The sequence below is a fragment of the Atractosteus spatula genome, unplaced genomic scaffold (genome assembly GCF_055471065.1).
Source record: "Atractosteus spatula isolate fAtrSpa1 unplaced genomic scaffold, fAtrSpa1.hap1 Scaffold_2, whole genome shotgun sequence".
Lineage (NCBI taxonomy): Eukaryota > Metazoa > Chordata > Actinopteri > Semionotiformes > Lepisosteidae > Atractosteus > Atractosteus spatula.
Window position 1 is genome coordinate 145525 of NW_028296763.1, and position 70227 is coordinate 215751.

Below are 70227 nucleotides of genomic sequence, written 5' to 3' on the forward strand. Positions count from 1 at the left end.
ATATAGGTCAGAAAAAAATGCTGAGAAAACACTGAAAGAACTATATTCCTTAGTATCCTTTCAGCCCTAAAACACAGCCATGCCATCAAAAACTGTCTACATTGTATGGGAATAAAACCCTAACCCTAGCTTCGGGTTTTGCTAGTTAGGGTTAGGGTTCAAATATTTCTCAAAGACAACTATCTCAATATTCCACTCATTTGACTGGAAAATTTGCTTCTCTGAATCAAAGTATGAGTCTGAAAAGACAATACAACAGTGTCAAAACCAAATTAGTGTGTCAGGAATGGCCAACTTAATTGTTGAAAGGTATTCTTTCATTGGAAATTTTGTGTTGAACGGAATGCTGAATGAATGAACGTTTAGGCTTAAGTTGCCTAAAAGTCCGAAACAAATAATACATTTTGGCTTTGTCTATTAATATGCCTGTGATTTCAAAGCCAAAAGCAAGAGTTTAAAAGTTAAATCAGGTTCTTTCTTACTGTTGCTTGTAGATCAATTCAGACACCATTCCTTTTTCGGGCAGAGCACTGTATACAGCCATATAGGTCAGAAAAAAATGTTGAGAAAACATTGAAAGAACTACATTCCTAAGTATCCTTTTAGCCCTAAAACACAGCCATACCATCAAAAACTGTCTACATTGTATGGGAATAAAACCCTAACCCTAGCTTCGGGTTTTGCTAGTTAGGGTTAGGGTTCAAATATTTCTCAAAGACAACTATCTCAATATTCCACTCATTTGACTGGAAAATTTGCTTCTCTGAATCAAAGAATAAGTTTGAAAAGACAATACAACAGTGCCAAAACCAAATTAGTGTGTCAGGAAGGGTCAACTTAATTGTTGAAAGGTATTCTTTCATTGGAAATTTTGTGTTGAACGGAGTGCTGAATGAATGAACGTTTAGGCTTAAGTTGCTTAAAAGTCCGAAACAACTAATACATTTTGGCTTTGTCTATTAATATGCCTGTGATTTCAAAGCCCAAAGCAAGAGTTTAAAAGTTAAATCAGGTTCTTTCTTACTGTTGCTAGTAGATCAATTGAGACACCATTCCTTTTTCGGGCAGAGCACTGTATACAGCCATATAGGTCAGAAAAAAATGTTGAGAAAACATTGAAAGAACTACATTCCTAAGTATCCTTTCAGCCCTAAAACACAGCCATGCCATCAAAAACTGTCTACATTGTATGGGAATAAAACCCTAACCCTAGCTTCGGGTTTTGCTAGTTAGGGTTAGGGTTCAAATATTTCTCAAAGACAACTATCTCAATATTCCACTCATTTGACTGGAAAATTTGCTTCTCTGAACCAAAGTATGAGTCTGAAAAGACAATACAACAGTGCCAAAACCAAATTAGTGTGTCAGGAATGGTCAACTTAATTGTTAAAAGGTATTCTTTCATTGGAAATTTTGTGTTGAACGGAGTGCTGAATGAATGAACGTTTAGGCTTAAGTTGCCTAAAAGTCCGAAACAACTAATACATTTTGGCTTTGTCTATTCATATGCCTGTGATTTCAAAGCCCAAAGCAAGAGTTTAAAAGTTAAATAAGGTTCTTTCTTACTGTTGCTTGTAGATCAATTGAGACACCATTCCTTTTTCGGGCAGAGCACTGTATACAGCCATATAGGTCAGAAAAAAATGTTGAGAAAACACTGAAAGAACTATATTCCTAAGTATCCTTTTAGCCCTAAAACACAGCCATACCATCAAAAACTGTCTACATTGTATGGGAATAAAACCCTAACCCTAGCTTCGGGTTTTGCTAGTTAGGGTTAGGGTTCAAATATTTCTCAAAGACAACTATCTCAATATTCCACTCATTTGACTGGAAAATTTGCTTCTCTGAATCAAAGTATGAGTCTGAAAAGACAATACAACAGTGCCAAAACCAAATTAGTGTGTCAGGAATGGTCAGCTTAATTGTTGAAAGGTATTCTTTCATTGGAAATTTTGTGTTGAACGGAGTGCTGAATGAATGAATATTTAGGCTTAAGTTGCCTAAAAGTCCGAAACAACTAATACATTTTGGCTTTGTCTATTAATATGCCTGTGATTTCAAAACCCAAAGCAAGAGTTCAAAAGTTAAATATGGTTCTTTCTTGCTGTTGCTTGTAGATCAATTCAGACACCATTCCTTTTTCGGGCAGAGCACTGTATACAGCCATATAGGTCAGAAAAAAATGTTGAGAAAACATTGAAAGAACAACATTCCTAAGTAACCTTTCAGCCCTAAAACACAGCCATGCCATGAAAAACTGTCTACATTGTATGGGAATAAAACCCTAACCCTAGCTTCGGGTTTTGCTAGTTAGGGTTAGGGTTCAAATATTTCTCAAAGACAACTATCTCAATATTCCACTCATTTGACTGGAAAATTTGCTTCTCTGAATCAAAGTATAAGTCTGAAAAGACAATACAACAGTGCCAAAACCAAATTAGTGTGTCAGGAAGGGTCAACTTAATTGTTGAAAGGTATTCTTTCATTGGAAATTTTGTGTTGAACGGAATGCTGAATGAATGAACGTTTAGGCTTAAGTTGCCTAAAAGTCCGAAACAACGAATACATTTTGGCTTTGTCTATTAATATGCCTGTGATTTCAAAGCCCAAAGCAAGAGTTCAAAAGTAAAATATGGTTCTTTCTTACTGTTGCTTGTAGATCAATTCAGACACCATTCCTTTTTCGGACAGAGCACTGTATACAGCCATATAGATCAGAAAAAAATGTTGAGAAAACATTGAAAGAACAACATTCCTAAGTAACCTTTCAGCCCTAAAACACAGCCATGCCATCAAAAACTGTCTATATTGTATGGGAATAAAACCCTAACCCTAGCTTCGGGTTTTGCTAGTTAGGGTTAGGGTTCAAATATTTCTCAAAGACAACTATCTCAATATTCCACTCATTTGACTGGAAAATTTGCTTCTCTGAATCAAAGTATGGGTTTGAAAAGACAATACAACAGTGCCAAAACCAAATTAGTGTGTCAGGAATGGTCAACTTAATTGTTGAAAGGTATTCTTTCATTGGAAATTTTGTGTTGAACGGAGTGCTGAATGAATGAACGTTTAGGCTTAAGTTGCCTAAAAGTCCGAAACAACTAATAAATTTTGGCTTTGTCTATTCATATGCCTGTGATTTCAAAGCCCAAAGCAAGAGTTTAAAAGTTAAATAAGGTTCTTTCTTACTGTTGCTTGTAGATCAATTCAGACACCATTCCTTTTTCGGGCAGAGCACTGTATACAGCCATATAGGTCAGAAAAAAATGTTGAGAAAACACTGAAAGAACTATATTCCTTAGTATCCTTTCAGCCCTAAAACACAGCCATGCCATCAAAAACTGTCTACATTGTATGGGAATAAAACCCTAACCCTAGCTTCGGGTTTTGCTAGTTAGGGTTAGGGTTCAAATATTTCTCAAAGACAACTATCTCAATATTCCACTCATGTGACTGGAAAATTTGCTTCTCTGAATCAAAGTATGGGTTTGAAAAGACAATACAACAGTGCCAAAACCAAATTAGTGTGTCAGGAAGGGTCAACTTAATTGTTGAAAGGTATTCTTTCATTGGAAATTTTGTGTTGAACGGAGTGCTGAATGAATGAACGTTTAGGCTTAATTGCCTAAAAGTCCGAAACAACTAATACATTTTGGCTTTGTCTATTAATATGCCTATGATTTCAAAGCCCAAAGCAAGAGTTTAAAAGTTAAATCAGGTTCTTTCTTACTGTTGCTAGTAGATCAATTGAGACACCATTCCTTTTTCGGGCAGAGCACTGTATACAGCCATATAGGTCAGAAAAAAATGTTGAGAAAACATTGAAAGAACAATATTCCTAACTATCCTTTCAGCCCTAAAACACAGCCATGCCATCAAAAACTGTCTACATTGTATGGGAATAAAACCCTAACCCTAGCTTCGGGTTTTCCTAGTTAGGGTTATGGTTCAAATATTTCTCAAAGACAACTATCTCAATATTCCACTCATTTGACTGGAAAATTTGCTTCTCTGAATCAAAGTATAAGTCTGAAAAGACAATACAACAGTGCCAAAACCAAATTAGTGTGTCAGGAATGGTCAACTTAATTGTTGAAAGGTATTCTTTCATTGGAAATTTTGTGTTGAACGGAGTGCTGAATGAATGAACGTTTAGGCTTAAGTTGCTTAAAAGTCCGAAACAAATAATACATTTTGGCTTCGTCTATTAATATGCCTGTGATTTCAATGCCCAAAGCAAGAGTTTAAAAGTTAAATCTGGTTCTTTCTTACTGTTGCTTGTAGATCAATTCAGACACCATTCCTTTTTCGGGCAGAGCACTGTATACAGCCATATAGGTCAGAAAAAAATGCTGAGAAAACATTGAAAGAACAACATTCCTAAGTATCCTTTCAGCCCTAAAACACAGCCATGCCATCAAAAACTGTCTACATTGTATGGGAATAAAACCCTAACCCTAGCTTAGGGTTTTGCTAGTTAGGGTTAGGGTTCAAATATTTCTCAAAGACAACTATCTCAATATTCCACTCATTTGACTGGAAAATTTGCTTCTCTGAATCAAAGTATGAGTCTGAAAAGACAATACAACAGTGCCAAAACCAAATTAGTGTGTCAGGAATGGTCAACTTAATTGTTGAAAGGTATTCTTTCATTGGAAATTTTGTGTTGAACGGAGTGCTGAATGAATGAACGTTTAGGCTTAAGTGTCCTAAAAGTCCGAAAAAACTAATACATTTTGGCTTTGTCTATTAATATGCCTGTGATTTCAAAGCCCAAAGCAAGAGTTTAAAAGTTAAATATGGTTCTTTCTTACTGTTGCTTGTAGATCAATTGAGACACCATTCCTTTTTTGGGCAGAGCACTGTATACAGCCATATAGGTCAGAAAAAAATGTTGAGAAAACATTGAAAGAACTACATTACTAAGTATCCTTTTAGCCTTAAAACACAGCCATACCATCAAAATCTGTCTACATTGTATGGGAATAAAACCCTAACCCTAGCTTCGGGTTTTGCTAGTTAGGGTTAGGGTTCAAATATTTCTCAAAGACAACTATCTCAATATTCCACTCATTTGACTGGAAAATTTGCTTCTCTGAATCAAAGTATGAGTTTGAAAAGACAATACAACAGTGCCAAAACCAAATTAGTGTGTCAGGAAGGGTCAACTTAATTGTTGAAAGGTATTCTTTCATTGGAAATTTTGTGTTGAACGGAGTGCTGAATGAATGAACGTTTAGGCTTAAGTTGCCTAAAAGTCCGAAACAACTAATACATTTTGGCTTTATCTATTAATATGCCTGTGATTTCAAAGCCCAAAGCAAGAGTTTAAAAGCTAAATAAGGTTCTTTCTTACTGTTGCTTGTAGATCAATTCAGACACTATTCCTTTTTCGGGCAGTGCACTGTATACAGCCATATAGGTCAGAAAAAAATGTTGAGAAAACACTGAAAGAACTATATTCCTAAGTATCCTTTCAGCCCTAAAACACAGCCATGCCATCAAAATCTGTCTACATTGTATGGGAATAAAACCCTAACCCTAGCTTCGGGTTTTGCTAGTTAGGGTTAGGGTTCAAATATTTCTCAAAGACAACTATCTCAATATTCCACTCATTTGACTGGAAAATTTGCTTCTCTGAATCAAAGTATGAGTTTGAAAAGACAATACAACAGTGCCAAAACCAAATTAGTGTGTCAGGAATGGTCAACTTAATTGTTAAAAGGTATTCTTTCATTGGAAATTTTGTGTTGAACGGAGTGCTGAATGAATGAACGTTTAGGCTTAAGTTGCCTAAAAGTCCGAAACAACTAATACATTTTGGCTTTGTCTATTCATATGCCTGTGATTTCAAAGCTCAAAGCAAGAGTTTAAAAGTTAAATAAGGTTCTTTCTTACTGTTGCTTGTAGATCAATTGAGACACCATTCCTTTTTCGGGCAGAGCACTGTATACAGCCATATAGGTCAGAAAAAAATGTTGAGAAAACACTGAAAGAACTATATTCCTAAGTATCCTTTTAGCCCTAAAACACAGCCATACCATCAAAAACTGTCTACATTGTATGGGAATAAAACCCTAACCCTAGCTTCGGGTTTTGCTAGTTAGGGTTAGGGTTCAAATATTTCTCAAAGACAACTATCTCAATATTCCACTCATTTGACTGGAAAATTTGCTTCTCTGAATCAAAGTATGAGTCTGAAAAGACAATAAAACAGTGCCAAAACCAAATTAGTGTGTCAGGAAGGGTCAACTTAATTGTTGAAAGGTATTCTTTCATTGGAAATTTTGTGTTGAACGGAGTGCTGAATGAATGAACGTTTAGGCTTAAGTTGCCTAAAAGTCCGAAACAACGAATACATTTTGGCTTTGTCTATTAATATGCCTGTGATTTCAAAACCCAAAGCAAGAGTTTAAAAGTTAAATATGGTTCTTTCTTACTGTTGCTTGTAGATCAATTCAGACACCATTCCTTTTTCGGGCAGAGCACTGTATACAGCCATATAGGTCAGAAAAAAAATGTTGAGAAAACACTGAAAGAACTACATTCCTAAGTATCCTTTTAGCCCTAAAACACAGCCATACCATCAAAAACTGTCTACATTGTATGGGAATAAAACCCTAACCCTAGCTTCGGGTTTTGCTAGTTAGGGTTAGGGTTCAAATATTTCTCAAAGACAACTATCTCAATATTCCACTCATTTGACTGGAAAATTTGCTTCTCTGAATCAAAGTATGAGTCTGAAAAGACAATACAACAGTGCCAAAACCAAATTAGTGTGTCAGGAATGGTCAGCTTAATTGTTGAAAGGTATTCTTTCATTGGAAATTTTGTGTTGAACGGAGTGCTGAATGAATGAACGTTTAGGCTTAAGTTGCCTAAAAGTCCGAAACAACTAATACATTTTGGCTTTGTCTATTAATATGCCTGTGATTTCAAATCCCAAAGCAATAGTTTAAAAGTTAAATAAGGTTCTTTCTTACTGTTGCTTGTAGATCAATTCAGACACCATTCCTTTTTCGGGCAGAGCACTGTATACAGCCATATAGGTCAGAAAAAAATGTTGAGAAAACATTGAAAGAACAATATTCCTAACTATCCTTTCAGCCCTAAAACACAGCCATGCCATCAAAAACTGTCTACATTGTATGGGAATAAAACCCTAACCCTAGCTTCGGGTTTTGCTAGTTAGGGTTAGGGTTCAAATATTTCTCAAAGACAACTATCTCAATATTCCACTCATTTGACTGGAAAATTTGCTTCTCTGAATCAAAGTATGAGTCTGAAAAGACAATACAACAGTGCCAAAACCAAATTAGTGTGTCAGGAATGGTCAACTTAATTGTTGAAAGGTATTCTTTCATTGGAAATTTTGTGTTGAACGGAGTGCTGAATGAATGAACGTTTAGGCTTAAGTTGCTTTAAAGTCCGAAACAAATAATACATTTTGGCTTCGTCTATTAATATGCCTGTGATTTCAATGCCCAAAGCAAGAGTTTAAAATTTAAATCTGGTTCTTTCTTACTGTTGCTTGTAGATCAATTCAGACACCATTCCTTTTTCGGGCAGAGCACTGTATACAGCCATATAGGTCAGAAAAAAAAATGTTGAGAAAACATTGAAAGAACAACATTCCTAAGTATCCTTTCAGCCCTAAAACACAGCCATGCCATCAAAAACTGTCTACATTGTATGGGAATAAAACCCTAACCCTAGCTTCGGGTTTTCCTAGTTAGGGTTATGGTTCAAATATTTCTCAAAGACAACTATCTCAATATTCCACTCATTTGACTGTAAAATTTGCTTCTCTGAATCAAAGTATAAGTCTGAAAAGACAATACAACAGTGCCAAAACCAAATTAGTGTGTCAGGAATGGTCAACTTAATTGTTGAAAGGTATTCTTTCATTGGAAATTTTGTGTTGAACGGAGTACTGAATGAATGAACGTTTAGGCTTAAGTTGCCTAAAAGTCCGAAACAACTAATACAGTTTGGCTTTGTCTATTAATATGCCTGTGATTTCAAAGCCCAAAGCAAGAGTTTAAAAGTTAAACATGGTTCTTTCTTACTGTTGCTTGTAGATCAATTCAGACACCATTCCTTTTTCGGGCAGAGCACTGTATACAGCCAGATAGGTCAGAAAAAAAATGTTGAGAAAACACTGAAAGAACTACATTCCTAAGTATCCTTTTAGCCCTAAAACACAGCCATACCATCAAAAACTGTCTACATTGTATGGGAATAAAACCCTAACCCTAGCTTCGGGTTTTGCTAGTTAGGGTTAGGGTTCAAATATTTCTCAAAGACAACTATCTCAATATTCCACTCATTTGACTGGAAAATTTGCTTCTCTGAATCAAAGTATGAGTCTGAAAAGACAATACAACAGTGCCAAAACCAAATTAGTGTGTCAGGAATGGTCAACTTAATTGTTGAAAGGTATTCTTTCATTGGAAATTTTGTGTTGAACGGAGTGCTGAATGAATGAACGTTTAGGCTTAAGTTGCTTAAAAGTCCGAAACAAATAATACATTTTGGCTTCGTCTATTAATATGCCTGTGATTTCAATGCCCAAAGCAAGAGTTTAAAAGTAAAATCTGGTTCTTTCCTACTGTTGCTTGTAGATCAATTCAGACACCATTCCTTTTTCGGGCAGAGCACTGTATACAGCCATATAGGTCAGAAAAAAATGTTGAGAAAACATTGAAAGAACTACATTACTAAGTATCCTTTTAGCCTTAAAACACAGCCATACCATCAAAAACTGTCTACATTGTATGGGAATAAAACCCTAACCCTAGCTTCGGGTTTTGCTAGTTAGGGTTAGGGTTCAAATATTTCTCAAAGACAACTATCTCAATATTCCACTCATTTGACTGGAAAATTTGCTTCTCTGAATCAAAGTATGAGTTTGAAAAGACAATACAACAGTGCCAAAACCAAATTAGTGTGTCAGGAAGGGTCAACTTAATTGTTGAAAGGTATTCTTTCATTGGAAATTTTGTGTTGAACAGAGTGCTGAATGAATGAACGTTTAGGCTTAAGTTGCCTAAAAGTCCGAAACAACTAATACATTTTGGCTTTGTCTATTAATATGCCTGTGATTTCAAAGCCCAAAGCAAGAGTTTAAAAGTTAAAAAAGGTTCTTTCTTACTGTTGCTAGTAGATCAATTGAGACACCATTCCTTTTTCGGGCAGAGCACTGTATACAGCCATATAGGTCAGAAAAAAATGTTGAGAAAACATTGAAAGAACAACATTCCTAAGTATCCTTTCAGCCCTAAAACACAGCCATGCCATCAAAAACTGTCTACATTGTATGGGAATAAAACCCTAACCCTAGCTTAGGGTTTTGCTAGTTAGGGTTAGGGTTCAAATATTTCTCAAAGACAACTATCTCAATATTCCACTCATTTGACTGGAAAATTTGCTTCTCTGAATCAAAGTATGAGTCTGAAAAGACAATACAACAGTGCCAAAACCAAATTAGTGTGTCAGGAATGGTCAACTTAATTGTTGAAAGGTATTCTTTCATTGGAAATTTTGTGTTGAACGGAGTGCTGAATGAATGAACGTTTAGGCTTAAGTTGCTTAAAGTCCGAAACAAATAATACATTTTGGCTTCGTCTATTAATATGCCTGTGATTTCAATGCCCAAAGCAAGAGTTTAAAAGTTAAATCTGGTTCTTTCTTACTGTTGCTTGTAGATCAATTCAGACACCATTCCTTTTTCGGGCAGAGCACTGTATACAGCCATATAGGTCAGAAAAAAATGTTGAGAAAACATTGAAAGAACAACATTCCTAAGTATCCTTTCAGCCCTAAAACACAGCCATGCCATCAAAAACTGTCTACATTGTATGGGAATAAAACCCTAACCCTAGCTTCGGGTTTTGCTAGTTAGGGTTAGGGTTCAAATATTTCTCAAAGACAACTATCTCAATATTCCACTCATTTGACTGGAAAATTTGCTTCTCTGAATCAAAGTATGAGTCTGAAAAGACAATACAACAGTGCCAAAACCAAATTAGTGTGTCAGGAATGGTCAACTTAATTGTTGAAAGGTATTCTTTCATTGGAAATTTTGTGTTGAACGGAGTGCTGAATGAATGAACGTTTAGGCTTAAGTGTCCTAAAAGTCCGAAAAAACTAATACATTTTGGCTTTGTCTATTAATATGCCTGTGATTTCAAAGCCCAAAGCAAGAGTTTAAAAGTTAAATATGGTTCTTTCTTACTGTTGCTTGTAGATCAATTGAGACACCATTCCTTTTTTGGGCAGAGCACTGTATACAGCCATATAGGTCAGAAAAAAATGTTGAGAAAACATTGAAAGAACTACATTACTAAGTATCCTTTTAGCCTTAAAACACAGCCATACCATCAAAATCTGTCTACATTGTATGGGAATAAAACCCTAACCCTAGCTTCGGGTTTTGCTAGTTAGGGTTAGGGTTCAAATATTTCTCAAAGACAACTATCTCAATATTCCACTCATTTGACTGGAAAATTTGCTTCTCTGAATCAAAGTATGAGTTTGAAAAGACAATACAACAGTGCCAAAACCAAATTAGTGTGTCAGGAAGGGTCAACTTAATTGTTGAAAGGTATTCTTTCATTGGAAATTTTGTGTTGAACGGAGTGCTGAATGAATGAACGTTTAGGCTTAAGTTGCCTAAAAGTCCGAAACAACTAATACATTTTGGCTTTGTCTATTAATATGCCTGTGATTTCAAAGCCCAGAGCAAGAGTTTAAAAGTTAAAAAAGGTTCTTTCTTACTGTTGCTTGTAGATCAATTCAGACACTATTCCTTTTTCGGGCAGTGCACTGTATACAGCCATATAGGTCAGAAAAAAATGTTGAGAAAACATTGAAAGAATTATATTCCTAAGTATCCTTTCAGCCCTAAAACACAGCCATGCCATCAAAATCTGTCTACATTGTATGGGAATAAAACCCTAACCCTAGCTTCGGGTTTTGCTAGTTAGGGTTAGGGTTCAAATATTTCTCAAAGACAACTATCTCAATATTCCACTCATTTGACTGGAAAATTTGCTTCTCTGAATCAAAGTATGAGTCTGAAAAGACAATACAACAGTGCCAAAACCAAATGAGTGTGTCAGGAATGGTCAACTTAATTGTTGAAAGGTATTCTTTCATTGGAAATTTTGTGTTGAACGGAGTGCTGAATGAATGAACGTTTAGACTTAAGTTGCTTAAAAGTCCGAAACAAATAATACATTTTGGCTTCGTCTATTAATATTCCTGTGATTTCAATGCCCAAAGCAAGAGTTTAAAAGTTAAATCTGGTTCTTTCTTACTGTTGCTTGTAGATCAATTCAGACACCATTCCTTTTTCGGGCAGAGCACTGTATACAGCCATATAGGTCAGAAAAAAATGTTGAGAAAACATTGAAAGAACAACATTCCTAAGTATCCTTTCAGCCCTAAAACACAGCCATGCCATCAAAAACTGTCTACATTGTATGGGAATAAAACCCTAACCCTAGCTTCGGGTTTTGCTAGTTAGGGTTAGGGTTCAAATATTTCTCAAAGACAACTATCTCAATATTCCACTCATTTGACTGGAAAATTTGCTTCTCTGAATCAAAGTATGAGTCTGAAAAGACAATACAACAGTGCCAAAACCAAATTAGTGTGTCAGGAATGGTCAACTTAATTGTTGAAAGGTATTCTTTCATTGGAAATTTTGTGTTGAACGGAGTGCTGAATGAATGAACGTTTAGGCTTAAGTGTCCTAAAAGTCCGAAACAACTAATACATTTTGGCTTTGTCTATTAATATGCCTGTGATTTCAAAGCCCAAAGCAAGAGTTTAAAAGTTAAATCAGGTTCTTTCTTACTGTTGCTAGTAGATCAATTGAGACACCATTCCTTTTTCGGGCAGAGCACTGTATACAGCCATATAGGTCAGAAAAAAATGTTGAGAAAACATTGAAAGAACTACATTCCTAAGTATCCTTTTAGCCCTAAAACACAGCCATACCATCAAAAACTGTCTACATTGTATGGGAATAAAACCCTAACCCTAGCTTCGGGTTTTCCTAATTAGGGTTAGGGTTCAAATATTTCTCAAAGACAACTATCTCAATATTCCACTCATTTGACTGGAAAATTTGCTTCTCTGAATCAAAGTATGAGTTTGAAAAGACAATACAACAGTGCCAAAACCAAATTAGTGTGTCAGGAAGGGTCAACTTAATTGTTGAAAGGTATTCTTTCATTGGAAATTTTGTGTTGAACGGAGTGCTGAATGAATGAACGTTTAGGCTTAAGTTGCCTAAAAGTCCGAAACAACTAATACATTTTGGCTTTGTCTATTAATATGCCTGTGATTTCAAAGCCCAAAGCAAGAGTTTAAAAGTTAAATATGGTTCTTTCTTACTGTTGCTTGTAGATCAATTCAGACACTATTCCTTTTTCGGGCAGAGCACTGTATACAGCCATATAGGTCAGAAAAAAATGTTGAGAAAACATTGAAAGAACTACATTCCTAAGTATCCTTTCAGCCATAAAACACAGCTATGCCATCAAAAACTGTCTACATTGTATGGGAATAAAACCCTAACCCTAGCTTCGGGTTCTGCTAGTTAGGGTTAGGGTTCAAATATTTCTCAAGGACAACTATCTTAATATTCCACTCATTTGATTGGAAAATTTGCTTCTCTGAATCAAAGTATGAGTCTGAAAAGACAATACAACAGTGCCAAAACAAAATTAGTGTGTCAAGAATGGTCAACTTAATTGTTGAAAGGTATTCTTTCATTGGAAATTTTGCGTTGAACGGAGTGCTGACTGAATGAACGTTTAGGCTTAAGTGGCCTAAAAAAAAGAAACAACTAATACATTTTGGCATTATCTGTTAATATGCCTGTGATTTCAAAGCCCATGGCTAGAGTTTAAAAGTTAAATCAGGTTCTTTCTTACTGTTGCTTGTAGATCAGTTCAGACACCATTCCTTTTTGGGGTAAAGCACTGTATACAGCCATATAGGTCAGAAAAAAATGTGGAGAAAACATTGAAAGAACTACATTCCTAAGTATCCTTTCAGCCCTAAGACAAAGCCATGCCATCAAAAACTGTCTACATTGTATGGGAAAAAAAACCCTAACCCTAGCTTCGGGTACTGCTAGTTCGGGTTAGGTAAGTGTCTACTAAGTGTCAGGACTGGTAGGGCCGAGTAACTCACTTGGGACTCTGATGCCCATGGAACTTTCAGCCAATCAACGAGCTGAAGTTCCTCCAGGTAAAAACAGGCAACACAGAGAGCCTGTGAGATTCAGAAGGGGATTCAAAGTAAGATTCAGAAGAGATTCTGGAGAGGATTCTGTGGACTGTTCTAAAGGGAATTCAAAGGAGAATTCCAGGGCAGGACGGCCCAGGAGCAGAAGGCTCCCAAGGGCAGGACATTCTCGCAGCGCGCCTCCTGACCATCCTGAGACTCAGCCCGGACAACCACGGAACGGCCAGTGTGTCCGAGTGCCAGAACTTTCCTTTGTTCTAAGAGTCTAGAGTGGAGGTTGCCAGAGCGTAACCAGCAGCAGGTCGGAACTGTGGACAGCTGAATCACTATTCAGAACTAGCTCTTCATCAGGAACGAACCGGTCCTCTTCCTGACTTGCTGGGATCCACAGTCATCTTTTCTCCTGTGCACAAACTGTGCTAGTTAAAGCCAACACTAACTAGCCGGTCAGTGAGCATCAGCAGCGCACCGTCGCAAGCCGCACAGCACAGCCTGGCACACAGCCAGAGAGCGCGGATTGGACAGCAACAGCCTGCAACTGTTTCTTTGTGCCTGCAGGAGATCTGAATCCCCAGAAATTGGATGAGTATTCAACTTCAATGCATTACAGCTCGAGAATTCAATTGTTATCCAAACCAGTTGATATCAATTTAATTCCTAAGAGTTATGTACTTGTTTGAGTATCTAATGTAGAAGTTATAACCAAGTTCATTTATGAAACGGTCTTAATGAATGATATACTGAACGTATGTCCTCTTGATATGTGTAACACTTTGTAACTGACCGAATATACCTTTTGTATTCTGATAACCCTCTCGACAAGATCTGTTAGGTTTATATGCATATTTTATGTATTAATAAATGTATCCTCGTGTATTAGTACCTGTGTGTGTGCGTTGTTTGAGTTATGTCGCATGGTTGGATTCTAAAGCCATCAAAAGAATCAACTTTGTGATTTACTGCTACAATTAATAATTGTCTCAGTAAATGCCCAAACCCTACAGAACTGGTGCCTTCAGAGAGCCACTACATTTACATTTTGGCTATGGCAACGTTATATTTGGCGTCCCTGAGCGGTTATGATTACATATTTGGCATCCCTGAGCCGGTTTTCCCTACATGGGCATAAAACCCTAACCCTAGCTTCGGGTTTTGCTAGATAGGGTTAGGGTTCAAATATTTCTCAATGACAACTATCTCAATATTCCACTCATTTGACTGGAAAATTTGCTTCTCTGAATCAAAGTATGAGTCTGAAAAGGCAATACAACAGTGCCAAAACCAAATTAGTGTGTCAGTAATGGTCAACTTAATTGTTGAAAGGTATTCTTTCATTGGAAATTTTGTGTTGAAAGGATTCTGAATGAATGAACGTTTAGGCTTAAGTGGCCTAAAAGTCCGAAACAACTAATACATTTTGGCTTTGTCTATTAATATGCCTGTGATTTCAAAGCCCAAAGCAAGAGTTTAAAAGTTAAATCAGGTTCTTTCTTACTGTTGCTTGTAGATCAGTTCAGACACCATTCCTGTTTCGGGCAGAGCACTGTATACAGCCATATAGGTCAGAAAAAAATGTTGAGAAAACATTGAAAGAACTACATCCCTAAGTATCCTTTCAGCCCTAAAACACAGCCATGCCATCAAGAAATGTCTACATTGTATGGGAATAAAACCCTAACCCAAGGCCGGCGTCGGGCATCGCTTCTCGGCCTTTTGGCTGCGATCCCAGTACGTGGCTTGACCGCGGCTGGGGGATACACCAGGAGACCGAGGGAGACGACGACCGGAGGATTGCGGCTGGAGGATTGCGACTGGAGGATTGCGGCTGGAGGACGTTTTGCTGGATTTTTGGATTTCGAAGCGGATTGGCCCCGGATTTGGATTTGGATTGCGGACTATTTGGCTGCCAGAGGACGTCTCCTGGTGAGTAGGCTGCTTCGGCAGCCGAAACACCTTTTTCGCTATGGCGGCGGATCCCGGAGGAGAGTGGAGGAAAGGGGGTCCCCCTAGTCTGCGGCAGACAATACGGTTCCACTGGAAGCCGGGAACGGAAATGCAGGGAAGGGATCAGTTTGAGGAAACGGTGTTGTTTCAAACTTTGAAACTGAGTGCTGTTGATATTTTATGTTTGCAAGGGAACAGAACACACGGGTATTTTGATTTGTCACTGAAGGATGCTAAGATGCACAGGAAAGTCACGGAAAGGTGTCGGGCGGAAGAGAACACAGAGGGACTGCGGGATTACACATGTACGGGACTGGTTAATGATGATGAACGGTGGATAATTCTGCATATGCATGATCCTTTTATTTCTGATGCGGATGTTACAACCTTCCTAAGTAGGTATGTAGAGGTGTGTGAAGAACCGCGGAGAATAATGGATCGACGCAATGTGTGGGCCGGGAACAGGCAGTACCGGGTCAAACTGCAGGCGGATGCCAGGAGTCCGGACGGCTTCAAGCACCCCCCAGCAACTTTTGCAATCGGCTCAGGTAGAGGGTATCTCTATTATCGGGACCAACCCCTTTTTTGCCGCAAATGTCGTGGTTTTGGGCATCGGGACGCTGACTGTGAGATAACGGAATGTGCGAAATGCCATAGTCGGGATCACTCTACCCGGAACTGTAACATCAAAGAGTGTTCTCTGTGTGGGGCAGAGGGGCATCTTTATCGCCAGTGTACTCGCAGGGCCATGGACTACAGCAGAGCACTCCGGGGGGAAGCCAGGTTGTTTGGGGAGGACGGCGAGGAGGACACATCGACCCCTGCGGAAGAAGGGAAGGGTAGAGAGCGGGAGGATGAAGAAGAGCCGCAAGCTGAGGAGGAAGGCCGGGAGGACAACGGGCAGGAGGGTGAGATTGCGAGAGAAGGCGAGGAGAGCGGGACTAGTTGGGCTGAGCGTGCTGGAGAGGGGCTGGATGCTGCCGGTGAAGGGCCGTCTACGAGACCGGAGGCGATGGAGGTGCAGGACAGAGACGGTTTCACGGTGGTTAAGAGGAAGAAGAAATACAAACGGCACCTGGCAGGTGAGGGGAAAAGGACCTCCAGTGAAGGGAAGAAGAAAAAGAAGGAGGGGAGAAAACACCAAGGTGAGGCATCAGAAGAGGAAATTGCGGAGCTGAGGGGGAACACTGGTTCGGACACAAGTGATCAGGAAGAAGTGGAGGATTCCGCAGGCACGCTGCCTCCTGGACAGGGAGAGAGGTCAGTAGAACATCAGGGCCAGATATCGGTGTTACCTTTATCGGAGGAGGGCAGTCCTTATGCAAATTGCCTGGTGCAGACGCCATCTCGGGAGGAGGAAAGAGCACAGAGCCCAACAGAAATGGAGGAAGGACGGAGTCTTTACGGTGATGGGAGTGCGGACAGCCTTATTGGGGTACTGAGTTCCTCAGACCCCAACTCGGATGAGGAGATGGGCATCAACCCCCCGGACCCACCATGACCTTCTTGGTCGGCACCATTAACGTGAGAGGGCTACGAAATCCGGAAAAAAGAGCTGCAGTGTTTGAAGACCTGGCACGCAGACGGTTTGACATATGCTTCCTTCAGGAGGTCCACTTGAAAGATTCCGCTGATGTGGGACTTTTCAAAAAAGAGTGGACCCATGGACACTCGTGGTGGAGTGTGGGAGGAGTCTACTCTTCGGGGGTGGGCATTTTATGTCATGGTTTTGATTTCGTCTGTCAGGAGGTAAACTCTGTGGTTCCGGGACGTTTGTTAATGATAGACGGAATTCGGAAGGGAATTAAGTTAAGGATCATTGGTGTTTATGCTCCAGCCGATAGGCGGATGCAGGGTGTTTTTTTAAGGGATTTGGAGCCTTTATTATACACAAATAGAGAGTTAATCATTGGTGGGGATTTCAATATTGATTTGGGAGACACTTTGGGTGAGGGGGTGCACACACTCAAGGATTTGATTGCCAATTTTAAGTTGTTGGACGGGTTTCTTCAAGTCCAACACTACACCTGGAGTAATGGGAGAGGAAGTTGCCGGAGGTTGGATTACATCTTTGTTTCACTTAGGGCGAAAGTTCTTGCCAGGGAAGTTGTCCCTGTGTGGTTTTCGGACCATCTACTGCTTTCTATTGCCTTTGGTGAGGGAGACCCCTGTTTTTCAGTGAATTATTGGAAATTGAATCGTTCGATCTTAGGGGAGAAGAAATATCAGAGGCGAATTGAAGGCGTCCTAAGGGATTATAAAGAGAGGAGGAGATCTTTCAAATCGGCGGTCTGTTGGTGGGAATCGTGCAAGCGAACGATTGCGGTGGTTTCTAGGAACTATTGCAGGGTCAAGCGTCTTTTGGAGCATAAAGACTGTGTGAGACTGCAGGAAGAACTGGAGACCTTGTATATAGCGGCCAATCAAGGGGGCCCTTTCGACGGGGAGAGAGCAGCTCAAATCAAAGCACTGCTTAAGGAGAAATGGTTAAGATGGGGGAGGAACTATCTCTTTAAACTGAAGGGAGCCATCTTGGAGAGTGATGAGCGTTGCACGTCTCAGTTTTTTAGGGCCGTGAGGAACCAGCAGGAAAGAAGCTCTTTTACAGGCATCAGAATGGAAGATGGGAGCCTGGCCACCGACCCCCCCACATCCCCCCACCCACATAGGTGAGAAGGGCTACGGAATTTTATTCTTTTCTTTTTTAAGAAAAAGTGGCCGATCTCGACACCCAGGACAGAATGCTGTCTAGAGTGCAGAAAGAGTCTGTGAGCAGTGCGGAATTGGAGGGAGCAGTGACGGCGGCGGAAATTAGATCTGCAATGCTCGGGTTAAGGAAGGGAGCAGCACCGGGCATTGATGGCCTGCCGGCAGAATTTTATCGAACATTTTGGAGGCAACTGGAGCCGTTTCTGCTACAGGTCTTTTTGGAGGTATTAGATCAAGGTGAGCTAGGACCTAGCATGAAGATTGGTGTCACAGCTTTAATTTTCAAGAAGGGCGATAAGGCTGACTTGAGTAATTGGAGGCCTATCCAGCTCTTGTGCGTAGATTATAAGATCTTGGCCAGGGTGCTGGGTAGGCGACTAAGGGAAGTGATGCCACTTATAGTGAAGGAGGATCAAACATGTGGGGTGGCAGGCCGAAATATTGGATGGAACCTGCAGCTGACCAGGGACATCATATCCTGGGTCGAAGAGCGGAATCTGCCACTTATGTTGGTGAGTTTAGATCAGTGCAAAGCTTTCGACCGGGTGAATCACAATGTCTTGTGGCGACTCCTGGAAGCGAAGGGTCTGAGCAGAACTTTCGTGGATTGGATCCATACCCTGTATAGACGGGTGGAGACAAGAGTGTGTGTGAATGGGTGGATGGGGGAGGGGATTCCTGTGCAGTGCGGAGTGCGGCAGGGGTGTCCTTTGTCCCCACTACTGTATGTTGTGTATCTAGAGCTCCTTCTGGACCAGTTGAGAGAAGACCCGACAGTGAGGGGGATAACAGTTCCTGGAAGTGGCGGGAAAGAGGCTAAAGTGGCAGCCTATGCCGACGACGTCACTTTGTTTCTTAATTCTGAGGAAGGGTTGGAAAGAGCACTGAGCATTGTTGGCGAATTCTCAGCAGGGACCGGAGCCCAATTGAATACAGCTAAGAGCACCATTAAACTCTTTGGGGTATGGAAGTACAGACCGGAACGGACAGGAGGCCTCACGGTGGTGTCTGGGCCAGTGAAGACCTTGGGAATTCGGTTTCACAACAAAGACTCTGCTAAGCTGAACTGGGAGGAAAGATTGCGGGAGGTCAATCGCAAGATTGGTTTGTGGCAACATCGAGTGCTTACCTACACAGGTAAGGTCCTGATTCTGAAAGTTGACATCTTGCCGCTGCTTTTGTATTTGGCAGTAGTTTTCCCATTGCCAATGAGGAAGAGGAAGGAAGTGACGAGGATGCTCTTTCGGTTTGTGTGGGGGAACGGATATGAAAGGATCAAAAGAGTGGATATGTTCAGGCCAGTCGCCGAGGGGGGCAGAGGAGTTCCCAATTTCGTGGCTAATTTGGACTGTGCTTTTGTGTCAAATTTGTGTGTGCTCTTGGCTAATTATCCACCGCACCTCTGCTGCTATTTTGTTCGATTGTGGTTTCTGTCGACAATGCGACACCTGGCGAGATGGAAGAACACTACTCCAAAGGCTGAATCCTTACCTTTGCATTATCGACATGCGGCACAGTGGCTGAAGGCTCACCCGGAGGCCCGTCACGGTACGACGTCCTTAAATCACAGGTCACTGTACGAACTGGTGACGAAGATGGAGACCGCAGCAATTTTGGGTGTGTCAAACGAAGTATGGCTGCAGACACAACCCGGGGGGTTGGACAATAAGTTGAAAGATCTTAACTGGCTGTGTGTGTGGGAGAGACTCTCTGTAAGATCAGTCATGCACGCTAGAGGGCTGTCGAAGAAGAGTCAGTGCCCGAGGACGGGATGCTCCCAGGAAGAAACAGTCCGGCACGTGTTTTGGGAGTGTGGGTTTGCTCAGGCAGTGTGGGCACACTGTGGGAGTGCAATGGCGCGTGTTGGCCTGGGGGTTGTGCTGTCTTTTAATTTGCTTATGAGAGGCATACCAAAGGTGGGGAAGTGGGATGATAAGTTCCTAGCCTGGCTAATAGTAAGTCTGGTGAAACTGTATGTGTGGGAGGCTCGTGACGATTTGATTAAACACGGAGTGGAGGTCTCTGCTTTTAGTGTGTTTGCCAGGGTGAAAGCAGATATAGGGAGACGGGTCAGGTGGGATGTGATTAGGTGGGGGTTTGCGGCAGCTAAAGAGCGGTGGAAGGATTTAGTTTTGTGGTGTTAGTGGTTTAGTGTGGATGGTGGAGTGAGTGCGTGAATTTTGGGGTTCGTTTTTATATATAATAAAAAAAAAATCTGTTCTTATCAGTTTAATATCTGATACGTCCCCCATTGAAGGACCACATATTAAACGGATTTTTGGAACAGGGAGCTGGATCAGGAGCTTGCTCCGTCCTCTCCACGCATCGGCCCGGTATTGCAGCGCCTCCGGGAACGGTGCACTACCTTCTCTCAGCGGTGAAAAGACAGACGTAGCTAGCAAGCAAGCGAGGTGGACTGGAGCTCCTTCCTCTCCGGTCTCGTCTCTCGTCCATCTGTGTGTCTCTGTGTCTCTCTCTCTCCCCCTCCCCGTTCCCGTGCTCCCTCCGTGCGCTTTCCCGCGCCTCGACTCTCTCGGCAAGCAGGCCGGCCCCCTTTTCAGCTCCTGTGCGTTTTCTCTCCAAAAAACTTAGTTTTTTCCTCCTTTTTCCTGGGAGGCAGGCGTGGCGTGTGTGTGTGTGTGTGTGTGTGTGTGTGTGTGTGTGTGTGTGTGTGTGTGTGTGTGTGTGTGTGTCCCCTTGCAGGCGGGCCCCTTTCGACAGCCGGGCGTTTTCCCTCCAAAAAACTTAGTATATACACCTTTTCTTTCCTTTTTTTCGGCAGGCAGGCAGGCAGGCAGGCGTGTGTGTGTGTCCCCGTCCCTCCCGTGAGAGCGCTGCCCCTTGCCTCTGCCCGCAGGTGCCGACGGTCCGCTTTCGCTTGCAGCTCGCTCGGCACGGCTGCTGCCGGTGGGAGGGGCCTAAGCTAAGGAGGCCGGCCAGCTGGCGCCCCCCGCGGCTGCGGTCGTTGTCGGGCCGTTGACAGGAGATCAAAGAGCAGGGCCCCCGCCCGGGACTGGCGGGCAGGCAGGCGAGCAAGCAGGCAGGCAAGAGAGGGGGAGAGTGGAGTCCGGGCGGCCGGCAGCCGCGTGTGGACCGGGCTCCAGATGCGTCGGCCTGCGCCGCTGCGCGCCAGCCGGACGCCCGCGCGCCCGCCCAAGGCCGGCGTCGGGCATCGCTTCTCGGCCTTTTGGCCAAGATCTACTGGTGCGTGGCATGACCGCGGCCTGTAGTCTTTGCTGAGGGGACCTGAAGAGAGTGGGAGGAGAGTCGGAGGACTGCTGGAGAAGACTTTGGAGTCATCGGAGGAGGCACTACCTGCGGAGGGAGCGGAAGCGGGCTGAAGACATCGAGCCACCACTGGAATCGCCCTGGGTTGAGCCCAGGGGGTGAAGGTGGGGCTCCCAAGATGACGTCGTGGCAGAGTGAGCTGCCTGCGGCATCGGCGGCCGAGCCCCAGATGTCCCGTGAGGGGCAACTGAAGGACTCGGTGCGCTTCGTGTTGAAAAATAAGGAGGAAAGTGCGGAATGGATGGTGAGGGGAAAATTTGAGAAGGACATTGTTTGCAAGGTTCTTGGAATTGAGCATAGGGATGTGCTGGCGATTCAAGATTTCCAGGCAAAGTGTATTTATGATCTTACAGTGACGTCGGAACAGGAATGTATCAGGGTTTGGAACAAGATACAGCTTTTGAAGGAGTATGAGCCGCTGAATAAGTTTTGGGTGGAGCCCTTGTTCGCCCGGGAATTGAAGTCTGTGATGGTACATATGTTTAATCCTCATTTGCCTGAAGCAGAAATTGTAACTTTTTTGCGAAGATTTATGGACATTCAGGGTGCAGGTCGGAAAATTTGGGACGAGGAACGTTATTGGACTGGGAAATGGAGATTTATGGCCCGCTTCCGTACGTGTGATTTCGCAGAAGGTGGAGTTTTGCGTCCCCCGGCTAATTTTTACATCGGATCGAACAGAGGTTATTTGCTGTACCCGGGTCAGCCGCGCACTAACGCAAATGTGGGCTGGATGGACATATTGCGATGGACTGTACAAATGAAGTATGTCGACGGTGTGGGAAGATTGGGCATGTGGCAGCAAGATGTAGTAACCCTATATGTTGCAATTTGTGCGGGGAACAGGACCATTTGTATAAAGCGTGTCCTAGAAGAGCGTCTAGTTTTGCCTCTGTGGTTTCTAGTAGGGTTTCTATGCCTGAAGATCATGCGCCCGTTGCTGCTGAGGGACAGGAGAGAAGAACTAAGGAAGAGGTTCATCAGGAGGCGCACCAGGAATTAGCTGTGCAGGACCCAGGGGAAGGCACGTCCAGGTATGCAGAGGGACTGGAGCAGAGAGATTTAAAGGCAAGAAGAAATTCTGCACAAAGCGAGCTTTTTGAAAAAGGTTTGACTGCTGTAGGATCGGAGGTTGTTACAGAAGGGGAGGCGGGTCCGTCGTCCGCATGGCAAATTGTTGGGAAAGGGAAGAAGTACAAGAAAAGGGCGAGGGACACTCGTGAAGATGACGGGTTGAGGAATGAGGAAAAAAGGGCTAAGGAAGCAGGTTCTTCATCGGAGGAGGGTGAGACCCCGGTGTCTGCAGCAGTTTCTGAAGTGTCTGATATGGAGGAGGAGGAGTCTGTTTCAGAGGAGGAGCCGGATGGAGATGAAGATCAAAGGCAGGAGGAGAGTGGTTCTAATGAAGAAGTAGAAGAGCAACAAGCGAGTGAGGTGGAAGTTAGGGAAGAGGTGGTGGATAAGGAGGTGGGAACAGAAATTGTCCCAGTACAAGAAGAAAGAAAACCGCCGGACCCGTTAGCGGGACGCCAAGAAGAGGGGCCACCCCAAGAGGAGAGTCAGGTGGAGGCGGGTGGTATCAGCGGTTCTGAGGCGGATGGGACATTGCAACTCAGTGGTGTTCCTGGATCGGAGGAGGGGTTTTCTCCGGGTCTGGGTTTCCCCCTGACCCCCTCGTGTTTGACGCCGCCAAACGCGGATGGGTTGGAGGACAGTTATGGCTTTCTGGTGCATGGTTTTGATTCCTCATAACTGTAATTATGAATATCAATAAGATTTGTTCATGTAATGTGCAAGGACTGAGGAATGATGTGAAGAGGCTAGCAGTGTTCTCTTATCTTGGAGACTTAAACCCTAGTCTCTGTTTTCTTCAGGAGGTGCATTTGGAGGGTCCCGGTGATATTGGTAAATTCTCAAGGGAGTGGAAGAAAGGTCCCTCTTGGTGGAGTGTGGGTGGGGTGCACTCCTCCGGTTTGGGTATTTTATGTGGGGATCCAGGTTTTCAAGCCACCGAGGTGACCTCTGTAGTGCCCGGGCGCCTTTTGGTGGTGGACGGGACTTGGGGGAAGGTCAGGGTGCGGGTGGTTGGGGTGTACGCCCCAGCGGAGAGAGCTTTGCAGCCCTCCTTTTTGAAGGATCTGGAGCCTTGGTTATATACAAACAGGGAGGTTTTTTTAGGGGGAGACTTTAACATAGATATCTCAGACACGCAAGGTGGGAGTGCACGGAGGTTGAGGGAATTAATTCAACGTTTTAAATTGAGGGATTGTTTTAAAGAATTTAAACAGGGGGCTAAACATTTTACATGGGAAAATAGTAGAGGCCATAGGCGCCGGTTGGATTATGTTTTTACTTCACGGAACTGTAAAATTCAGAGGCTGCATGTGATACCTAACTGGTTTTCGGATCACATGGTTTTGCTGGTTTCCTTTGAGTCTGTTCGCCCGCGTTTTGGTGTGAGTTGTTGGAGAATGAATGTGTCAGTTTTAGAAGAGGTAGGTTACCGCGTTTTAATTTCGGATTTTATTGATAGCTTTAAGAACAAGCTTTCTGATTTTACATCGAAAATTGAATGGTGGGAGGCATGTAAGAGGAAGGTCGCGTGCCTCACTATTTCGTATTGCAGAAAAAGGAGGTACGAAGAGAAGAAAATGCTTGTTGCACTGCAAAAAGAACTTGAGGCTTTGTATGCGGATTGTAACCTTACTGGCACCTTTCAGGAAGAGAAGGCTTCGAAGTTAAAGTCCACACTCAGAGAGGCAAGGATGAGGAAGGCCAGAGACTTCTTTTTTAGAATAAAAGGTGTGGCTTTGGAGAAGGATGAACAATGCTCGGCGCAGTTTTTTGGTACTGTGCGAGCCAGACAGGAGAGGACACTCCTAAGGGAGCTTAAGATGGCTGATGGAAGAATCACGGAGGATATGGAAGAGATGGTGACATGCGCCACAAATTATTATAAGGACTTATTTTCGGAGGAAACAGTCAGACGGGAAGTGTGGGACAGTTTATTGGAGAGGATTGACTGTTCTTTTGATGCCTCTGAATTAGACCAAAGTCTGTCTTCCGTTGAATTGAGGGATGCAATGTTAGGTTTGAGGACAGGTAGTGTCCCGGGGGTGGATGGCCTTCCGATAGAATTTTATCGTGCTTTTTGGGATCAATTGGAGCCCCTTTTGATGGAAGTTTTTAAGGAAATCCTCGCCGGTAAGGGCCTGGGGTTGACGATGAGGAGGGGTATTATTATGTTGATACATAAGAAGGGGGATAAAAGTGTTTTAGATAATTGGAGACCCATTCAGCTCTTATGTAGCGATTATAAGATCCTCGCTAGACTGCTGGGTCGTCGTTTAAGGCGGGTGATGGGAACCATGGTGGGCATAGACCAAACATGTGGGGTGGAGGGTCGCAGAGCTAGTTGGACTTTGCAGTTGATTAGAGATATAGTAGAGTGGGTAGAGGATAGAGGTCTCCCCCTCATGATGGTTAACTTGGATCAAAATAAAGCTTTCGATAGGGTCCACCATGGCTTCCTTTGGGAGGCCCTGAGGCGCTTAGGATGTAGCGAAAGTTTTGTGGGGTGGTACGGGTCCTCTACAAGGATGCTGAATCCAGCGTGTGTGTGAATGGTTTTTTAGGGGGAAGTTTTGTTGTCCAGCGGGGAGTGCGACAGGGATGTCCCTTGTCTCCGCTGCTGTATGTTTTATATCTTGAGCCCCTGTTGAAGAAAATACGCGGTGATCGTTTGGTGGAGGGCATCCTTATTCCAGGGAGTGGTGGGCTGAGAGTTAAGGTAGCCGCTTATGCGGACGACGTCTCTTTGTTTTTAAGTTCGGATGTGAGTTTGTATAGAGTTTTAGCAATTATTCAGGATTTTACGGTTGGGACTGGGGCTTTCTTAAATGTGAATAAATGTACAATCAAATATTTTGGAACATGGAAAGATAGGAAAGATGCAGTTGGTGGGATCCCGGTAGCGGATGGGCCTGTTAAAGTATTGGGGATCCTATTTCAGGCATCTGGTTCAGCTGCTATCAATTGGGAAGGGCGTCTGCGGATAATGTATCAAAGGTTGGGCCTTTGGCGTCAAAGACCTTTGTCCTTGGTAGGGAAGGTTTTAGTGCTAAAGGTAGACATCCTGCCGCTTCTGCTCTATTTAGCGGAAGTGTTCCCTCTACCTGGGTGCTATCGGAGAAAGGTCGTGAGAGCAGTATTCAGTTTTATCTGGAGTGGAAAGTATGAATATATCCGGAGAATTGATATGTACAGAGCAGTGGAGGAGGGTGGCAGGGGGGTTCCAGATATCCCCTTGAAGTTGGATTGTCTTTTCATTTCTAGATTGTGTTTGCTATTGCATGCTTCGGTGTCCCATCCGTGCAGATTCTTTGTCCTGTTGTGGATGTCTCATGTTGTGAGACATTTGGTAATTTGGTCAAATGCTACCCCAAAGGCCGAAAACCCCCGTGGCATTACAAGCATGCGATCGAATGGATTAAAAAGCACCCTGAGGTTAGAGGGGCAGGTACTTTTGGACCATAGACGCATGTACGGCATGATAAGGCAGGAGGAGAGTCCGGCTGTGCTGGGGGTGACTACGGAAGTATGGAGGAGGATTCAGCCAAGTGGTTTGGACAACCGTCATAAAGACCTGAACTGGCTGGGGGTGTGGGGCAGGATGGCAGTCCGGGGAAACCATGTGTAAGCACGGACTGTCGAGACAGCCCCTGTGTCCCAGGATGTCTTGTAAGGACGTTGAGTCCATAAAGCATGATTTGTGGGACTGTAGGTTTGCGAGAGAAGTGTGGAGCCAAAGCGCCAGTTTGTGTTTTTTGGTGACAAAGGACTTTGTTTTAACTTTCGCTCTGATTATGAGGGGAATGCCTCGTGTCAAGAAATGGAGTGTCAATTTTTTGCTCTGGGTCACGCTCAGCATTATTAAGTTTCATATCTGGGCGTCAAGGGATGACTTAGTCAAGCACAATGTGCAAGTCACAAGTAGGATGGTGGTGGGGAGAATTAGAGCAGATGTGTGCGGGAGAATTAAAAGGGACGTTTTGCGGTGGGGCTTTGCAGCGGCCAAAGAGAGGTGGAAAGGTTTGTTTTCGCTGTTTAGAGGACCCTGAGGCGATGGTTTAACTTTGTGTCTGTGTATTATGGTCTAAAATGTGTTGAGGGGGGAGTTTGGTGTTAAGGGTGTTTGTATTCTTTGTAGAAATGGGAAAAATTTGGGAAGGGAGGATGTGATTTGAATAAGGTGCGGGATTAGGGAAATTTTGGTGTTCCATGGTTTTTTTGGGTTTTGTTGTTTTTTTGGTAGTTTGACTTTTGGGATAACGTTGTTGTTTGGTTATGTTTGGGGTTTTTGATTTTTGTTCTTTTTGTATTATTGTGTAAAAACAAAAAAAAAAAATCTGTTCTTATCAGTTTAATATCTGATATGTCCCCCATCGGGGGACCACATATTAAACGGATTTTTGGAACAGGGAGCTGGATCAGGAGCTTGCTCCGTCCTCTCCACGCATCGGCCCGGTATTGCAGCGCCTCCGGGAACGGTGCACTACCTTCTCTCAGCGGTGAAAAGACAGACGTAGCTAGCAAACAAGCGAGGTGGACCGGAGCTCCTTCCTCTCCGGTCTCGTCTCTCGTCCATCCGTGTGTCTCTGTGCCTCTGTGTCTCTCTCTCCCCCTCCCCGTTCCCGTGCTCCCTCCGTGCGCTTTCCCGCGTCTCGACTCTCTCGGCAAGCAGGCCGGCCCCCTTTTCGGCTCCCGTGCGTTTTCACTCCAAAAAACTTAGTTTTTTCCTCCTTTTCCCTGGGAGGCAGGCGTGGCTTGTGTGTGTGTGTGTGTGTGTGTGTGTGTGTGTGTGTGTGTGTGTGTGTCCCCGTCCTTGCAGGCGGGCCCCTTTCGACAGCCGGGCGTTTTCCCTCCAAAAAACTTAGTATGTACACCTTTTCTTTCTTTTTTTTCGGCAGGCAGGCAGGCAGGCGTGTGTGCGCGCGCGCGTCCCCGTGCCTCCCGAGAGAGAGAGCTGCCCCTTGCCTCTGCCCGCAGGTGCTGGCGGTCCGCTTTCGCTTGCAGCTGGTTGGGCACAGCTGCTGCCGGTGGGAGGGGCCTAAGCTAAGGAGGCCGGGCGGCTGGCGCCCCCCGTGGCTGCGGTCGTTGTCGGGCCGTTGACAGAAGATCAAAGAGCAGGGCCCCCGCCCGGGACTGGCAGGAAGGCCATTTCGGAAGGATGGAGAGAAGACCGAGCACCAGAGAGGCGAGGCTGAGGAATACGATCCGGTTCGTCTTGAAAGAGGAGGAAGGAGCCCAGGAGTTGGTCTACAGGGATACTTTCGAAGAAGTGGTTCTGGAGAAGGCTTTGGGTGTGCACCCGGAGGACACTTACTGCCTACAGGACTTTCCCGGGAAGAAGGTATTTGACCTCACTTTGATTTCTGACACTAAATGCAATGATGTTTGGTCACTTGCTAGTGAGCACCGAAACGAAGAGCCGCTCAGACGTTTTTATATTGACCCTTTATTTGCAAGAGAACTGCGGCCATTAACAGTGCATGTGTTCAATCCTTACATGGCGGAGGAGGACATTGTGAGCTTCCTCAAACGCTTTGTGGATGTGCAGGACGAAGGGGTCAAATTGCTTGATAGGAAGAAATACTGGAGTGGAAAAAGACGGTACCGAGTACAATTCAGGTTCAGTGCGCAGGCAAGCGACGGTTTGCTCCACCCGCCAGCTTCCTTCACTATTGGATCAAACAATGGGTACTTGTTTTATCCGGGCCAGCCCCTCACGTGCAGGCGCTGTGGTCAAGAGGGTCATATAGCTCTGAACTGTATAGAGCAGATATGTAGAAGGTGTGATGGTATCGGACACGTCGCGTCTGCTTGCACAGAGGACATTAAATGCAATTTATGTGGAACACCAGGCCATGCCTATAGGGAGTGCCCCAAAAAGGCTAGGAGCTATTCCGCAGCCATTGGCAGGCTACGGAAGGATGAGGAAGCTGTGTCTGCAGGCCAAAGGGACTCCGGGAGCGAGGCAGCTGGCACGGGCGTGTTGGGAAGCTCGGCAGAAGATCCTCCAGTGGAACTGGAGGCAGCTGAGGAAGGTGTCCCAGGAGACAGTGAGGAGCGGATGGTAAACGAGGAGATGGAGACGGGCCCCCCTGGAGAGGACATCAGCCTTGATACACCCGGGCTGCCTTTTTTAAAGGACGTGGTGAGTGAGATGGAGGGCGTGGCCCCACAGAGAGACTGGGGGGATAGAGCGGAGGAGGAGGAGGAAGATGGTGCTTCGTCCTCCAAAAAGTCAGTTAAGAGGAAGGCTGCCGGATCCGATGAGCTTTTTGCAAAAAAAGCGGGCAGAGATCCGGAGGAACCGTCCCCGGGCGACAGGCAGGTGTCTGAGGCTCCAGCCCCTTTTCCGTGCCGGGTGGAGGAAGAGGAAGGAGAGGTCCGGGTAGAGGAGCATGGGGAGCTTGGTGACAGCGGCTCCTCAGAATCCACTGGAACACCATTCGTCCCTGAAACTGAAGGCATTGACGACGGAAGCGGTATTGTACTTACCCAGGACTTGACGGCCAGTGCAGTCCCAAGGCGAGGGGAGGAGGAAGGCCTCTGGCTGGACTCGGAACTTCCACGGGACTTTGTAGAGCTCTGTAAATGGGATGAGAGGAGCGTTAAGGTTATATGGCCCGTCGATTTTGAGGAACAGCAGATATCGCAGAGGGACATTCGTTACGATTGCGTGCGCGAAGGGAGTGAGATCCGGCGTTTCCGGCTGTATGGGGAGACACACGCGGAAATCGGCTCTAAAAGGATTCTTCTGCGGGACATTGAGAGGAAGTGGCGAAACAATGAGGGCATGGCAAAGGCGGCCTTTGCGGCAGGTGCATTCAAAAGAGATGGCGGAATAGTGAAGTACCTAGAAGCATCTTCTAGTTTCCTGAAAAGGTGTAAATGGATGGAGGGGAGCATAAAGTTTCCTAATCGGGCCGGGGGGCTTAAAAATGTTTTAAGGTCTTTCCCGGGGGTTAAGATTGAAAGTGATGGGAAAACTAGAAAGGTCTCTGGATTGTACGTGTATGGGCACAAGGAGTCGGAGGTCAGGGACGTGTACATCGCGGCCATGAAGATTATTAGGAAATGGGAAGGGAAGACCTAATCAGTATCCGAGATGAAGCTAGCTACTCTCAATGCGAGGGGGCTAAGAGACAGGGTGAAGAGAACAACAGTGTTTCTTTCCTTGAAAAGCCTAAACTTTGATGTGTGCTTTTTGCAGGAAGTGCACCTGAAGAACGACAAGGACGTTGTGGCTTTTACGAGGGACTGGGACAAGGGTGGGTCTCGGTGGAGTGTGGGAGGGGTCCACTCGTCGGGTGTGGGGATTTTATTTGGCAATCGCGAAATGATTGTGGAAGAGTGCAATGTAATAGTGCCTGGGAGGGCCTTGAGTGTGGATGTGTGTTTTGGTAACAATAATTTTAGGTTTGTTTCAGTGTATGCCCCTGCAATAGGCTCCTTGAGGGCAGATTTTTTTAAAGAGCTATACCCGCTTTGTGCTACAAACAAAACTCTCGTCATAGGTGGAGATTTCAATGTGGACCTCAGCAGCCGGGAGGATGCGGGGGGGAAACAGCTGCGAGTGCTTTTGACGCGTTTTAACTTAGTGGATTGCTTTTCCCGAGTTGCACCCGGAGCAGTGGCGATGACTTGGAGGAACACAGCAGGTGTTGCAAGACGCCTGGATTACGTTTTCGCCTCAAGGGAAGTGACAGTGGAGAGAGCTGCTGTCCAGCCAACGTGGTGCTCCGACCACACCATCGTCGAGGTTGAATTGCGTCTTCAGCACAGATTGTATGGCAGGGGCTTTTGGCGAATGAATGTGGAGGTATTGAGTGAGGAGCCTTACCTTAAGTGTATGGCATCCAAGCTGAATGAGTGGTGGGGCGCAAAGAAGAGCTATATTTCGGCTCTGGACTGGTGGGAGGTAGTAAAGAAAAGAATCAGAAAGTTCACGAAGGAGTACAACCTAAATCGCCGGAGGAGTGAAGTAAAGGAAGGGAGGATCTTGCAGCAGGAATTGATTAGCCTCTATTCTCAGCTTAATGAGGGGGTGGAAGTTGACATGGAGGAGATAGCAGATGTCAGGGCCAGGTTGAAAGCTTATCATCAGCAAAGAGCTAGAAGCTTTCTGTTTAAGGCCCGTATCGATTCCCTGTTGCAACAACAGACATGCGCCTCCTTCTTGTTCAGGCAGGTGAGGAAACTTCAAAACAGAAGAAGTATGAGTGGGGTCCGCGTAGGTGTTGACAAGATAGTGGAAGACACTGATGGCATGCTGAAGGCGGTCCATGCGTACTATCAGGAACTCTTCTCTGGAGAAACTGTAGGAGAAGCATCGGAGTCCGCTGCGCTTGAGTGTATTTCTGCGCGGGTGTCGGAGAGTGGCAGGTGTTTCTTGGAAAGGCCTATTAGTCTAGAAGAACTTAAAGAAGCACTAGCCGGGATAAAAAACAGGAAGGCACCGGGCTTAGACGGCTTACCTGCAGAATTTTACAAGGCTTTTTGGGACATACTAGGGCCTATAATGCTCAAAATAACAACAGAGGTCGTCACTAAAGGAAGGTTAGGTGACTCAATGCGTGAGGGGGTCTTGACCTTATTAAGAAAGGGCAGACAACGGACTTGGGGAATTGGGGGCCGCTCACTATGTTGTGTACCGATTATAAGCTCATTGCCAAGGTACTGGTCAATCGTTTGAAAGAGGTAATAGGGTCTGGTAGGCAAGGATCAAACTTGTGGTGTGAAAGGGAGAAGGATCAGCTGGTCTCTGCAGCTCATTAGAGATGTAGTTGCGTGGTCAGAACAAAGGAACCTGCCACTAGTTTTAGCCAACCTAGACCTGGAGAAGGCGTTTGATAAAGTATCGCACTCATTCTTGTGGCAAGTGATGGAACGAATGGGCTTCGGACACACTTTTATCGGCTGGCTGAGGATTTTGTATGCACAGGTGGGCAGCAGAGTTGTGGTCAACGGCTTCATCGGGAAGTTCGTGAGACAAAACTCCGGAGTGAGGCAAGGTTGCCCCTTGTCCCCGTTGCTGTTCATCCTCTACATAGAACCGTTTGTGAGGATGATAAACATGACCCCAGATGTGGACGGGCTGTTAGTGCCTGGGAGTGGCGGAGAGCGTGTCAAGTTGTCTGCGTATGCGGATGACGTCACGCTGATACTGACCTCCGACCATGGCCTGCATAAAGCTCTGGTCCTTTTTGAGGATTTTGCTAAGGTGTCAGGGGCCAGACTGAACAAACAAAAGAGTAAGGTAAAGTTTTTCGGGTTATGGAGGGAGAGGGAGGGAGGGATATATGGGTTGGACTTTTGTAAGGGCCCCTTGAAAGTATTGGGCATCTCTTTTCAAGATCAGGGGATGGTGCATCAAAACTGGTTGCAAACTTTAGAAGTCACAAGGTTGAGACTGCAGCGATGGAGCGATAGACTTTTAACTTTTGTGGAGAAGGTTGTAATATTAAAGACAGAAGTCTTACCCGCTCTGATACACCTCGCCTATGTCTTCCCAATGCCTGCAAGATACAACAGATATCTTGTTAAAGTAACCTTTGATTTCTTATGGAACAAGAAATATGAGTACATCAAGCGCATCGACATGTACCGTCCAATCGAAAAGGGAGGTAGGGGGGTTCCAAATATCCCCATTAAACTTAACTGCCTGTATGTGTCAGGGTTATGCGCCGCTTTAAGTCAACCAGTAACGCACAGCTCTCAGTCTTTTGCAAGGTTTTGGCTCGCCAGCAGCATGCGACACCTTACTGGCTGGAGGAATGATGTCCCGCACGGGGAGGACTTACCGTGGCATTACAGGCATGCAGTCTCCTGGGTGAAAAGTCATCTGACAGGGAAAGATCCTCCTCTGGCGAACCACAGGGCGCTGTACCGCGCTGTGATGGAGCAGGGGGAAGCCACGATCGTCGGGGGTGTTGCCACAAAGACCTGGAAAAGAGTTCAGCCTAAAGGACTGAGGCTCGACATGCTGGACCTGAACTGGCTGGTGGCATGGAAGAGACTTCCGGTGCGGGACATTTTGTATAAGCACAAGCTCACCAGGCAGGCCGGATGCCCACAAGCGGACTGCCAAGCTGTCGAGTCGATTGAACATGTGTTTTGGTTTTGTCATTTTGCACAGTGTGTGTGGGGGAAATGTGCGCCTTTATTGGAAACGTTAGAGACAAGTTTTAAAATCAATCTGGCGACCTTAATGTATGGCGTCGGGGGGAGGGGGAGAACAAAAAAGACTGCTTTTGTTTTATGGTTTCTGATCAGTTGTGTTAAGTTAGAATTATGGGCTGCCAGAAATGTGTTAGTAAAAAAAGGGGTGTTGCGGAGTGTGAGGGGAGTATGGAACAAAGTTGTGTGGGATGTCAAATGCATGATAGCAGCTGACTTACGTAATTGGAGCTATCATGCGGTGAAAGAAAAATGGAAATCCCTGATGGATATTTAGAGGAGAAAGGTTGATTCTGAGTTTTAAGAGAGTTTAGTTCTTGGAGGGTGTGTGTTCATTAGAATAAGGGGTGGGGTTATGGTAATGAGGAGTGTTTTGGGTTTTTGCTTTTTGTTCTGTTACAGGGTTTTGTTTTCTGTTATGGACAGCGTTGTTGTTGTGATTATGGTTTGATTATGGTTGTTTATGATGTCTTTTGTCATAAAATATATTTAAAAACAAAAAAAAATCTGTTCTTATCAGTTTAATATCTGATACGTCCCCCATCGGGGGACCACATATTAAACGGATTTTTGGAACAGGGAGCTGGATCAGGAGCTTGCTCCGTCCTCTCCACGCATCGGCCCGGTATTGCAGCGCCTCCGGGAACGGTGCACTACCTTCTCTCAGCGGTGAAAAGACAGACGTAGCTAGCAAGCAAGCGAGGTGGACCGGAGCTCCTTCCTCTCCGGTCTCGTCTCTCGTCCATCCGTGTGTCTCTGTGTCTCTGTGTCTCTCTCTCCCCCTCCCCGTTCCCGTGCTCCCTCCGTGCGCTTTCCCGCGTCTCGACTCTCTCGGCAAGCAGGCCGGCCCCCTTTTCGGCTCCCGTGCGTTTTCCCTCCAAAAAACTTAGTTTTTTCCTCCTTTTCCCTGGGAGGCAGGCGTGGCTTGTGTGTGTGTGTGTGTGTGTGTGTGTGTGTCCGTCCTTGCAGGCGGGCCCCTTTCGACAGCCGGGCGTTTTCCCTCCAAAAAACTTAGTATATACACCTTTTCTTTCTTTTTTTTCGGCAGGCAGGCAGGCGTGTGCGCGCGCGCGTCCCCGTCCCTCCCGAGAGAGAGAGCTGCCCCTTGCCTCTGCCCGCAGGTGCTGGCGGTCCGCTTTCGCTTGCAGCTGGTTGGGCACAGCTGCTGCCGGTGGGAGGGGCCTAAGCTAAGGAGGCCGGGCGGCTGGCGCCCCCCGCGGCTGCGGTCGTTGTCGGGCCGTTGACAGAAGATCAAAGAGCAGGGCCCCCGCCCGGGACTGGCAGGAAGGCAGGCAGGCAGGCAAGAGAGAGGGGGAGCAGAGTCCGGCGGCAGGCCTCTGGCTGCAGGGAGGCCGGCAGCTGCGCGGGTCCCGGGCTCCAGAGGAGAGTCGGCCTGCGCCACTGTGCGCCAGCGGAACGCCCGCGCGTCGGTCCGCGCCTTTAGGGGCATCGCTTCTCGGCCTTTTGGCCAAGATCTGAAAAGTACGTGGCAGGCCCGCGGCTTGAGGACTTGGCTGGGGGACGAGAAGACGACGACGGAGAAGACGGCGGCGGCGGCGGCGGCGGAGAGGAGGGAGACCGAGAGCCAACCAGAGGGAGGAGGAGCAACCCACCGGAGGAGGAAGGAGGCCGCGGAGTCCAAGCTACCACGGGTAGTCGCCCTGGGTTGAGCCCAGGGGGCGAAGTGGGGCTTCCAGATGGTGGCGGCGGCGGCGGGTGAGTGGACCCGCGACTGGGCACCCTCTGTCCCGTGAGGGACAGATGCGGTGCACAGTGCGCTTCGTGGTTAAGAAGGCGGAAGATAAAGCCATCTGGATGAAGAGGGACAAGTTTGAAAGAGACATTTTGTTTCATGCACTGGGGATTAAGGTCAAGGACATCACTAGTTTGCAGGATTTTCCGATTAAAGGCATTTTTGATTTGACGATGGAGTCGGACAAGTTGTGCGAGACTGTGTGGCAGAAGGCGCAATCGGGGAAAAATTCTTTTCCGATGTCTTTGTTTTTGATGGAGCCTCTCTTTGCGAGGGAGCTGAGGACGCTTACCGTCCACCTCTTTAACACGTTGTTACCAGAGCGAGACATTGTGATGTTCTTAGCCAGGTTTGTGGACATTCAAGGGGCCGGAAGCAAAGTGGTGGACGAGGCGGGTGTCTGGACCGGGAGGAGGAGGTATTTGGTCAGGCTCCGACCTAAGCTGTCTGGAGAAGAGGGCGTTTTGCATCCCCTTGCCTACTTTAATATCGGGTCAAACAGGGGCTACCTTTTCTACCCAGGGCAGCCCCTGACGTGTAAAAAGTGTTTGCAACAGGGACACATCGCAGCGAACTGCCCGGGAGGTTTCTGCAGGAGGTGCGGTGCGGAGGGACACGAGGCGAAGGACTGCGGACAGGTGCTGACCTGTGATCTGTGTGGGTCGGCGGGTCACGTGTATCGCTCGTGTCCCAGGAAGCAGAAGAGCTTCGCGGAAATTGTGAAGGCTCCCACCAAGGATCCGAGACTGGACTTACCAGGACCCTCCGGTGGTCCGTTTATTTTTTTCGGGACTGTGGGGAAACCTAAGGAGGGGGATAAGGGTGGACCAGGGCAAGCAGCAGAGGGGGCGGGGGAAGCGGGTGACGAACACCCAAAGTCCAGGTCCTGGGCCGATATGGTCCCAGAAGGCCGACCAGAGTCCCCGAGCTGGTCCCCGGTCCTAAGTAGGTCTGCAAAGAGGAAGGGAGGGAGAGGGTCGAAGGGCCCTGATTTACGACGCGCCATGTTGAGGATGCAAAATCGTTTCCTGGGGCTGCCTATTGAGACTTTAGGCAGCGATTCAGAGGGAGTGGAGGAAGACAGTGGCAGGGAGGGGGTAGCATCCGGGAAATCTCTCGAGTCTGTTTTCGAAAAGGTGGAGGGTGCGGGGGGAACGACGGGAAAGAAAGGTGAAGAGGTGGTGGGGAGGGTGAAAGCAAGGGGGAGAAGGTCGGGGGAGGGATTGGAGGTGGAGGGCTGTACTCTTTCTGCCGTTTCAGTCACCCCCGAGGAACCAGAGGAGGTGGAGGTGAGCGAGGAGCCAATTCCTCCAGGTCAAGGTGAGCCGGCAGTGGCTAGTGAGGGAAGTGAGATGGAGGCAGGGGGTTCAAAGGAGATAGAACAGCCGGCTCACCCGCAAGTCTCCAGGGATCCCGAGAGCGAGTCATCTTCCTCGGGGGAGGGGAGCCTGCAGCACTCCGGTGAGGAGGAGAGTGATTCGGCATCAGCTGACACAGACAACTCAGAGGTTAGCCAGGAAGCGGCGACTAGGGTACAAGCCCCTCATAACCCGCCATGAGTCGTATTATTTGTACGATTAATGTGAGGGGTTTGAGGAACCCAGCGAAGCGGACTGGCGTCTTCAAAGACCTTGCAAGTCGCCAGTTCGGCTTTTGTTTTGTTCAGGAGGTTCATTTGGGGTCACAGAAGGATGTGGCGGACTTTAAGAAAGAATGGCAAAAAGGAGAGTCCTGGTGGAGCATTGGAGGGGTGCACTCTTCAGGCATCGGGATTTTATGTGGGGTGTCAAATTTTGTGGGGGGAGAAGTTTGTGTGGTAGTTCCGGGGCGTTTATTGGTAGTGGATGGGGTGTGGGACGGCTTGAAAGTGCGCCTGATAGCGGTGTATGGACCGGCTGAAAGGCGCCTTCAGGCAGACTTTATAAAAAAGATAGAGCCACTCCTATTTACCAACAGAGCGGTAGTGATGGGCGGAGATTTTAATGTTGACATTGGTGACACAAATAGGGCAGGGGCGCGAGCCCTGAGAGAGTTGGTGAGTCATTTTAAATTGCAGGACGGCCTTAACATCTCGGGTCCGGCCTCTAAACAGTTTACTTGGAGCAACGGCAAGGATATCTTCAGGAGACTGGATTACATCTTCACTACCCTAAGTGGATTGTCTACGGTAGGACAAATCGTTCCGGTATGGTTCTCTGACCACATGTTGCTGTCTGCCTGTCTGACCTCGGATGACCCAGGCCCCAGATCAGGTTACTGGAGGCTAAATATTAAGGTGTTGTCCGAGGTTGAGTACAGAAGCAGGATATTTGGCCTGATTGAGAGTCTCTGCAGCCAGAGATGGAAATATCTGACCGCTGTTAATTGGTGGGAGATGTGTAAAAGAGTTATATGTAAGGAATCGGTCAAATATTGCCGAGACAGGAGACGGAAAGAGAGGGAGGATTTAGATCAGCTCCAACATTATTTACAGACCCTCTATGAGGAATTTAATCAGGGAGGCTCTTTTGACGCACCGAAGGCGGCAGAGATCAGGCTTCGGATGAAAGAGTGGTGGTTGGCGCGAGCCAACGATTTCCTTTTTAGAGCGAAGGGCAATTGGAGAGAAAGGGATGAGAAATGCTCGGCTTTGTTTTTCGGCTCGGTGCGTTCTCGGCAAGCCAGAACTTTGGTGGAAGGGCTAAAACAAAAAGACGGTTCCGTTACCTCTGACCCAGCTGATATGGTCAGGTGTGCCTCTGAGTTTTACAGAGAACTGTTCACTGGGAAACCAGTGGACACTGACTTGTGGGAGGAGTGGTTAGCGGGAATAGTGAGGGAAGAGGAGGGTATGCCTGAACTGGAGGGAGAGCTTTCAGGTGAGGAACTAAGGGAAGCCATGGCGGGGATGCGGAGGGGTACGGCTCCCGGAATTGATGGCTTGCCCATTGATTTTTACGTGGTGTTTTGGGATAAACTGCAGCCTATCCTGCTAGAAGTTTTTAACGAGATCTTGGAGTCAGGGGAATTAACGGGAACTATGAAAACTGGAGTTCTGTCTTTGATTTTTAAGAAGGGGGACAAGGAGGACCTGGAAAACTGGAGGCCGATCCAATTGCTCTGCACTGACTATAAGATCTTGGCCAGGGTGCTGAGTAGACGGCTGAGGAAGGTGATGCCGGGTCTGGTCTGCAGGGATCAGACCTGCAGCGTGGAAGGTAGGAAACTAGCCTGGAATCTCCAGCTGGTGAGAGACATCATAGAATGGGTAGAGGAAAGGGGCCTGGAGCTCATACTTGTAAGCCTGGATCAAAGTAAAGCCTTTGACAGAGTGTGTCATCCCTTCCTTTGGGAGGTTTTAAAGAAACTAGGGATTGGTGAAACTTTCATCCGATGGCTCAGGATTTTATATAACGGGGTCATCTCAAGGGTTTGTGTGAATGGAAGGTTGGGGATGGGGTTCGTGGTTAGTCGTGGGGTGAGGCAGGGGTGTCCCTTGTCCCCTCTCCTCTACGTGCTATACCTGGAGCCCTTTTTGCGACGAATCCGGAGTGACCCTTGGGTGGAGGGTGTACTGGTCCCGGGTAGCGGTGGGGCACAGGCAAAGTTGATGGCTTACGCGGACGACGTAACTTTGTTCCTTACCACTGACAGGTCTCTCTGTCGGGTTCTGCAGATAGCGGACGCCATGGCGGCAGGAACGGGGGCACTGCTTAATCTCAGCAAGTGCACCGTCAAATATTTCGGCAGATGGAAGAACAGGCAGGATGTGGTAGGAGGTCTCAAATTAGAAACAGGGCCCGTGAAGATCTTGGGGGTCAGTTTTCACACTGCTGACTCTGCCACAATTAACTGGAAGAGTAAGATCTCGAAGGTGAACCAGAAGCTAGGTTTGTGGCCGAGTAGGCATTTGACACTGGTAGGAAAAGTCCTGGTAGTGAAGGTGGATATATTGCCGTTGCTCATCCATCTGGCCTGTGTTTTCCCACTGCCTCCCAGGTTCCGTAGAGAGCTGGTGAGGACTATCTTCCGCTTCATTTGGGGCGGAGGATACGAGTACATCAAGAGGGCGGATATGCACAGGCCGGTGGAGGAAGGAGGTAGGGCGGTGCCGGATCTGCCGGTGAAATTGGACTCACTTTTCATCTCGGGGCTGTGCAGACTTCTGAAGGAGAGTCTGGACCACCTGTGCGTCCCCTTTGCACACTTGTGGTTTGCCTCTGCAGTAAAGCATCTTGTAGTTTGGACAAACACAACACCCAAGGCAGAAAAGTTGCCATGGTATTACAAGCATGCGGTACAATGGCTAAAAAAGCACCCAGGTGCTAAGGAAGGTACAGTATTGCTGGACCATAAGGCATTATACCAGCTGGCTACAGCAAAGGAGGAGTCGGCTATTGTGGGAGTTCCGGGAGAGGTCTGGAAGCAAACGCAATCGGTAGGGCTGGAAAATAAGCTGAAGGACCTCAATTGGTTGGTTGTGTGGAACAGACTTCCAGTTCGAGAGACTTTATATAGACATGGTCTCTCCAGGCAGGACAAGTGCCCACGCACTGACTGTCAAGAAACCGAGTCCATCGCACACGTCTTATGGGATTGCGGTTTTGCACAGAGGGTATGGGACCAGTGTGGGGGTTTCTTAACGCAGGTGAAATCAGACTTTGTGGTGTCCAGACAAGTTATACTGCGGGGAATCCCAAAAACACGTAGATGGGGGATCAATTTTTTGTTATGGTTTGTGATGAGTTTTGTGAAATATCATCTGTGGGCATCGCGCAAAGACCTCACTGAGCATGGGGTCAGTGGAGCACCAGCCGCTGTCGTTTATAAAGTTAAATATGATATAGCATGTCGGGTAAAATGGGACATTTTGAGGTGGGGTTTTGCCGCAGCCAAAGAGAGGTGGAAGGGGCTTTTTTCGTTGGTGTGATTATTATGTTTTGTATAGCAAAAGTCGGCATGTTTTTGGTAATTGTTTTGTTTTTTTCAGATGTGGGGGTGGGCTTTGATTTGCATTTGAGACGGGGTTAGGGAAATTGTATTTTGCTTTGGTTTTCAGAGGGTTGGGTTTTTGAATGTTGTTTTCTGTGTTTTTTGAGTAACATGTGGGTTGATTTTTTGTGTGGTGGGTATTTTTTGCCGTTTGGATGTTTTATATGTTTCTAATAAAAAAAAAAATCTGTTCTTATCAGTTTAATATCTGATACGTCCCCCATCGGGGGACCACAAATTAAACGGATTTTTGGAAAAGGGAGCTGGATCAGGAGCTTGCTCCGTCCTCTCCACGCATTGGCCCGGTATTGCAGCGCCTCCGGGAACGGTGCACTACCTTCTCTCAGCGGTGAAAAGACAGACGTAGCTAGCAAGCAAGCGAGGTGGACCGGAGCTCCTTCCTCTCCGGTCTCGTCTCTCATCCATCCGTGTGTCTCTGTGTCTCTGTGTCTCTCTCTCCCCCTCCCCGTTCCCGTGCTCCCTCCGTGCGCTTTCCCGCGTCTCGACTCTCTCGGCAAGCAGGCCGGCCCCCTTTTCGGCTCCCGTGCGTTTTCCCTCCAAAAAACTTAGTTTTTTCCTCCTTTTCCCTGGGAGGCAGGCGTGGCTTGTGTGTGTGTGTGTGTGTGTGTGTGTGTGTGTGTGTGTGTGTGTGTGTGTGTGTGTGTGTGTGTGTGTCCGTCCTTGCAGGCGGGCCCCTTTCGACAGCCGGGCGTTTTCCCTCCAAAAAACTTAGTATATACACCTTTTCTTTCTTTTTTTCGGCAGGCAGGCAGGCGTGTGTGTGTGTCCCCGTCCCTCCCGCGAGAGCACTGCCCCTTGCCTCTGCCCGCAGGTGCCGACGGTCCGCTTTCGCTTGCAGCTCGCTCGGCACGGCTGCTGCTGGTGGGAGGGGCCTAAGCTAAGGAGGCCGGCCGGCTGGCGCCCCCCGCGGCTGCGGTCGTTGTCGGGCCGTTGACAGGAGATCAAAGAGCAGGGCCCCCACCCGGGACTGGCGGGCAGGCAGGCAAGAGAGGGGGAGAGCGGAGTCCGGGCGGCCGGCAGCCGCGTGCGGACCGGGCTCCAGAGGCGTCGGCATCGCTTCTCGGCCTTTTGGCCCAGATCAGAAAGTACGGGGCAGGCCCACGGCTTGACGACTGGGCTGGGGGGTGTGAAGACGACGACGACGAAGATTTTTTCTGCGCTGGAGGAGGAGGAAGAGCCAACACAGACGAGGCGGACGACTCATCGACGGAGGGCGGGAGCCGGAGATCATCACAAGCCACCACGGGTAGTCGCTCTGGGTTGAGCCCAGGGGGCGAAGTGGGGCTTCCGGATGGCAGCAACTTCGGCTGGTGAGTGGACCCGCCACGCAGCGGCTGGGCACCCTCTGTCCCGTGAGGGACAGATGCGGTGCTCAGTGCGCTTTGTAGTTAAAGATGCTGCACGGAAGGCGGAATGGGCGAATAGGGAGCGTTTTGCTTAAAGCGCTTGAAATAAGGAAGGAGGACATCACCTGTGTGCAGGATTTCATATCCAAAGGGATTTTTGACCTGACTATGGAATCGGACATTTTGTGCGAAACAGTCTGGCAGAAGGCCATGTCTAAGAAAGACCAGGCACCCTTAAGTGATTTTTTGCTGGAGCCCTTGTTTGCGAGAGAATTGAGGCCGTTGACTGTGCATGTGTTTAACCCGCGTGTCCCGGAACAGGATATCCTCACGTTCCTTTCAAGGTTCGTGGATGTGCAAAGTGCGGGGCAAAAAGTTACCGATGGTCTGCATATATGGACTTGTAAAAGGCGGTATTCAGTCAGGCTGCGGTCTAACTCACTTGAGGAAGATGGAGTATCGCACCCCCCAGCGTACTTCTCCATCGGCCCGAGCAAGGGATATCTGTTTTACCCGGGGCAGCCTTTGTCCTGTAAGAAATGTTTCCAGAGAGGGCATAAGGCGGTGGACTGCACTAGGGCCTTTTGTAGGAAATGTAAAGCAGCGGACCATGAGACGGCCAATTGTGGGACATTGTCAACTTGTAACCTTTGCGGAGCATTTGGTCACATGTACAGATCCTGCCCTGAGAAATTTCGCAGCTTCGCGGAAGCGGTCAGAGCACCAGTGGCTGGTCCCAGAGACGCCCTCCCTGGACCGTCCAGAGACCCAAGGATCTACCGGGGTTCCCGAGCATGGACTGGGAAGGAGAGAGGCGGCGAACCAGAGAGAGGCAGTGAACCGGAAAGAGGCGGCGTACCCGAGAGAGGCGGCGAACCTGAGAGGGCAGCAGTGGCGACATCGAGACCAGCAGAGGAGGGGCCAAGCGTCTCGTCCCGGGCGGCGGAGGTGGCGAGGGTGAGCTCGGACTCCCTGGGCTGGTCCAAGCAGCCTAGCAGAGCGGCAATGAGGAAGCCTGTGCTTGTGTCGTTTGTAAAAGGACCGGACTCGCCGCCGGCAAAGCACATGGTGAACATTTTCGAGTTGTTGGCCACAGAAGACCCAAGAGAGGATGACAACAGTGTGGCGGACTCGGAGGAGATTGAGAGTGATGGTGGTATGAAAGGTGTTGTAAAAAAGAGAAAAAAGAAAAAGAAAAAGGGTGTTGTGAAAGAATCAGTGATTGTGGAGAAGGGGTGGGGGGAGGGGTAGTGGAGGAGAGTGGGGTTGGGGAGGCAGAGGGAGGAGAGGGAGAGGGCCAACAGAGTGTATGATCTGATGGAGGACTCCACTGGTGTTACGGTCTCCGAGGACCCCATCCCTCCGGGTCAAGGTATGGCTGGTGGCGATCCTGAGGAAGGAAGCACTGGAGGTTTAGAGCAGACTGGGGAGGAAAAGGAGGCTCACCTCTCTGACTCCGAGGATCCCGAGGTAAGTTCATCATCCTCGGGGGAGGGGTCCTCGCAGTTCTCCGGGGAGGCGGAGAGCGCTCCGGATTCTGTAGGCACGGAAAGGTCGGAGTTTAGTTTGGGTGAGGGATCGCCGCTGCAGACCCCCTATGATCCAACATGAGTCGTGTGGTATGTACAGTAAATGCCAGAGGGCTAAAGGAAAAATCGAAGCGAATTGGCGTCTTTAAAAAACCTCGCTGAACGCCAATTCGGCTTTTGTTTCTTGCAGGAGGTTCACCTGGGATCGAAGGACGATGTGACTGTGTTTAAGAATGAATGGGTGAAGGGTGAGTCTTGGTGGAGTGTGGGTGGTGTGCACTCGTCGGGTGTGGGGATCCTATGTGGGACCCCGAATTTTACAGCGAGTGCAGTTAACTCCATAGTTCCTGGGCGACTGTTAGTAGTGGATGGTGTGTGGGAAGGCCAAAAGGTGCGGCTGATAGCTGTCTATGCACCTGCTGAGAGGCGGCTGCAGGCAGCCTTCTTAAAGGATTTGGAGCCACACTTATTCACCAATAGGGCGGTGGTGTTGGGTGGTGATTTGAATATGGATTTGAGTGATGTGAGTGGGGCTGGAGTGCGAATTTGGAAGGAAATGGTCAGTCTTTTTCAGTTGCAGGACTGCCATAAAGGCTCTAGTCAGGCTCCCAGGTTCTATAGTTGGAGCAACGGAAGAGATATTTTTAGACGTCTAGACTATATTTTTACCACCCTACAGGGGTCGGCGCGCGCCGAGAAGATAACTCCGGTGTGGTTTTCTGACCACTTGTTGATGTCTGTTGAGTTGATATCAGATGCTTTGGGTTCCAGAGCAAATTATTGGAAACTAAACACGAAAGTGTTGATGGAGGCGGACTATCGAAGTTTGATAGTCGCGCTGCTTGAGAGTTTCCAAACAAAAAGGTGGAGGTTTCCGACTGCTGTGAGCTGGTGGGAAGCCTGCAAGAAGGCGGTGGCTAGGAACTCGATTAGCTATTGTCGGCGTAGAAGGGCGGCTGAAAGGAAGGAAGTGAACGAATGGCAGCGGGAGCTAGAAGACCTATATGTGACCTTCAACCGGGGGGGATCCTTTGACGCCGAGCGGGCTGCTGAGATCAAGCTCAGACTGAAAAATTTCTGGTCTGAGCGCGCGAGGGATTTCCTCTTCCGGCTGAAGGGCATCCTTTTGGAAGGCGAAGAGAAATGCACAGCGCAGTTCTTTGGTTCGGTCCGTACGAGGCAGACAAGAACTCACTTCGAGGGCCTAAGGCAAAAGGATGGGGCGATAACTAGGGACATCGAAGGTATGTTGAGGTGTGCCTCAGAGTTCTACAGAACCCTGTTTTCAGAGAAACCGGTGGACAGGGGACTGTGGGAAGACTGGCTAGCTGGTTTAGAGAGGAAGGCCATTGACAAAGGCAGCTTGGAGGCACGTCTGACAGATGTAGAGATAAGAGAGGCTATGGCGGGGCTGCGAAAAGGTACAGGTACAGCTCCAGGAATAGAGTTTTATATAACCTTTTGGGACCTCTTGCAGCCAATGCTGATAGAGGTCTATGAGGAAATTCTGCGGGTGGGTGACCTTGGCAGGACAATGAGGATGGGTGTCTTGTCCCTGATTTATAAGAAGGGTGAGAAGGAGGATCTGGATAACTGGAGGCCGATCCAACTGCTCTGCACGGATTAAAAGATCTTGGCCAGGCCGTTGGGGCGACGGCTGAGGAAGGTGATGCCGGATCTGGTAGGTCATGACCAGACATGCAGTGTGGAGGGTAGGAAGATCTCTTGGAACCTCCAGCTTATCAGGGACGTTATTGAGTGGGTGGAAGATAGGGGTTTAGAGCTGATGCTTGTGAGTCTAGATCAGAACAAGGCGTTTGACAGGGTTAATCATTCTTTCCTCTGGGCGGTCTTGGGGAGGATGGGACTAAGTGAGATCTTTATAAGGTGGATCAGGGTTTTATATAATGGAGTCATCACAAGGGTCTGCATCAATGGGCGGCTGGGTATTGGAATTCCAATTGCGTGTGGTGTGAGGCAGGGGTGCCCCTTGTCTCCTCTATTATATGTTCTTTATGTAGAGCCCTTTTTGCATCGGATCCGCAGTGACCCACTAGTTGAAGGGGTGGTGGTTCCGGGCAGTGGTGGGAGGCAGGCGAAAGTCGCAGCTTATGCGGACGATGTAACCCTGTTCCTCACCACTGACAGAAGTCTTGATCGAGTCCTGAGACTTGCGACGATCTAGCAGTCAGCACCGGTGCATTCCTGAATAAGAGTAAATGCACAGTTAAATTTTTTGGCAGGTGGAAGGATAGGCAGGGTGTGACCGGGGGCCTTACACTAGCGGTAGGCCCCGTCAAAGTCCTGGGGGTCTTCTTCCACGTCTACGACTCGGCGGGCCTGAATTGGGAGATCAAAATTAGGAAGGTGAGCCAAAAGTTAGGCCTTTGGCGGAGCAGGTCCCTATCATATGTCGGGAAGGTACTCGTGTTAAAAGTGGATGTGTTGCCGTTGCTTCTCCACCTGGCCTGCGTGTAACCGCTGCCCGCCAGGTTTCGTAGAGACCTGGTGAGAACTATCTTCCGCTTCATCTGGGGCGGAGGATATGAACACATCAGGCGTGCGGACATGTGCAGGCCGGTGGAGGAGGGGGGCAGGGAGGTTCCTGACCTTCCACTTCGACTAGACTCGGTGTTCGTTTCGGTTTTGTGTAAAACCCTGTATGAGAACCCAGATCATCTGTGTGTATGTTTCGTGCAGTTGTAGTTTGCTGCTACAATGAAACATCTGGTCGATTGGACCAACACCACACCTAAGGCTTCGCAGTTACCCTGGCATTACAGACACGCGGTTACATGGCTGAGGAAACATCCGGCGGTGAAGAGAGGAACAGAGTCTCTGGACCACAGGGCTGTGTACAGGTCCATAATAGAGAAAGGTGGGTCTGCAGTGGTTGGGGTATCGGAGGCCGAATGGAGACAGATCCAGCCAGCAGGGCTGGAAAACCGACTGAAGGACTTAAATTGGCTGGCTATGTGGGACAGGTTGTCAGTCAGGGAAGTCCTTCATAGACATGGTCTGGCAAGACAGGACAAGTGTCCGCGACCCGATTGTTCTGAACCTGAAACTGTATCACATGTATTCTGGGGTTGTGATTTTGCGGAACGCGTGTGGGGTCTGTGCGGGGGGCTTTTCGGTCAGATAGCTCCCGATTTTGTCATGTCCAACCGTGTGATTTTATGTGGAATAGCGAATCCGCGCAAGTGGAGCAGAACCTTTTTACTGTGGTTCCTTATTAGTTTAGTAAAGTTCTACTTATGGGGGTCTCGGGAAGAGCAGGTGAAGCACAATAGTGGGGGCTCAGCAAATTCAGTGATGTTTAAAGTAAAGCATGACATTGCAAGAAGAGTGAAGTGGGATATTATGCGTTGGGGATTTGCTGCTGCAAAAGAGCGTTGGAAGGGGTTGTTTTCGTTGGGGGTTTGATTTTGGTTATGATGTTCTGTAAATGGTGTTGTTGACTGGTTTTGTATATTTATAATAAAACATAAAAAAAAATCTGTTCTTATCAGTTTAATATCTGATACGTCCCCCATCGGGGGACCACATATTAAACGGATTTTTGGAACAGGGAGCTGGATCAGGAGCTTGCTCCGTCCTCTCCACGCATTGCAGCTCTCCTTCGCTTGCAGCTCGCTCGGCACGGCTGCTGCTGGTGGGAGGGGCCTAAGCTAAGGAGGCCGGCCGGCTGGCGCCCCCCGCGGCTGCAGTCGTTGTCGGGCCGTTGACAGGAGATCAAAGAGCAGGGCCCCCGCCCGGGACTGGCGGGCAGGCAGGCGAGCAAGCAGGCAGGCAAGAGAGGGGGAGAGCGGAGTCCGGGCGGCCGGCAGCCGCGTGCGGACCGGGCTCCTTAAATCAGTTAAAGCCAAGCTCAAGGCCGGCGTCGGGCATCGCTTCTCGGCCTTTTGGCCAAGACCAGGGGAGAGATCGTTGGACTGCTATCCGTGCCTGCAGACGTTTGGATCCAAAGAGAAGGTTCGTTTTGCTGGTTCCTGTTTTTTTGGAAGTGTTTTTTTTGTAAGAAGGCTACGATGAAGACCTGTGAGAAGAGCGTCGGAGGGCCGTATTTCCCGCAATGGCCGAGGGCCCGGCCCCCCCCGGGTGGGCCAGCCAGGCTCCTCGGCTGAAATGGACCTTGCGTTTTAAATGGGTGAGAGAGAAAGAAATGATGGGCAGATACGAGTTTGAATGTAAGATTTTATTTGGAATTTTGAAAGCAATACCGAGTGAAGTGAAATGTCTGCAGGGAAACGGGCCTTTTTGCTTTTTCGATGTTACCTTTAACAATGATCAGATCTACAAGAGAGTCTCTGGGATGTGTGAGGAGATGGTGAACAATGAATGGTTACAGGACTTTGAGATTTTGGGTCTGGCTCAGGACGATGTGCGATTTATAATTGTAAACATGCATGACCCCTTCATTGAGGATGATATTATTACGGCTTACCTATGGATGCATGTGGATGTCCTGGCAGGTCCCCAAATAATTGGTGACAGATTTCGGGTCTGGACTGGGAGGCGCAGATACCAGGTGCGACTCAGGCGGAATGTTGGGCGCGCGGACGGGTTTTTGCACCCCCCGTCGGCCTTTTTCCTGGGTCAAAGTAAAGGCTATATATATTATCAGAACCAGCCGTCTTACTGCAGAAAATGTTGTTCCTTCGGCCACATGGATAAAGACTGCACCGCCACCTCTTGCTCGAGGTGTGGAGCACGGGACCACACTAAGAGGAGATGTTATCAGAAAACCTGCTCTCTGTGTGGGGATACAAACCATTTATATAGAGAATGCATATGGAGAGACCCTGAGATGGCCAGGGATCAGGAGAGATGCTTCCTAGATGCCGTAGAGGAGGCAAGTGACTCGGAGCAAGAAGGAGATGTGGAAGATGAAGGAGGAAAGGAAGGCAAAGGAATTGAGAAGACAGAGGGGAACAAGAATGAAAAGGTCGAAACAGGTGATGGCAAAGAGATTGAGAGTGAGGAGATAGCAGAGGTGGATGTGAGCGAAACATCAGACACTGGTTTGGACAGTAGCAGTAGCTTACCTGCTGGTCAGGTGGCTAGAGCCTTGGACCTGTTCGTGCACCTGCCGCAAGAAGGCCTGGCGATGGACTTGGGTGATTTCGACATGGATGGGAATGTGGCAGTCCAGAAAAGGCCAAGGGAGGATTCCGAAGAAGAGTTGCCTGCGGGGGAGGAGAAGAAGGCCAAGGAGGACGCTCATATAGAGGAGGATATAGAAGAAGGCATGGTGATGGAATCCCCCCCAGAGCGGGAGGAGGTTGCAGCTTCGGATTGGGGTCAGAAGGGGCACCTGCCAAAAGGAAGATTAATAGAGTCGACTTACCTGCGCTGCGTTTCGGTGGCTCCGAACGTGGTGCAGTCCAATTCAGAGGAGGAGGGTTCAACCCCTTATAGGACGAGTGACACAAGCTCCTCGGAGACAGACAGCTCTGCAGAACCAGATGTAGATCCTGGGGGAAGAGATGGTGGGAGGTCAATATGACCTTCAAAATCTTAACTGTAAATGTGAGGGGATTGAAAAATAGGTCTAAAAGGATTGCTGTGTATAAAAATTTTGCGTGAAAATAAGTTTGATATATGTTTTTTACAGGAAATGCACTTGGGTGGAGATATAGATGTGAAGCGGTTTTCTAAAGACTGGGATTCTGGGAAGTCTTTTTGGTGTGTGGGGGCAGTATATCTGGGGTTGGTATATTATTTGGGAATAATCACATTGATATTATAGAAACTTATATGGTGCGGCCAGGGAGAATCCTTGTGGTGGATGGGGTATATTTAAACACAAAAATGAGATTTATAGTTGTCTACGCACCGGTGGATAGGACGTCAAGGGGGAGTTTTTTTTCCGACCTAGTCCCCTGGTGTGTGACTAATAGAAAATTAGTGATTGCCGGTGACTTTAATGAAGATCTAAATAAAAGAACAGCAGGGTCCCTAGAAATTAACAAACTGCTGAGGGGCTTTGACTTATTTGATAGCTTCTGTCTTAAAGGGCCTGCAACAGTTGGGTTGATTCCCCCAGTTACTTGGAGGAATGCAGCAGGGGCCGCCAAAAGATTGGATTATGTGTTTTTGTCTCGAGGTTTGGTGATTGCTAAAGCCTCGGTCGTACCCTTTTATTTTTCCGATCATGAATTGTTGGTGGTTGAGGTGGAAGGTGTGGGGGTCAAGTTTGGTCCAGGTTACTGGAAATTAAACACAGCCGTGCTGAGTGAGGACGGTTACAAAGAGCTAATTAGAGACAAATGTTTTTTTTTGCTAGGACAGAAACAAGATTGGCCGTCATTAATTGAATGGTGGGAGTATGTTAAGTGGCAGGTTAAGGAAATCTCAATCCGGTATTGTAAGTGTCGAAATCAAAGAAGGAATTTTGAAGTGAGAAGGCTTCAAAAAGTGTTGGAAATTATGTATGAGGAGACAAACAAAGGTGCAGATTTTAATTTCTCGAAAGCCCAGGAACTTTACCTTAGACAATCCAGAGAGTTTTTAATCAGAGCTGGTATCGGCTTCCTGGATGGACAAGAAGAGGTCTCAGGCCTGCTTTTTAAATCAGTTAAAGCCAAGCGGGTTAAAAGAGCATTCGGGAGTTTGTTTACTGCAGAGGGGGAGGTGGTAAGTACTCCGCATGAAATGTTGGAGGAAGCCGTAAAGTATTTTACTACGTACTTCAGTAAGAGGGAGGGTGAGTTAGTAAAGGGGGTCAGTGCTTTGGAGCATATTGAGAAGAAGGTCAGTGCTGAGGAAAATAGGGCCTTAGTGACACGCATTGATCTAGCCGAAGTTGAGGGGGCTACTCAGAGAATGAAAACAGGGAAAGTTCCGGGGGTTGATGGTATCCCAGTAGAATTTTACCTTACTTTCTGGGATTTGATAGGTCCATCGATGCTCGAAGTCTTTCAAGCAATTCTAGATGGTGGAACTTTGGGAGATACAATGGCACAGGGAGTTTTGTCTCTGTTATTTAAGAAAGGTGATCCTAAGAGGCTAGAAAATTGGAGGCCAATACAATTATTGTGTGTCGAATATAAAATCTTGGCAAAAATATTGTGCGATAGGATAAGGAAAGTCCTGCCATCAGTAATACAGCCGGATCAGACCTGTGGCGTGGCGGGTAGGTCCCTACACTGGAACCTTGGCCTGCTTAGAGATACTATTGCTTGGGCAGAAGACAGACATCAGTGTCTGTTGATAGCCAGTCTAGACCAAGAGAAAGCATTTGATAGGGTGGATCATCAATGCTTATGGGATGTGTTGGATCGTTATGGGGTCAGCAGCTGCTTCATCTCTTGGCTGAAAGCCCTGTATGGAGGTGCTTCCACCAGAGTCAACATAAATGGTTTTATGAGTGAACCCTTCGACGTAAGGAAGGGCGTCAGACAAGGCTGTCCTTTGTCTCCAATTCTATATGTAGTCTATATAGAGCCATTATTAGAGTTGTTAAGACGTGATAGAAAGGTTGAGGGTATAGTGATCCCGGGAAGCGGAGGCCTCCAAACTAAAGTGTTGGCCTATGCGGATGATATTGTTCTAACTTTGAGCTCAGATAGAAGCCTTTTAGTCGCACTGGAGCTGATAGAAGTCTTCAACCAATGCACAGGTGCAAGACTGAATAGAAATAAGAGCAGTGTGCAGTATTTTGGTCCATGGAGTAACAGGGATGAGGTGGTAGGAGGTCTATCTCTGGAAATGAATTCCTTGAAAATATTAGGAGTGCAGTTTGATAGGGAAGGGACCGGAAGAAGGAATTGGGACACTCGGTTATCCCAGGTGAGTAGCAAACTTGGCCTATGGAAAAAAAGATCACTGTCCTATTCAGGGAAGGTTTTGGTACTCAAAGGTGACATCTTACCAAGTCTTGTGCATGTTGCAAAGGTCTTTCCTATGCCAGCTTGTTTTAGACGCTCCTTAACTAAAATGGTCTTTGACTTTGTATGGGGAGGTGGTTATGAATATGTGAAGCGTCTAGATATGTACAGGGACATCAGTGAGGGAGGTAGAGAAGTTCCAGATTTACCAATTAAACTAGATGCCATATTTGTGGCTGACCTTTGTAAAGCGGTAGATGATAAGATCTTATACAAATATCAGTTCTTTGTTCGGCTTTGGTTCGCCTGGGTTGTCAGGCCTTCAGAAGCGTGGAGGAACGACGTTCCCAAGGCTGAAATTCTACCGTGGTTCTACGAACATGCGGCTGCATGGTTAAGGAAGTACGCAAAAGGTGCGGACAGGACAGTGATTGTCTCCCACAGGCTCTTATATAAGACAGCTAAGAGCAGTGAAAAGGGAACCAATGTTGTGGTTCCTACTGACGTATGGAAAAGGGTGCAACCTAAGAGCCTGGATAACAGGCTCAAAGATTTAAACTGGATGTGTGTTTGGGGACGTCTGCCAGTAAGAGAGGTAATGCACAGACATAAGCTGGCCCGTTCAGCGATTTGCCCAAGACCTCTATGTACAGAAGTAGAGTCCATCAGCCATGTGTTCTTTGGTTGCAGGATTGCAAAAGCAGTGTGGGGGCAGATGTCGGATCTATTTAACAAACTGGAACCAGGTTTTGTTCTATCTGGAGATAAAATTCTTAGACAGTGGAGTAGGTCTTTGAGATCTGTGAGACGTGAACTTGTAATCTGGTTTCTAATCAGCATGGTAAAATTTGTGTTATGGGGATCGAGAAACAATTTGGTCAAACATGGTCATGTGGAAGGGGCTGGGGCAATATGTGGGAGGGTTCGTTTTGAGCTTCATAAGATGATGACAGTAGAGGTGCGTAGGTGGGGTTTTCATGCAGCAAAAGAGAAATGGAAACTGTTGCTGGATTAATGGGATAAGTTTGCTGTTTGTGGACTGTGATGAATGACTTGTGACTTTGTATTGTTATAATAAATGTAAAAAAAAAATCTGGATCAGGAGCTTGCTCCGTCCTCTCCACGCATCGGCTCGGTATTGCAGCGCCTCCGGGAACGGTGCATTACCTTCTCTCAGCGGTGAAAAGACAGACGTAGCAAGCAAGCAAGCGAGGTGGACTGGAGCTCCTTCCTCTCCGGTCTCGTCTCTCGTCCATCTGTGTGTCTCTGTGTCTCTCTCTCTCTCCCCCCCCCTCCCCGTTCCCGTGCTCCCTCCGTGCACTTTCCCGCTCCTCGACTCTCTCGGCAAGCAGGCTGGCCCCCTTTTCAGCTCCCGTGCGTTTTCCCTCCAAAAAACTTAGTTTTTTCCTCCTTTTTCCAGGGAGGCAGGCGTGGCTTGTGTGTGTGTGTGTGTGTGTGTGTGTGTGTGTGTGTGTGTGTGTGTGTGTGTGTGTGTGTGTGTGTGTCCCCGTCCTTGCAGGCGGGCCCCTTTCGACAGCCGGGCGTTTTCCCTCCAAAAAACTTAGTATATACACCTTTTCTTTCTTTTTTTCGGCAGGCAGGCAGGCGTGCGTGTGTGTGTGTCCCCGTCCCTCCCGAGAGAGCGCTGCCCCTTGCCTCTGCCTGCAGGTGCCGACGGTCCGCTTTCGCTTGCAGCTCGCTCGGCACGGTTGCTGCTGGTGGGAGGGGCCTAAGCTAAGGAGGCCGACCGGCTGGCGCCCCCCGCGGCTGCGGTCGTTGTCGGGCCGTTGACAGGAGATCAAAGAGCAGGGCCCCCGCCCGGGACTGGCGGGCAGGCAGGCGAACAAGCAGGCAGGCAAGAGAGGGGGAGAGCGGAGTCCGGGCGGCCGGCAGCCGTGTGCGGACCGGGCTCCAGAGGCATCGGCCTGCGCCGCTGCGTGCCAGCCGGACGCCCACGCGCCCGCCCAAGGCCGGCGTCGGACATCGCTTCTCGGCCTTTTGGCTCAGATCTGAAAGTACGTGGCTTGACCGCGGCTTGACGACTGGGCTGGGGGACCGAGATAGCAGCGACGGAGAGGAGAGAGGAGAGCATCGGCGGCGGCGGCGGAAGCCTTTTCTTCTGCGACTTACCAGAGGGAGCGGCGGAGCGGAGAGGACGGAGGGATGGAGCCGGCTCCTGACGGTGCTTTTGCTACGGCAGGGAGGACCCTGGCTGGAGAAGAGGGAACAAGACCTGGAAGAGGACCTGAGAAGGAAGGAGGGAGAGTTGATGTGGCAGCTGCAGCTTCGGGGAGCAGTGTGCCGGGAAGACCACTAGAGGGCGCTGGTAGCAGAGAAGGAAGACCTGAAAAAGGACCGGTGAAGGACGGTGGGAGAAGCTATGCGGCTGCTGCTGCTTCAGCGAGAAGTTCAGCGGGAAGACCATCAGAGGGCGCTGGCAGCAGGGAAGGTCAGTTCCGGCACACAATTCGTTTTGTGCAGAAAGCAGAATTGGGGGAACGGGCCTTGAGAGACAGGGGAATCTTTGGTGACGACATAGTTCGTGGAGTTTTCAGTCTAAGCCCCACTGATGTTTATTGTTTACAAGACTTTCTCGGAAAGAAAACGTATGACTTGTTTCTTGTGAATAGAGCGGTCTGTAACAGAGTGTGGGAGATGGTGAAGACCAAGAGAAATGAGAAGCCCCTGAGCGATTACATCATTGAGCCTCTGTTTGTGAGAGAAAACAGGCCCTTAGTCATTCAGATGTTCAACCCTTACGTGCCGGAAGAAGACATAGAGGTGTTTTTGAAACGGTTTGTGGATGTAACGACAAAGGGCGTAAGAATAACTGACAGGAACGGATATTGGTCGGGGAAATTCCGTTATTTTGTCCGTTTGAGGACCCTCAGTGCCCAAGAGGATGGTTACCTGCATCCTCCTGCAATGTTTTTTATTGGGGTGAACCGGGGTTATGTCAACTACCCGGGGCAGCCTTTAACCTGCAGGAGATGCGGAGGAGAAGGCCACTTTGCAACCAACTGCAGGGAGCCAGTCTGCAAGCAATGCGGCACAGCGGGACACCAGGGTGCTGAGTGCAAGGCGGCGAGGACCTGCAACCTGTGCGGCGAGGAGGGCCACTTGTATAAGGACTGCCCCTTGAGCCGAGATTCGGTAAGCAGGGGAGCGGCAGGGGGCGTGCCTGAGGCTGCTGGGCCTTCCTCCTCCCTTCTTGTTTCAGGCGCAGAGGACAGAGAGGAGGAGACCGAGGAGACCGGGTAGACCGGGTAGACGGGGGAGATGGAAGAAGGAACGCCTGGGGGACCGACAGATGACGACGGGCAGAAACCGGTGGCAGACCAAGAAGCTGAGGCCAGAGAGCCTGCTGTGAGCCCGGAGGTAGACCTGGAGGAGGGTTCCACAGTGTTGGAGGACATAGCAGCTCGGACTGCCAGAAATTTGGAGACCATGCAGGACATTATGAACACTCTCCAACAGACTATGGGGGAAAAGGAGGGGGGAATGGAATGGTCGGGCGGGACTGCAAAGAGGAAACTGGAAGGGGGGGAGAGCAGCGAGGAGGAATCTACCCCAGAGGTGGTAGCAGAGACAGCCCCTCAGCTTAGTGCTGAGCCTGATAAACAGGCGGAGGAGGACTCGGGGCATAGCAAGCGGCCCTGTGGGGCTGTAGTGGTAATGGCCGCGGTGACGGAAGACTTTTTAGCGGAGCAGAAGATAGATGAAGAGGGGCAGATTGATCTGTCCTCTTGCCCCAGTTTGTCTGCATTAGTACAGGAGGGGGTTATTTTTGAGTTGGAGGGTAGAAACCACATTAAGATCACGTGTAGGGACCTTAACACAGCTACGGATGCACAACGAGCTCTGCTAGACATACCTAAGGACAGGGAAAATCAAAAGGCAGGAGACATGGCCAAAAGAGACCGTCAAAGACGGTACGATGACTTACGCCGTAGAGTACGACAATCTGGGAGCCTCTACAGACTTGACCTCGAGACCTCCAGTGCTTTCCTGAAGCATTCCACCTGGTATCGAGAAGGGGTGAGATACCCCAAGGGTTTTGAAAAAAATCAAAGAAATCCTGAGACAATTTGGTAGTGTCAAGCCTAGTTTTGATCACAGCGGAAGGGAAGTGCTGGGAATGGGTCTCGAGGGAAAGAAGAAGGAGGATGTGGTGCGGTGCGCATATGAACTCCAGGCCTACATCAAAGAGGGAGAAGGTAAAGTCCAGAAATCCTGGGCCTAAATAGCCAAAATGACTAGCAGCTACTCGACCTTAAATGTGCGAGGGCTGCGGGATAAGACTAAGAGGGTTGCTGTTTTTGAGGCTTTTTAAAGACCTAAGGCCAAGTGTGTGTTTTTTGCAGGAGGTACACCTTAAAGATGAAAAGGATGTGGAGGAACTGACTGCTTTGTGGGACCGTGGTCCCTCTAGGTGGAGTACTGGAGGTGTGCACTCCTCTGGAGTAGGGATCCTTTTCGGGGATCCTCAAATAGAGTGCGGGGAGGTGAGAGTGAGCGTGCCGGGAAGACTGTTGAGTGTTGATGCAAGAATGGATGGGATTGATTTTAGATTTGTGTGTGTATGCGCCAGCAGCGATGAGGGAGAGGAGGGATTTTTTAACTCATTTGGGCACATTGTGTGTCACAAATAGAGTAGTGGTGATTGGAGGCGATTTTAATATAGATATTGATAAGGAGAAGGATGGGGATGCCAGAGTGGTCAGGGACATGTTAAGAACATACAACTTAAAAGACTGCTACAAAGAGGCTAATCCGCAGCGAGGGGGATACACCTGGAGCAACACCAGAGGTGTAGTTAAAAGGCTGGATTACATCTTTGCCTCTAGTTCAGTGGCAGTGGAGAAGGTAAAGGTCACTCCAGTGTGGTTTTCTGACCACTGTATGGTAGAGGTTCGAGTAGCAAGATCTGGGCCTGAATTTGGCAGGGGGGTGTGGAGGCTGAACTGCGCCGTTCTGGAAGAGAAGGTGTACTTAAAGATGATGAAGGGACTTTTAGTGCGGTGCCTGAATAAAGGAGTGGGAGATAGGCCCCTGCTGGAGATCTGGGAAGAAACCAAAGAAATAATAGGGAAGGCTTTTAGAAAGTACTGTAGGGAAAGGAGGAGGAGGGAACGGAAAGAGCTTGAAAGCCTAGAGAAGGAGTTGGAAGTGGCTTCTAGGGGTGGAGAGGATGGGACTCCCTCAAGCGAAAACCAGGTAGCTGTCTTACTGAAACAAATTAGGAAGCACCATGAGTGAAGGGCGAGAGAATTCCTGTTTCGGGCGCGTGTGGATTTTTTAGACCATTATGAGACGTGCTCTAAATATTTTTTTAACAGGATCAGAAAAAGACAAGAGAAAAGGGTTTTTCATTCCATCTTAGCTACCAGCGGGAAGCAGGTCACGGACCGGGATGGGATGCTCAGAGAGGCAGCTAGTTTTTATGAAGAACTTTTTGCTGAGAAGGTATGTGAGAGGGAAGCTGCAGAAGAGGTCCTTCAGACCCTGCAGGCAACCCTGACGGAGGAAGAGAGAGAGAACTTGGGAAAACCCTTTGAGCTACCAGAGTTAGAGGCAGCAATGAAATCCTTGAAAAAAGGGAAAGTGCCGGGGGTGGATGGGATCCCTGTAGAATTTTATAGGACCTTCTGGCCGATTTTAGGACCCTTCCTCTTGGAGGTGATGGGGGAGATTTTCAGTAAAAAGAGCATGGGAAAATCAATGAGGGAGGGTATTTTAACTCTGGTTTTTAAAAAGGGAGACCGTACCGAGTTAAAAAATTGGAGGCCCCTAACTTTGTTGTGTGTGGACTACAAGATCATGGCTAAATTGCTTGTTCACAGACTCTCGCGTGTGATGGCTAATATAATCGGCAGGGACCAGACATGCGGAGTTAAAGGAAGATCAGGGAGGTGGACGCTGCAATTATTGAGAGACGTCATCACATGGGCAGAACAAAGGAAGGTACCGTTAATGCTCGTCAATTTAGACTTGGAAAAAGCATTCGATAGGGTGTCCCATGATTTTCTGTGGCTGGTTTTGGAAAAGATGGGGTTTGGGCCAATCATGATTGACTGGCTAAAGACCTTGTACAGCGAGGTGGGCAGTAGAGCTGTTATTAATGGTTGGCTGGGCAACCTAGTGAGTCAGAAGGCGGGGGTGAGACAGGGCTGCCCTCTCTCCCCTTTGTTGTTTGCAATTTATATGGAGCCTTTTGCATCTGCCATTCGAGCTGAAAAGAGAATAGATTGTTTGATGCTGCCAGGCAGTGGGGGAGAGAGGGTTAAACTGACAATGTACGCAGACGACGTGACCCTCGTAGTGGACTCAACTTTCGGCCTAAAAGCTGCCTTGGAAGTTTTTAAAACTTTTGCGAGGGCGTCTGGGGCAGTCCTTAATGCGGGAAAAAGTTCGGTCAAAACTTTTGGCCCCTGGGATGTGTCGCAGCACTGGATTGGGGATTTTAAATTGTGCACAGGACCTTTTAAAGTCCTGGGAGTGGACTTTTTGCGGAGAGGCTCAGGAGGCCACAACTGGAGTTCCAGGATAGAGAAGGCGAGGAGGAAGATGGGGCTGTGGACCAAGCTAAAACTGACCTTGGTGGGCAAAATTTTAGTATTAAAAGTGGACATACTGCCTCTTTTCGTCTACTTGGTGTACGTGTACCCCTTGCCGCCACAGTACAGACGGCTCCTGGTCGGCGAGGTCTTCCGGTTTGTATGGGGTGGCAGATACGAGTATGTCAAGCGGGTGGATATGGTCCGGAGGCTGGAACAGGGGGGCAGGGAAGTGCCGGACTTTCCATTGAAGCTAGATTGCATTTATGTTTCCAACTTGTGTCTAGCTCTAAGTTCCCCTACAGAACACGCATACCAGTACTTTGTACGCTTCTGGTTTGCACAGTTTATGACATTTTTGACAACATGGTCTAACTCTGTGCCGCACGGGAACGATCTGCCCTGGTATTCTAGACATGCTAAACTTTGGGTGGCAAAGTATTGGGACAGGCAGGACACAACAACAGTGCTGAGCCACAGAAAACTATACCAACGACTGATAGAGACGACTAAACCCCCTCCTGAACAGAGAAAGAAAGCAGACATGTGGACCAGGATCCAGCCACGGGGCCTGGATCACAGACTGATTGACCTCAATTGGAAGGTGGTATGGGGTAGGCTGCCCGTGAGAGAGGTACTTTACAAGCACAAGCTGACAAAGACCTACACATGTCCACGAGAAGGATGTAAGGCCACAGAGTCAATAAGGCATGTGTTTATGGATTGTGTCTTTGCCCAAAAGGTCTGGAAGAAATGTCAGCGATTTTTTGATCTTTTAGACGTGGCCTTCACAGTTACAACATCAGTTGTATTGTACGGGATTAAGGGGGGGGGCAAGAAGGGCAGCCTTCAGTTTCTGTTATGGCTGTTAATAAGCCGTGTCAAATCGGAAGTGTGGGAGGCGCGGGATGTTTTAATTAAAAAGGGGAAAGAAAGATCAGCACAAGGTGTGTATCAGAAGGTGCTGACTGACATTAAAGGGCGCATACAGAGGGACGTGCAAAGATGGGGCTACCATGCGGCCCGGGAAAGGTGGAAGGGTTTGGTTTTGCTTTAACGTTTTTCATGGGTGTTTTGTGTTGTTTTTGATTTTGTGAATAATGTATATGGATGGTTTTGTTTCTTGTCTTTTCTGTTATGATTAATTTGTCCCCTGTTTTTCTATTTTTGCATTAAAAACAAAAAAAATCTGTTCTTATCAGTTTAATATCTGATACGTCCCCCATCGGGGGACCACATATTAAACGGATTTTTGGAACAGGGAGCTGGATCAGGAGCTTGCTCTGTCCTCTCCACGCATCGGCCCGGTATTGCAGCGCCTCCGGGAACGGTGCACTACCTTCTCTCAGCGGTGAAAAGACAGACGTAGCAAGCAAGCAAGCGAGGTGGACTGGAGCTCCTTCCTCTCCGGTCTCATCTCTCGTCCATCTGTGTGTCACTGTGTCTCTCTCTCTCCCCCCGTCCCCGTTCCCGTGCTCCCTCTGTGCACTTTCCCGCGCCTCGACTCTCTCGGCAAGCAGGCCGGCCCCCTTTTCGGCTCCCGTGCGTTTTCCCTCCAAAAAACTTAGGAAAGTTTTTTCCTCCTTTTTCCAGGGAGGCAGGGCGTGGCTTGTGTGTGTGTGTGTGTGTGTGTGTGTGTGTGTGTGTGTGTGTGTGTGTGTGTGTGTGTGTGTGTGTGTGTGTGTGTGTGTCCCCGTCCTTGCAGGCGGGCCCCTTTCGACAGCCGGGCGTTTTCCCTCCAAAAAACTTAGTACATACACCTTTTCTTTCTTTTTTTTCGGCAGGCAGGCAGGTGTGTGTGCGCGTGCGTCCCCGTCCCTCCCGAGAGAGAGAGCTGCCCCTTGCCTCTGCCCGCAGGTGCTGGCGGTCCGCTTTTGCTTGCAGCTAGTTCGGCACAGCTGCTGCTGGTGGGAGGGGCCTAAGCTAAGCAGGCCGGGCGGCTGGCGCCCCCCGCGGCTGCGGTAGTTGTCGGGCCGTTGACAGAAGATCAAAGAGCAGGGCCCCCGCCCGGGACTGGCGGGCAGGCAGGCAGGCAGGCGAGCGAGCAGGCAGGCAAGAGAGGGGGAGAGCGGAGTCCGGGCGGCCGGCAGCCGCGTGCGGACCGGGCTCTAGAGGCGTCGGCCTGCGCCGCTGCGCGCCAGCTGGACGCCCGCGCGCCCGCCCAAGGCCGGCGTTGGGCATCGCTTCTCGGCCTTTTGGCCAAGATCAGAAGGCGCGTGGCGTGTCCGCGGCTGGACGGCTTTCCTGAAAGAGACGAGAAAGGCGGCAGAGGAGAGAAGGGGGGAAATCTTACGGAAGGAACCCTCACGAAGACACCACCGGCCAGAAAGAAGACATCGGAGCAGGACCGCGGCGACCGGTTTCACGAGCCACCACTGGAATCGCTCTGGGTTGAGCCCAGGGGGTGAAGGTGGGGCTCCCAGATGGCAACGGTGGGTGAGTGGGCTGCTTTTTCAGCGGCCGTGCATCCTGTCCCGTGAGGGACAGATGAGGTGCACGGTGCGCTTCATCCTAAAGAAAAAGGAAGACGCTGGTGAGTGGATGGTGAGGAGGAATTTTGAAAGAAAGATCTTGTTTGATGTCCTGATTATTAAGAAAATTGATATTCTCGGAGTGCAGGATTTTCAAGTGAAGAACATCTATGACGTGACTTTGATTACGGACTACGAATGCCAAAGAGTGTGGAACAAGGCAAACGACATGAAGGAGACCGACCCCCTGGCTAAGTTTATTATCGAACCCGGGAATTGAGACCTGTGACCGTCCATATGTTTAACCCCCATGTACCAGAAGCAGACATTGTCATCTTCCTGAAGAGGTTCCTTGACATCCAAGGTGAGGGGAAAAAAGTCCTAGATGAGGAGGGAATATGGAATTTTAAGAGAAGATATATGGCAAGGTTTCGACCCAGCAAGACCTCACTGGGGGGGCGTACTGCACCCTCCAGCCACTTTCTACATAGGGCCGAATAGGGGCTACCTTGTATATTCGGGGCAGCCGAAAACTTGTAGGAAATGTGGACAGGAGGGTCACTTAGTGGTAGACTGCGTTGAACAGCTCTGCAGACGTTGCGGCCAGGTCGGGCACTTGGCAGTGTCCTGTTGTGAAGACATGGTGTGCAACCTGTGTGGTGAACAAGGTCATCTGTACAGGGCATGTCCAAAGAAAATTAAGACCTTTGCGTCCGTCGTCGCAGAGGGAGGAGAGGAGCAGGCCAGAGCACCGGCGAAAACAAAGAGGCGCGACGACGACAACACTCACTTGGACAAGGGACTGGCCCCTCAGGAGGCCGGAACCAGCGCACAGCAGCAGGACTCGGACCCGGAGTCCTCTGTGCCCGTAGAGGATATTCGGTTCCTCTTCTTAGAGCTGCAGAAGGTGAGGGCGTCTGAAGAATCCGGAGGGGAGGAACCTACAGAAAGTGGCTGGATGACACAGAGAAGGAAAAGAAAGAAGAAGAGGAAGCAGAGGAATGGATCAGACGAAGACAACCCTGAAGTGGCGGGGAAAAAGGTCAAAGAAACCGGGCCTTTCTTGGAAGATGAGGCGGGACCAGAGGGAGACGACGCATCAGACTCCGAGGACCCGTTCCAGCAGGAGGATGATCCAGACTTAGGCGCAAGCCAGGGAGAAGCAGAAGACCAAGGACCTGGGGAAGAAATGGAGGCAAACATGGCAGACGAGATGGAAAGGGGCCCCGAGGAAGAACAAAGCCCGGCTGAAGGAGAGGAAGAGGAGATGAGTGACCCCCCCCAACCTCGCGGTGAAGAAGGGGGGGCAGAAGTCTCCTCCAAATCTGTCGCATGTCCCCGGGGCGCAGGGGAACTGCCCCCGGGGTCGACGGCCTGCCCATAGACTTCTATGTTGCCTTTTGGGACATCTTACGGCCCATGCTCATGGAGGTCTTTGGCGAGATACTACAGGTTGGAGAGATGGGGACATCAATGAGGGTGGGGGTGATGTCCCTAATCTTTAAAAAGGGCAATAAGACAGATCTGGAAAACTGGAGGCCGATCCAGTTGCTCTGTACAGACTATAAGATCTTAGCAAGGGTACTGAGCAGACGGCTAAGGAAGGTTATGCCAGATCTGGTTTGTAGAGATCAGACCTGTAGCGTGGAGGGCCAGAAAATGGAGTGGAACCTCCACCTTATCAGGGACACGGTAGCGTGGGTGGAAGAACAGGGACTGGAGCTCATGCTGGTCAGCCTCGACCAGAGCAAGGCCTTTGATAGGGTCCACCATGCCTTCCTCTGGGAGGTGCTGGCACGGCTGGGTGTGAGCCACGCTTTCATCAGGTGGGTCAAAATCCTGTACAACGGGGCAGTGTCCCGAGTTTGTATTAACGGGAGGCAGGGCTCCTCCTCCACGCAATCCGTCAGGACCCCCTGATCGAGGGCGTGGTAGTCCCGGGCAGTGGAGGTGAGCAGGTAAAAATCGCGGCTTATGCCGACGATATCTCCCTGTTCCTCACTTCCGAAAGGAGTATGCACCAAGTACTTCAGCTGATGGAGGATCTCTCAGCTGGCACTGGGTCTTGTTTAAACAGGGCCAAGTGTGCCATCAAGTACTTTGGCAAATGGAAGGACAGGAGAGACAAGGTCGCGGGACTTCCCCTGGAGCCGGGCCCATTAAAGATCTTGGGCATCCGATTTCACTCGGGCGATCCCGCTAGACTGAATTGGGAAGAGAAGCTGCGAAAGGTAAAGCAGAGGTTGGGCATGTGGCAAGACAGGGCACTTTCCCACTCCGGGAAGGTCCTAGTAATTAAGGTGGACATCCTGCCTCTGCTCCTACATTTGGCCAGGGTGTTCCCCTTGCCCGCCTGCTTGAGGAAAGACCTTGTGCGAGCTATCTTCCGTTTCATCTGGGGCGCGGGTTATGAGCACATCGCCCGGGTGCACATGTATAGACCGGTAGAGGAAGGGGGAAGAGCCATCCCAGATTTGCCGGCCAAACTGGACACCATTTTTGTGTCCGGCCTGTGTAAGATCTTGGCTGAGGACCCTAACCACCTGTGCGCCCGCTTCATTAAGCTGTGGCTAGCTGTTACGATGAGGCACCTAGTGGTCTGGTCTAACATGACACCTAAGGCCGAAAGGCTGCCCCCGCATTATGGGCATGCTGTGAAATGGTTGAAAAAGCACCCAGAAGCCAAGGAGGGGTGGGCGTCCTAAGACCACAGGGCCTTATATCGAGCAGTAGTAGCGAAAAAGGTAGTGGTCTCGGAAGAGGACTGGCGGCAAATACAGCCTGCTGGTCTCGATAACAGGCTTAAAGACCTCAATTGGCTGACCGTCTGGAATCGCCTGCCCGTTGGGGAGGTACTGCACAGGCACAGCCTGTCGAGACAGAACCAGTGTCCCCGCCCGAACTGCTCTGAGGTCGAGACAGTCATGCATGTGTTTTGGGAGTGCACTTTCACGCAAACGGTGTGGAGTCAGTGTGAATGGCTGTTGGCACATGTGTCTGAGGATTTTGTTTTAACTAGCCGGGCAGTGGTGAGGGGAATCCCGAGACCACGTAAGTGGAATTGCGGGTTCCTCTTATGGATGGTGATCAGCCTGGTGAAATGGTATGTGTGGGTTGCACGGAGAGAATGGGTGGACCATGGGAGAGGGGACACGTGCGAGAGCCTTGTATGGAAAGTTCGGCGTGACATCACGAGGAGACTGAAATGGGACATTGCACGGTGGGGTTTCGAAGCGGCGAAAGACCCTAATTTCTTTAGGGTGACTCATGGAGGGTGTTGTTACATAAGTGAATGTAAAGGTATGTAATTTTACTGTTTTTGCATTTTTCTAATAAAAAAAATCTGTTCTTATCAGTTTAATATCTGATACGTCCCCCATCGGGGGACCACATATTAAACGGATTTTTGGAACAGGATCAGGAGGTTGCTCCGTCCTCTCCACGCATCGGCCCGGTATTGGAGCACCTCCGGGAACGGTGCACTACCTTCTCTCAGCGGTGAAAAGACAGACGTAGCTAGCAAGCAAGCGAAGTGGACTGGAGCTCCTTCTTCTCCGGTCTCGTCTCTCGTCCATCTGTGTGTCTCTGTGTCTGTCTCTCTCTCCCAATCTCCGTCTCCGTTCCCGTGCTCCCTCTGTGCACTTTCCCGCATCTCGACTCTCTCGGCAAGCAGGCCGGCCCCCTTTTCGGCTCCCGTGCGTTTTCCCTCCAAAAAACTTAGTTTCTTCAGCCTTTTTCCAGGGAGGCAGGCGTGGCTTGTGTGTGTGTGTGTGTGTGTGTGTGTGTGTGTGTGTGTGTGTCCCCGTCCCCGCAGGCGGGCCCTTTCGACAGCTGGGCGTTTTCCCTCCAAAAAACTTAGTATATCCACCTTTTCTTTCTTTTTTTTCGGCAGGCAGGCAAGCAGGAGTGTGTGCGTGCGTGCGCGCGCTTGTCCCCGTCCCTCCCTCCCGAGAGAGAGCTGCCCCTTGCCTCTGCCCGCAGGTGCTGGCAGTCGGCTTTCGCTTGCAGCTGGTTGGGCTCAGCTGCTGCCGGTGGGAGGGGCCTAAGCTAAGGAGGCCGGGCGGCTGGCGCCCCCCGCGGCGGCGGTCGTTGTCGGGCCGTTGACAGAAGATCAAAGAGCAGGGCCCCCGCCTGGGACTGGCAGGAAGGTAGGCAGGCAGGCAAGAGAGAGGGGGAGCAGAGTCCGGCGGCAGGCCTCTGGCTGCAGGGAGGCCGGCAGCTGCGCGGGTCCCGGGCTCCAGAGGAGAGTCGGCCTGCGCCACTGTGCGCCAGCGGAACGCCCGCACGTCGGTCCGCGCCTTTAGGGGCTTCGCTTCTCGGCCTTTTGGGTAAGATCAAGGTTTAAGCCGGCAAGCCCGCAATTCCGAGGTCTTAGTCAGAGGGTCGGGAAGGCGGCGGCAGAGGAGATGATGGCGGAGACGGAGGCGGAGGTGGAGACGGCTGTTGGAGGCAGTCGGCCAGAGGGAGGAGGACGAAACGATGGCGGCGATCGGCGGAGTTTCGGCTTCGGCAGGGGTTGGAGAGTGGTTGGCCAGGGAAGGACAGATGCGGAATTCTGTCCGTTTTGTGTGGAAGGAGAAACCGGGGACTGAAAGGATGAAGAGAGAAGATTTTGCGGACATTGTGATGATCAAAGCCTTGGGCTTGAAGGTTTCGGACGTGGTTTGCTACCACGATTTTCCCGGGAAAGGTATTTTTGATGTTTCCTTTATTTCGGAGAAAGTTTGTATGGAGAAATGGAGCTTTCTTCAAGCTCAGAAAGAAAACTTGCCTTTCGTTAATTTTGTTAGAGAGACACTGTTTGCCAGAGAATTAAGGCCTTTGACTGTTCAAATGTTCAATCTATATGTGCAGGAGGCAGAGATTGTATGTTTTTTGAAAAGATTTGTGGATATTCAAGAGAATGGTACAAAGGTAATAGACTCTCGGAATTACTGGACGGGAAAGAGAAGGTACATGGTACGCTTAAAGACTATCGCAACTGAGAAAAGTGGTTATGTTCATCCGCCAGCTTTCTTTTCGATCGGCCCGAATAAAGGTTTTCTGGTTTACCCTGGTCAGCCATTCGTATGTCTGAATTGTGCAACTGAGGGACACGTGGCAGCCAAATGTACTGTTATATGTTGCAGGAGATGTGGAGGATTAGGGCACAAGGTGGAGGAATAGGGCACAAGGTTGAGAAGTGCACCAGGCCCGTATCTTGTAATTTGTGTGGTGAAGCAGGACACGTATATAAGAACTGTTTTCAAAGATCGAGAAGTTATGCAGGTGCGGCTCAAGCTCAGACGACTACTGGAGAGGCCTTTGCAAAGAAGACAGGAGCGGCTCCAAGAGAACAGAGGTCAGCGGGAAAGGAGGCTACGATGGCGACCGGAAGTGCTGCGAAGAAGGACGGAGGTTTGGTGGTTATTGATCAGGGAGAGGGTTTGGAGAAGGTCACCGAGATGGTGAAGGGGCTGGCCGAGGATTCTGGAGGGATGTCTTGGGCGGAGAGAACACCTGAGATTGAAGTGGATGGTGACGAGGGGCCTTCGGGGAGCCGGAAGTCTTCTGTTCCAGGAGCCCCTCATCGGAAAAGAACGGCGGCTAGTAATTCAGAGGAGGTGGAGGACGACGACCCAAGTGGAAAAGTTTGGACTGGTCAAATGTCTGAAGGGGGTGAGGGCAATGATTGGTTGGTGGTACAGAGGGGGAATCGGGGTGTGGGTAAAGGAAAGGGATTCGCAAAGCGGAAGGTCGAAGCGGGTCGGCAGGTAGTGGAGAGCACAAACTCCTTAGCTGGTTTACCAGTAGAGGAGCCGGTAGTCGAGAGTGCGACAGGAGTTATTGAGGAGTTGGTGGAAGATATGGAAGTGGAGCAGATGGGAAGGGAAGAGGTAGTAGAGAGTCCTGAGTTTGGTGAAATGACAGTGGAAACGAAGAGCGGAGGGGATTCTCAGGATGCAGACCTTGAGTGCAATCAGTGGTGGGAAGAAAGGAAGGGTCGTATTCATTCTACCTGGCCTCAGACAGGAAAGAGGAAGGGGTTACGAGGGGAGATGGGTACGGATATAAGGTTGTCGGAAGATTTTGGACAGGGTATGTTTAGAAAACGAATGATTACTGTGTCCCGTTATGTGGAAACAAAGTTTCCGCAAGTCCGTTTAGAGTATTCAATTCAGGATAAGAAATTGATAGGGGTTCATGTGTTGGGGAAAACGAAAGCGGATTGTAAGGATGCTTTTCGTGAATTCCTCAATATGATGCTTGAATGTGAAAGTTTGAGCAGTGCTTCAGATGATTCATGAGTTTCGTTGTAATCAGGATGTTTTTGTATAGCATTTGATTTTGATTGTTTTATGTAAGTTTTTCAATGGTAATGTTTTTTTTCATTTGAAATATGTTCTGTTTTAAGTGACTGATGGTGGGATTGTTTGTAAGGGGAACTGGATTGTGATGTGAATGTGTTCTTGAGTTTAGCATAAGGGGAGGGGTTGTGTTAATGTATGGTTTGTAAAGTGAAATGATTGATTTAACAGTGTAATGGTTTTTGATTGTATTTGAGTTCTTTTGGTGTTTTGTAATTTTGGGATTTTTTGTATTATTGTAATAATAAATAAAAAAAAAATCTGTTCTTATCAGTTTAATATCTGATACGTCCCCCATCGTTGTCGGGCTGTTGACAGAAGATCAAAGAGCAGGGCCCCCGCCCGGGACTGGCAGGAAGGCAGGCAGGCAAGAGAGAGGGGGAGCAGAGTCTGGCGGCAGGCCTCTGGCTGCAGGGAGGCCGGCAGCTGCGCGGGTCCCGGGCTCCAGAGGAGTCGGCCTGCGCCACTGTGCGCCAGCGGAACGCCCGCGCGTCGGTCCGCGCCTTTAGGGGCATCGCTTCTCTGCCTTTTGACCAAGCTCTGATGGTACGTGGCATGACCGCGGCCTGAAGACTGCCAAAAGGTGAAGATGACGGCGGACAATGGAACCAGACCAGACGGGCGGAATCTTTCCTGCAGAAGACCGAAGCAGACGTCCACCAAGGCCACCACGGGTAGTCGCTCTGGGTTAAGCCCAGGGGGCGAAGTGGGGTCTCCAGATGACGGCGGTGGAAGGTGGTGAGTGGGCCCGCGGTCCGGCGGCTGTGTACCCTCTGTCCCGTGAGGGGCCGATGCGGTGCACAGTGCGCTTTGTTGTGAAGGAGGCGGAAAAGATACAGGAGTGGATGAACCGTGAGCGTTTCGAAAGAGTTGTTCTGATGAAGGCCCTTGGGATAAAGTTGAAGGACATTACTTGTTTACAGGATTTTCCAGTTAGAGGGATATATGACCAATCACTCGAGACGGACGAACTTTGTGAGAAGGCCTGGGAGAGAGTGTGTGAGGGAAGAGACGAGTCGCCGCTTAACAAGTTTCTAATAGAGCTGCTGTTTGCTAGGGAACTCAGGACATTGACGATTCATTTGTTTAACTACCGGGTCCCGGAGAGAGCTGTAATTACATTTTTATCCAGATTTGTGGATGTACAGGGGGAAGGTAAAAAAGATCTGGATGTACTCAGAGTGTGGACTGGCAAAAGGAGGTATACGGTGCGGCTAAGACCTAAACCGTCTGAGGGCGAGGGTGTAGTACATCCCCCGGCTTACTTCTCTATTGGGCCTAATAGGGGTTACCTTTTCTACCCAGGCCAACCTGCAACTTGCAAAAAGTGCTTCCAGAGAGGGCATGTAGCTACAAACTGTCCTGGTGGCGTTTGCCGAAAGTGCAAAGCCACAAACCACGACACTAAAGACTGTACTAAGGTCTTGACTTGCGATCTGTGTGGGGCAGAAGGCCATGTTTATAGGGTCTTACGACCAAGGTACCCTACGAGGCGCATCCGGGGACCTCATCGTGGGCCAAGTTAGTGGAGGAGGCAGAGTCGGGATCACCGGAGTGGTCTATCCAGCCCAGCAGGGCTGCGAAGAGGAAGTCGGCTGCAAAGAAGAGAAGAATGAGGTCTGACGATTGCTTCTTTGAGACTGTGGCTAATCGCTTCCAGGTCCTAGTTTCTGAGGAGGACTCAGAAAACAGCGACGTTGAGTCTGAGAAGGTAGAGAACGGAGGGAGTGGACAGAGACAGCCGAGGCGAAGAAAGGCGATTGCTGTGAAGAGGGCGAGGGGGGAGAGTAAGAAAGGGGGCAAAAAGAAGGAAGGGGTGGAGGAGGGTGTAGAGGGGGAAGGGGAGGGGGGCGAAGAGCAGGAAGAGGAGGCTGATCTCTTGGAAGCCTCAGCGGAGGTTAGCACTCTCGATGACCCCATACCCCCGGGCCAGGGCGACATAGTGGTGGAACAGGAAGGTTTTGTTTCAGAGACCTCAGAACAGTTCGGGAAAGACGGCGGTACCCACCTCCTTACCTCCGATGATCCTGGGGTAAGTCCATCATCCCTGGGGGAGGGGTCCCCGCAGGTTCAGGGTGGGGTGGAAAATGTGCTTAGCCCTATAGGAATACAAAGCGACTTTAGTCTGGGAGATGGGTTACAGCTGCAGACTCCTTACGATCCAACATGAGTTGCACTGTACGTTCTGTAAATGCCAGAGGGCTTAAAAACCATATTAAGCAAATAGGCTAAAAGAACTTTGGTTAGAGCGAGCTTAGAATTTTTTGTTCAGGCTGAAGGGTAACTTGACAGAGGGGGAGGAGAGGTGCACAGCGCAGTTCTTTTGCTCTGTCCGAGCCAGACAGAAGACTGTCTTTGAGGGCCTGAGGAGAGAAGATGGGTCCATCGTCAAAGACATAGAAGGCATGGTGAGGTGTGCAACTAACTTTTACAGACTTATTTTCAGAGAAACCCGTTGATGCGAGTTTGTGGGACGAGTGGTTGGTGGGTTTTGACAGGAAGACTGTTGGTGTTGAAGGTGTGAGTGAGGCATTCGATTGGGTACATCACACTTTCCTTTGGGAGGTGATGAAAAGAGTGGGGCTGGACGAGGGTATTATTAGATGGATTAAGGTTTTGTACAATAATGTCATCACAAGGGTATGTATTAATGGTAAGCTAGGCATGGGCATCCCGGTCAAGTGCGGGGTGAGGCAGGGATGCCCTCTGTCTCCCTTATTGTATGTGCTTTATATAGAACCCTTTCTCCATCTGATTCGTGGTGATCCTTGGGTGGAAGGGGTGGTGGTCCCGGGGAGTGGGGGAGCTCAGGCAAAAATAGCAGCCTATGCAGATGATATTTCGCTTTTTCTCACTACTGATAGAAGCCTTCTACAAGTACTACAGATAGTAGACAGTCTGACCAAAGGGACAGGTGCTTTCTTGAACAAATCAAAATGTACAGTTAAGTATTTCGGCAAGTGTAAAGAGACAAGACGTGGCGGGTGGTCTTACCTTGGTGACGGGGCCGGTAAAGATCCTGGGCATCCTTTTCCACACGCAGGACTCAGCCAAGATCAACTGGGACCTGAGGATGGGGAAGGTGAACCAAAAGATTGGTTTATGGTTGAATAGGTCTCTGACGTATACCGGGAAGGTGCTAGTTATAAAGGTGGATATACTGCCACTGCTCCTTCACTTGGCCTGTGTGTTCCCTCTGCCCGCTAGGTTTCGTCGAAATCTGGTGAGGGCTGTCTTCCACTTCGTCTGGAGTAGAGGACATGAGTATATTAGGAGAGTGGACATGTACAGGCCAGTGGAGGAGGGTGGTAGGGCAGTGCCAGATCTCCCGTTGAAATTAGAAACACTGTTTGTCGCAAACTTGTGTAAAACATTATATGAAGACCCTGATCATCTCTGTGCTTGCTTCATTCGTCTGTGGTTTGCGGCCACAATGAAACACTTGGTAGTTTGGACCAACACAACTCCGAAAGCGCAAAAACTGCCTTTGCATTACAGGCATGCGGTGGTATGGCTACAGAAACACCCAGATTTTAGGAAGGGTTTGGGTTCTATGGACCATAAACTAATGTATAGGACTATTATGGAGAAGGGGGAACCTGCAGTTGTGGGGGTGTCGGAGGATGAATGGCGGCAGATCCAGCCAGTAGGTCTGGAAAATAGACTCAAGGATTTAAACTGGCGGACGCTTTGGAATAGGTTGCCTGTGAGGGACACGCTTCATAGACACGGCCTGTCCAGACAGGACAAGTGCCCGCATCCCGACTGTTCTGAGGTCGAGACTGTACTTCATGTTTTCTGGGGTTGTGTTTTTGCCCAAAGGGTGTGGGGTCACTGTGAGGAGTTATTACAAAAAGTCTCTCGACTTTGTTTTAACGAGTCGGGTGGTGATCCGCGGAGTCATGAGGTCGAGAAAATGGAACAGAGCATTTTTGTTATGGTTAATAATTAGTTTGATCAAGTTTTATATATGGGCAGCTAGGAGAGAGGTGGTTGAGCACGGCAGCAGTGGTTCAGCCTTATCAGTTTTTAGTAAAGTTAAACATGATGCCATAAGACGAGTTCGGTGGGACATCCTGCGTTGGGGTTTTGCTGCGGCTAAGGAAAGGTGGAAGGGGTTAATTTCCTTGGGGCGCTAATTTTGTTTTCCGTGTATGATGCTGCCTATTATAGATTTTTTGATATAATCATAATAAAGGAATAATGTTGGGGAGGGAGGAGGGATTACGTTTGCATAAAGGGTGGGATTATGGAAATGTAAAGATTTTGTGTAAATGGTTTTGGTGAATGTGTTCTTGGGGTTTTGAAGAATTTATACAAATATTGACTCATTAATAATTAGATGAGTTTTCGATTTTTTGTTTTGACTGTTGATTGAAATATTATATGGGTTGTTGCTATAGTTACAAGGTGGGGGCTGATTGTTATTATGAGTTGTTATTTTTATTTTGAGTACGGTTGAATTGTTGTTGTTGTCTTACCTTTGTTAGTTGCAGTTTGTTATTTTTGTAATAAAAACATAAAAAAATCTGTTCTTATCAGTTTAATATCTGATACGTCCCCCATCGGGGGACCACATATTAAACGGATTTTTGGAACAGGGAGCTGGATCAGGAGCTTGCTCCGTCCTCTCCACGCATCGGCCCGGTATTGCAGTGCCTCCGGGAATGGTGCACTACCTTCTCTCAGCGGTGAAAAGACAGACGTAGCTAGCAAGCAAGCGAGGTGGACCGGAGCTCCTTCCTCTCCGGTCTCGTCTCTCGTCCATCTGTGTGTCTCTGTGTCTGTCTCTCTCTCCCCCTCCCTGTCCCCGTCTCAGTTCCCGTGCTCCCTCTGTGCACTTTCCCGCATCTCGACTCTCTCGGCAAGCAGGCCGGCCCCCTTTTCGGCTCCCGTGCGTTTTCCCTCCAAAAAACGCAGTTTTTTCCTCCTTTTTCCTGGGAGGCAGG

At 48.4% G+C, this 70227-nt stretch overlaps 5 non-coding genes and 3 pseudogenes across 5 annotated transcripts; all 8 read left to right on the forward strand.

Moving 5' to 3' along the window:
• The first annotated feature begins 20105 nt into the window (after positions 1–20105).
• On the forward strand, positions 20106–20286 carry LOC148808682 (U2 spliceosomal RNA; annotated as a pseudogene).
• Positions 20287–26574: 6288 nt separating this feature from the next.
• On the forward strand, positions 26575–26767 carry LOC148808683 (U2 spliceosomal RNA). Its single transcript, XR_016087964.1, has one exon. It is a non-coding gene; the product is annotated as a U2 spliceosomal RNA (small nuclear RNA).
• Positions 26768–32917: 6150 nt separating this feature from the next.
• LOC148808684 (U2 spliceosomal RNA) lies at positions 32918–33110 on the forward strand. Its single transcript, XR_016087955.1, has one exon. It is a non-coding gene; the product is annotated as a U2 spliceosomal RNA (small nuclear RNA).
• Positions 33111–39330: 6220 nt separating this feature from the next.
• LOC148808685 (U2 spliceosomal RNA) lies at positions 39331–39514 on the forward strand. Its single transcript, XR_016087958.1, has one exon. It is a non-coding gene; the product is annotated as a U2 spliceosomal RNA (small nuclear RNA).
• A 6017-nt stretch (positions 39515–45531) lies between these two features.
• Positions 45532–45691, forward strand: LOC148808686 (U2 spliceosomal RNA; annotated as a pseudogene).
• An 11921-nt stretch (positions 45692–57612) lies between these two features.
• On the forward strand, positions 57613–57801 carry LOC148808687 (U2 spliceosomal RNA). The gene has a single exon (XR_016087967.1). It is a non-coding gene; the product is annotated as a U2 spliceosomal RNA (small nuclear RNA).
• Positions 57802–62240: 4439 nt separating this feature from the next.
• Positions 62241–62419, forward strand: LOC148808688 (U2 spliceosomal RNA; annotated as a pseudogene).
• Positions 62420–69767: 7348 nt separating this feature from the next.
• Positions 69768–69959, forward strand: LOC148808689 (U2 spliceosomal RNA). Its single transcript, XR_016087956.1, has one exon. It is a non-coding gene; the product is annotated as a U2 spliceosomal RNA (small nuclear RNA).
• The last annotated feature ends 268 nt before the right edge of the window (positions 69960–70227 follow it).